Below are 55774 nucleotides of genomic sequence, written 5' to 3'. Positions count from 1 at the left end.
ACCCCTGGAGAGACTGTGGCTCATAGATAAGGCTCCACTTGGAGCAGGTACTACCCTAAGGGACTGCAGTCTGTGGATAAGTCCAAGCCAGAGCAGGGGCAAGGGGAGGAGTTCATTGCAATGTTAAACCCTATGGTTTGATCCGAAGGGACCAGGGGTGGAGATTGTAATGGAAACACCTTTAAATTGTTGTAACCCATGATTTGAGTTGCATGTTATAGGAATTACTATAGCAGAAACCCCTTGTTGCTAGCCAGGCTAGGAGCAAGGGGAGGAGTTCATTGCAATGTTAAACCCTATAACCTGGCCCAAAGGGACCAGGGGTGGAGATTGTAATGGAAATACCTTTAAATTGTTGTAACCCATGATTTGAGTTGCATGCTATAGAAATTACTATAACAGGAACCACCCAAACCAGTGGAGGAGAAGCCTTACAAGAAGCAGTGCAAGTGCAGCAGTGACCTGACCTGAGCTGGCTTTGGTACCCAGTACCTCCATGCAACACACCACCTCTCCTGGCCTGAGTGACCACCATCACAGATGGAGCCCAAAGTCACGGACTAAATGAACTCAATGGATATTTCATGGACATTTCTGGACATTTTACAGACATTCCACAAGGGTGGTCCATAGACTAAGGGAATGATATCTGTGTGTTATATCAAAGGATGGAAAGCGGGGTGGGTGGTTAATGAGGTTGCACTGGAAAATATGGGACTTGAGCATGACGTAGATGGTATAGAATAAGGGGTGGATACTGTCCTGGTTTCGGCAGGGATAGAGTTAATTTCCTTCCTAGTAGCTGGTACAGTGCTGTGTTTTGGATTTAGGGTGAGAACAATGTTGATAACACACCGATGTTTTAGTTGTTGCTAGGTAGTGCTTACACTAGTCAAGGACTTTTCAGCTTCCCATGCTCTACTGACTGAGAAGGCTGGAGGTGCACAAGAAGCTGGGAGGGGGCACAGCCAGGACAGCTGACCCAAACTGGCCAAAGGGATATTCCATACCATGTGACGTCATGCTCAGTATATAAAGCTGGGGGAAGAAGGAGGAAGGGGGGGACGTTTGGAGTGATGGCGTTTGTCTTCCCAAGTAACCGTTACGCGTGATGGAGCCCTGCTTTCCTGGAGATGGCTGAACACCTGCCTGCCGATGGGAAGTAGTGAATGAATTCCTTGTTTTGCTTTGCTTGCGTGTGTGGCTTTTGCTTTACCTATTAAACTGCCTTTATCTCAACCCATGAGTTTTCTCACTTTTACCCTTCCGATTCTCTCCCCCATCCCACTGTGGGGGGAGTGAGCGAGCGGCTGCGTGGTGCTTAGTTGCCGGCTGAGGTTAAACCACGACAGTCCTTTTTGGCGCCCAACGTGGGGCTCGAAGGGTTCGAGATAACAACAGGTTTAATTGGAATGTGCTAGATTGAATTTATACTTGTTATAGCTATTTAGCTATTAAGTGGCAGGCTCCTGTGCTTGCCATGGGGCTTGCTTGCCTTACAGTATATTAGAGTCTAATGCTCGTTAGTGGCTGCTTTTTGCTTTCACTGCTTGCTGTACTGCTGTACTGCTTATCATCATATTCTACTGTGCCTGGGAACATTTTGATAACAGCAATGGCGATGTGCCTGGGCTGGCAGATGGCCAGGGCATCGCTGCTGTTTCTGTGCTGCTGTACTGGACAGGCTGGAACTCCAGTGTGAACTCGAGTCGAAGGGACTGTGACCTGTGGATGAGTCCATGCGGGAGCAGGACACCCCAAAGCGTCTGTGGCCGTGGATAAGCCTATGCCAGAGCAGGTACATCTCGAAGTGTCTGTGGCCACAGTTATGTTTGTGCTACAGCAGGTTTACTTCTGAAGGGACTGTGGCTGCGAGTAAGGCCATGCTGGAGCAGGTATATCTCTGAAGACATTGTGGCCCATGGAGAAGGCCGTGCTGGAACAGGTGCATCTCAAAATGACTGTGGATAAGTCTATGCCGCAGCAGGTGTACCCCTGGAGAGACTGTGGCTCATAGATAAGGCTCCACTTGGAGCAGGTACTACCCTAAGGGACTGCAGTCTGTGGATAAGTCCAAGCCAGAGCAGGGGCAAGGGGAGGAGTTCATTGCAATGTTAAACCCTATGGTTTGATCCGAAGGGACCAGGGGTGGAGATTGTAATGGAAACACCTTTAAATTGTTGTAACCCATGATTTGAGTTGCATGTTATAGGAATTACTATAGCAGAAACCCCTTGTTGCTAGCCAGGCTAGGAGCAAGGGGAGGAGTTCATTGCAATGTTAAACCCTATAACCTGGCCCAAAGGGACCAGGGGTGGAGATTGTAATGGAAATACCTTTAAATTGTTGTAACCCATGATTTGAGTTGCATGCTATAGAAATTACTATAACAGGAACCACCCAAACCAGTGGAGGAGAAGCCTTACAAGAAGCAGTGCAAGTGCAGCAGTGACCTGACCTGAGCTGGCTTTGGTACCCAGTACCTCCATGCAACACACCACCTCTCCTGGCCTGAGTGACCACCATCACAGATGGAGCCCAAAGTCACGGACTAAATGAACTCAATGGATATTTCATGGACATTTCTGGACATTTTACAGACATTCCACAAGGGTGGTCCATAGACTAAGGGAATGATATCTGTGTGTTATATCAAAGGATGGAAAGCGGGGTGGGTGGTTAATGAGGTTGCACTGGAAAATATGGGACTTGAGCATGACGTAGATGGTATAGAATAAGGGGTGGATACTGTCCTGGTTTCGGCAGGGATAGAGTTAATTTCCTTCCTAGTAGCTGGTACAGTGCTGTGTTTTGGATTTAGGGTGAGAACAATGTTGATAACACACCGATGTTTTAGTTGTTGCTAGGTAGTGCTTACACTAGTCAAGGACTTTTCAGCTTCCCATGCTCTACTGACTGAGAAGGCTGGAGGTGCACAAGAAGCTGGGAGGGGGCACAGCCAGGACAGCTGACCCAAACTGGCCAAAGGGATATTCCATACCATGTGACGTCATGCTCAGTATATAAAGCTGGGGGAAGAAGGAGGAAGGGGGGGACGTTTGGAGTGATGGCGTTTGTCTTCCCAAGTAACCGTTACGCGTGATGGAGCCCTGCTTTCCTGGAGATGGCTGAACACCTGCCTGCCGATGGGAAGTAGTGAATGAATTCCTTGTTTTGCTTTGCTTGCGTGTGTGGCTTTTGCTTTACCTATTAAACTGCCTTTATCTCAACCCATGAGTTTTCTCACTTTTACCCTTCCGATTCTCTCCCCCATCCCACTGTGGGGGGAGTGAGCGAGCGGCTGCGTGGTGCTTAGTTGCCGGCTGAGGTTAAACCACGACAGTCCTTTTTGGCGCCCAACGTGGGGCTCGAAGGGTTCGAGATAACAACAGGTTTAATTGGAATGTGCTAGATTGAATTTATACTTGTTATAGCTATTTAGCTATTAAGTGGCAGGCTCCTGTGCTTGCCATGGGGCTTGCTTGCCTTACAGTATATTAGAGTCTAATGCTCGTTAGTGGCTGCTTTTTGCTTTCACTGCTTGCTGTACTGCTGTACTGCTTATCATCATATTCTACTGTGCCTGGGAACATTTTGATAACAGCAATGGCGATGTGCCTGGGCTGGCAGATGGCCAGGGCATCGCTGCTGTTTCTGTGCTGCTGTACTGGACAGGCTGGAACTCCAGTGTGAACTCGAGTCGAAGGGACTGTGACCTGTGGATGAGTCCATGCGGGAGCAGGACACCCCAAAGCGTCTGTGGCCGTGGATAAGCCTATGCCAGAGCAGGTACATCTCGAAGTGTCTGTGGCCACAGTTATGTTTGTGCTACAGCAGGTTTACTTCTGAAGGGACTGTGGCTGCGAGTAAGGCCATGCTGGAGCAGGTATATCTCTGAAGACATTGTGGCCCATGGAGAAGGCCGTGCTGGAACAGGTGCATCTCAAAATGACTGTGGATAAGTCTATGCCGCAGCAGGTGTACCCCTGGAGAGACTGTGGCTCATAGATAAGGCTCCACTTGGAGCAGGTACTACCCTAAGGGACTGCAGTCTGTGGATAAGTCCAAGCCAGAGCAGGGGCAAGGGGAGGAGTTCATTGCAATGTTAAACCCTATGGTTTGATCCGAAGGGACCAGGGGTGGAGATTGTAATGGAAACACCTTTAAATTGTTGTAACCCATGATTTGAGTTGCATGTTATAGGAATTACTATAGCAGAAACCCCTTGTTGCTAGCCAGGCTAGGAGCAAGGGGAGGAGTTCATTGCAATGTTAAACCCTATAACCTGGCCCAAAGGGACCAGGGGTGGAGATTGTAATGGAAATACCTTTAAATTGTTGTAACCCATGATTTGAGTTGCATGTTATAGAAATTACTATAACAGGAACCACCCAAACCAGTGGAGGAGAAGCCTTACAAGAAGCAGTGCAAGTGCAGCAGTGACCTGACCTGAGCTGGCTTTGGTACCCAGTACCTCCATGCAACACACCACCTCTCCTGGCCTGAGTGACCACCATCACAGATGGAGCCCAAAGTCACGGACTAAATGAACTCAATGGATATTTCATGGACATTTCTGGACATTTTACAGACATTCCACAAGGGTGGTCCATAGACTAAGGGAATGATATCTGTGTGTTATATCAAAGGATGGAAAGCGGGGTGGGTGGTTAATGAGGTTGCACTGGAAAATATGGGACTTGAGCATGACGTAGATGGTATAGAATAAGGGGTGGATACTGTCCTGGTTTCGGCAGGGATAGAGTTAATTTCCTTCCTAGTAGCTGGTACAGTGCTGTGTTTTGGATTTAGGGTGAGAACAATGTTGATAACACACCGATGTTTTAGTTGTTGCTAGGTAGTGCTTACACTAGTCAAGGACTTTTCAGCTTCCCATGCTCTACTGACTGAGAAGGCTGGAGGTGCACAAGAAGCTGGGAGGGGGCACAGCCAGGACAGCTGACCCAAACTGGCCAAAGGGATATTCCATACCATGTGACGTCATGCTCAGTATATAAAGCTGGGGGAAGAAGGAGGAAGGGGGGGACGTTTGGAGTGATGGCGTTTGTCTTCCCAAGTAACCGTTACGCGTGATGGAGCCCTGCTTTCCTGAAGATGGCTGAACACCTGCCTGCCGATGGGAAGTAGTGAATGAATTCCTTGTTTTGCTTTGCTTGCGTGCGTGGCTTTTGCTTTACCTATTAAACTGCCTTTATCTCAACCCATGAGTTTTCTCACTTTTACCCTTCCGATTCTCTCCCCCATCCCACTGTGGGGGAGTGAGCGAGTGGCTGCGTGGTGCTTAGTTGCCGACTGAGATTAAACCACAACACAGGGATATTTTCAGGCCAGCATAGAGAGAATTAGGTCAGCAGCTCTCATTAGCACTTATTTCCAACTGTGTGAAATCATCTCATATATAACAAACTATTTTCACTAAAGAAATGATCAAAAGCAGCAAATAACCTTTTTCACCCTTATGTTTAGTGTATCCATGAGCAGGCTTACAGACTGTGTTTAACTTAACCCATTAGAGATATTTAAGAATTCACATATTTTAAATAAGCAGTTTCATACACATACATGATGTAGTAAATTCATAAGAAACACTTACTGGGTAATTTTTTTGGAGGGATGGAAGGATAGGTTCATGTAGGGCTATAAAAAAAAAAGTTTAAAGTTGCTGTGATTCACAGGTAACAATATCATATCAACTACACCAAAGGGTTGGACTGAAATTCCATCTTAGAAACATTTAAGAACTTCACTTTCATGTATTTCGTAAAATAAGTTATTCCACAAATATTTCTATTACTATATCTTGTATATAATAGTATAAGGAGTTAATTCAGCTAAGAGAAGCTGTTACTAAGATACTGCTATTTGTAGAAGACATGAAAAATTCTACAGCAACTGGGTATGACTTGACTTTTAAAATTGATGTTAATTCATGGCTATAAGAAACTAATCTAGATTCCCTAAAGGAAAATCAGAGCTTCATTAATTTTTTTTTTCCCCTACATCTAATATAATACGATTCTATCACAGCACAGGAAGTCTCCAGATCTGCATAAGTACACATTCTTCAGCTGCAAAGTATTACATACCGAGTCTCCAAAAAAAGTAACCTAAAGATAAAAGTAACGCCCAACACACTCAGCAGCAATTGCTAGCAAAATCCCCATAATACACATAAATACAGTCTAATGCTGTTAGCTGGTCTACTGAATGGCAAACAGATTATAAAGGTCATACAATTCTTTATTTTGTGTTTGTTAGTATCATTAACGTCTGTAACTTATGAAAGTCATGGATGGGGAAAGCATATATTGCACAATACAAGTAACAGGGAAAGGAACCCTTCTCTCCCAGGTTAGATGGTGCCATAGATAGACAGAAAAAAATCCTAAAGTATTCATATCCTACTCGAGCCTTAGAGCAGCTACAGAACTGTTAGAGCACTCATACTAAAGCTTCAACATCATGTCTTCAGCATGTCTTTTTAAACAATTGGTCTACATCATTCACTAGGGAGAACAATAATTAAGTTAAGCACACAGGACTTTGACTTGGGACTTAATTCACCCTTCAGACAAGGTCTCATAGGGTAAGAGATGTTACAGAATCCTTTTTCCATAGGGACGAAGAATCAGAACAGCAGAATTCTCAGAACAGCAGAATTCTCAGAACATGCTTGGGATAGCTTCAAGGAGTATACTATATTAACTAGCAGGACTGCTAAGAATATGATCATAGCTGCTTTAATAATAATTTTATTTTGTTTGTGGGTATTTAGAAATATGAAAGAGCATCTTATTTCTACAAGATGTTGGATATTTTCCAATTCTCTGCCATAATGAAAGAAAAGGCAACAAAATCTGAGCAATCAAGATATTTCATCTGGGTCTGCATAATATACTAGGAGGATGGAGTTAAGGGGAAAAGTTACCCTTTACCACTAGCATTTGCCACATGAGTTTTCCTTTTCCTACTTGTCCTGGTTTCGGCTGGGATAGAGTTAATTTTCTTCCTAGTAGCTGGTACAGTGCTGTGTTTTGGATTTAGGATGAGAATAATGTTGATAACACACTGATGTTTTAGTTGTTGCTAAGCAGTGCTTACACTAGTCAAGGACTTTTCAGCTTCCCATGCTCTACCAACTGAGAAGGCTGGAGGTGCACAAGAAGCTGGGAGGGGGCACAGCCAGGACAGCTGACCCAAGCTGGCCAAAGGGATATTCCATACCATGTGACGTCATGCTCAGTATATAAACTGGGGGAAAGCTGGCTGGGGGGCCGCTGCTCGGGGACTGGCTGGGCATTGGTTGGTGGGTGGTGAGCAATTGCATTGTGCATCACTTGCTTTGTATATTCTATTATTATTATTATTATTTTATTTCAATTATTAAACTGTTCTTATCTCAACCCATGAGTTTTTCTCACTTTTACTCTTCCAATTCTCTCCCCCATCCCACCGGGGTCGGGGGAGAGTGAGAGAGCAGCTGTGTGGTGCTCAGTTACCGGCTGAGGTTAAACCATGACACTACTGTACAAGATAGTTGAACCTGTTACCTGGAGGAAAGTTCATGCACAAGATATTGATGTATCTACAAAATAAACTCAAGACACACTAACCTTAGATTCAAAGACTTCCACACAAGTATGAGAATATGGAAATGGATTAATAAAGGAAAGAAATTTGCCTAGTGAAGACAGGGACACTATTTACTGCTAAAGAAAGCTTTTTTTTTTTTTCCTCCTCCCTAGTGACATCAACAAAAGCCCTATTAGAAAATTCTATGACTAGGACACAAGCTGCTTTCAGTAGGAGAAGTGAAAAAAAGTTAAAATCTGCATGAATAAGACATCAGAATCTAAACAGCTGGTGCTAGATACATGTCCAGAGCTACATTTCAGCCTTTTTTAGCAGAAAAGACTGATGAAGCACTGGTAATAGCTCCTCTTTGGCCTGCAGACTGCTGATCCCTCCCAGGCAGCTGACTGATCACACAGTTTTGCATGAAAGGAATTATTTGAACTTTTTTTTCCCTTCCCCAGACAGCTGTGGCAACTGCCACAAATGACTACAGCAAATGCCCTTATGCTTGTAGGGTTGTTAACATTGTGGCAAGCCTACACATTTATATTTGTAACTCCTACTCTCTTCCCTTTTGTGCATTACTTTTATGCACAGCTCAGTAATTGGTTATTCATGACTGCACACGGCACCCAATACAAGTCTCTAGAGTTACTGCAATACACAGAAATTTATTCTCCAAATCTATTCTCAAAGTGAAAAGGCCCTTTTCCATTAAAAATATAACACTAACTATCAAATGCTTATCAAGTCACTGTTGAGATGGTCACTCATTGCTAGACCACGTAAAGATACTTTTTCTCCTCTCCTGCTTGTGCTTCACCTTTGCATAGCATCCAGTTGCTCCCAACATTTTCAATCTTGTATCTAAAAATAAAAAGACCAAAGTGATTATTAAGTTGCTTGTCATTTCGTCTCCTCCAAATCAACAATTTTGGTGGGGTTTTTTGTTTGGTTTTTTTTCTTAAGGATCAATATTGAAGTACTCGGTCGCCTACAGTATGGTTTCAGAGCTGTGACAACAGACTTGGCCACATTTTCTTTACTTTCCACAGAAACAAAGGAATCTATGGAATTTCACCATAGTAGGTGTAGAGAAGACAACATAGTTGCTGGATAGACTAGCTTATGTCCTACTATCCTCATGATTGGTACATTAACAATAAGCACACAGTATGAGCATCAAAGAATTCAGAAGCAACCCAGCCAACTGGATCCCAAACAGACAAAACACCCTCCTAGGTCCTCTACTACAGATAGCGTTCAGCTGAAAGCAAGCTACCAGCTTGAGTCAACCATCATAAAAAGCTTTCCACCCTAGTACAGAGTGGGTGTAGTGCGATCTTGAAACTAAATAGTTGGCTACCCAGTCTACAGCAAGTATCTACATTCCAGGCCAAACAAGCTGTCAGAGGAACTAAACATTGATCTTTCTATCTGATTAAAAAAATTAAAACCTACACAAACTGACAAAGGGGAAAAGTCTAGAATGAGAGCATACCCAATTTGTCCACAGATATAATCATAAAATGTTAAGAACCAGTTGTCATTAAAATAACATGAACAAGAACAATCAGCACATTGCAAAAAAATAAAACAAAGATGTAGAATGAATACAAGCAGCAAGACACACAAGTCTATAAATGAACTGACAGGAATTAAGAAAATACTTCTACAGGCATGTTACTCCACAAGATGTACACTTCAGGGGTTCCTTGCCTTCCTTTCTGAAGCCACTTATCTCCCAATAAACAATCAAGATACTCATACTGAGCTAAATGATTTCTTAAATGATTCCTTAAGTCTTAAGCAAGAATTGCAAACTACAAAAATCACAAACATGGATTTCTTTTAATGAAAGAAAGTAATAGGGGAATAAGCTCATTTCAGTCTATTGCTCAAGAACATTTCTGGACTGCATGGCTTTCTTGAATTCTCAACGGGGATCCTTAGTTTCTCAGGTAAAGCTCTCCAGCTCCATACAGATGTTCAATGTTTCAATATATTGAAGTCACAAGAAAAGATACCGCCACTGTCAGTCAAATATCCCAACTTCTAATGGTCTTAGACATCAGTCACCTTACAGAAGACAGTAATCAGTGGAAAAAATCTAACCACATAGTAGTGCATTCTTGCATATACATGTCCCCCAACGTTCAGTCCTTCTTCACTCATCAGAACACAGAAAAATGACCCCACAGCATTTGTTGTCCCTTTGAATTTTCTTGGAAGCTCCCAAATAAATATAACTATTTCAGTGATTTGGGGTTTTTTGTTGTTTTTTGTCTGCTTTTTATTATTATTTATTTTAGGTTTTTCCCTTTGTTAAAAGGCAAAATTTTGTTAACTAGAGCTTGAGTTTATTTTATAGTTACAGTGTCCTGCAGGTACATAGATTTTTTTTTCTTTTTAAAGCTGGTAACAACCTCCAGAGAAGAGTTCCACTTGTTAAATAAAAATGCAGCACTAAGGAAATAGAGTAAAAGCACTTTATTTTCAGATTTTTCTGTGTAGGAGATAACTCCTGCCAGTGTTAAATTTTAATTAAAGAGGAAAACTACACAAATATGAACTTAAAAGGGATGGTTTCAACAAGAAAAAAAAATACTTACTCTGTAAATAGTGCAAAACCATCAACACAAGACTATAGCTGCTTAAAATACCACGACTGGCATCATTCATGTCATGATAACTTGGCCACTTCTTAACAGCCAGTACTAACAGATGAACTCTATTCTCAACTGCAAATAAAATAAATGCTTCTCAAAAAAAAAAAGCACATTTAACTAGACAGCAATCAATCAATATTTGTTCCTACTTGATCAACATGATACTCTTGTATTCTAAGGTTACCTTTTGTAAATATTTTATAGAATTTACTTAGTTATTCTACAATTACTATTCATCTTATAAAAATCAGAAAAAATATTTGCATTTGAAAACATTCTGAATAGTAAGATCCACAGATACATCACAAGGGGTATGCCAGGTAACTTGCAGATAAGACAAAACTGGATGCGTCAGTCAATGAAGCAGTGTCACATTCTACTTCTAAGTTCTCTCCAGTTCATTGCACTAATTGCCTGAATTAACTTGCTGTCAGGACAAACCAAATCTAAATTTTTCTTATTTAGGTTATATAAACTTTGAGGGCAGGGAAAAGAATTCTTCTGGTTGGAGGACACAGAGCTCATTCTTAAGTTTTCCTCAGGATCCATGAAAGCAGTAATCCCTGCATCCAAACATTAAATTTTAAATTTGCCTTGTCCTCAACAGCTTTTTTTGTAGATGAGATCTGTTAGATACAATAACACATTAAATCAGGACATGTGCTTTTCATATACCTTACAGCATACTTAATTTATTATTTTATTACTTAATTTATTAATTTATTATTTGCAGATACATGGAAACAGATCATCAGCTCAGTCAGCTGCCTTACAATGCCTTCTATGTTTTGGAATATCTTTTCTAATCTGACATGATTGTACAAAGTTTTGTATTCTGCACATCAGGACAGGAATACATCAATAGGTAATTACTTCATCCAGGACAAGAAACATCCTACAACAGCACCAGTTGCTGTGTTCTCCATTATTCTGAAAATCCTACCAAGCATGGGATTTTCTCACAACCTGTTCACAGTGGCTCAGCACACATGCCCCTGAAAGTGGTACTCTTCTTCTTGGAATGAATGTCCTAGATCCAGAAGATCTCTTAGAAACAAACAAAACTCCTTCCCACCAATCATCTCATCCCCTACATTATGCACCAGTGGTTGAACTAAGAGATATGACTACTACTACACTAACTGTGAGATGTAGAAGAATTACTGTACAGGCATCATATGAACATGCACTAACTGAAATAGGATTTTTCCATGAGAGAGAAATACAGATAGGCTCAAATTCCAAACTGGACTCTCTTTTTTGTGGCACAGTAGAAGAGATCTCTTTTTAGTTGACCTCATTCTGAGATAAGGTTTTCTGTCTGCTAGTACCCATAATTAGTATATAACAAAGTTAGTGTGCAACACAGCCAGTAAACTTTTCCTGATGCTCTTTCATCAGTCAACAAGCTACCCCCTCAAGTAAATGCTCAGTAATGTCATTTGCTCAAAGCTAAAAGGTCCAGCTTCCACCAATTGAAAAATCCCAACCATCAATTGCTGATTTAATTGCAGATATGCCTCCTTAGGCGGCCAACTGATAACACAACAGCATCAACTTCAGTTGCTAGCTCTGCTTAATCTACCTACATTTTCCCCTTCTGGGGGCATTCTGCTTCACTTTGCCATATCATCTTTGATGTTTTCTACAGTACCTATGCACCAACATAGAAGGGCTGATTTCAAAAAGACAGAAGAACATCCACAGAAATATTTATGAATATTTTTTATCACGCTCACTAAGATAACCAGTCCCTTGTTTGCCTAAGCATCTAATTTGTTCTAATGGAACAGAGATACCATACATCTTGCATGTGAGAGGTAATTTAATTTTTTTTCTCCCATGCAGGGTGAAGCCCTTGAGCCACACAAAGTTTAAGTGAGCAAGCTAATACTTTTAATGCTATCCACCCTGGTTGATATGACTTCTAAAAGTATGTAAAGAGACTGTCTGATAAAAATTTCCATTTACTTTTGTTTGTCTGATGTCACCTGAGAGTTTTCTTGTCCAAAGAAAAGACAGACTATGCTTGATATAGCTTGCCTATTTAGGAAGGTCTCACACATTGAGGAGATGATAATTTTTTCAATCACAAGTCTCCCTTAGTTACTAACTCACTCCTTGACCTCAAGAAAAATAACAGTATTTATCCTTCATCAGGAGACAAAGTTAATTTTGCTGGCTTTAAAGTGGGCACCAAAGCAGAATGAAAGAAAAGGTGGGACACTGGGACCCACCCCTTCCACTGCTTTTTTCACATCTGGACTCTTATCTGCCCTACAGTGATTTGCTATAAGGAATAAGGGAAATCTGTGGCAGAAGCTAGGAACAACTATATCAACATTAGACTTGAAGTGACCCCTCACCTGTAGCCGTGAATGACAACAGATTTCCATCCAAGCTTAAAAAAAATCTTTCCCAGACATACGCCTTCCTGGATGTAGGAAGAAATTATAGTTAACTAACTGATCCAGGACAAGTTGTAGACCCTCCTAGTAAAGTGAATATGGAACACTGAAACTACTCTGCTTGAAATAGTCAAAATTAACTAGTAAAAGTAACTTCTAATAGCTTCCTACCCTAAAGAGAAAGGAATTCCTGTATGCAAGAACTGAAGAAGGTGGTAGAAGCAGCGCAGATGGCATAAAAGTAGCAGCATGAGGTCCACTCCTTATGTATTTATCTGCCAAATGACATTGTGATGCTAAGCAAGAAAAGCTTAGCTTAGCACTAAGAGTGCTGTTCTTATTACTTCCCCTTTAGAAGTCTGCATTTCAGGAAAAAATAGTGAAACAGACTCCTGAGGAGACACAAACCAGTTTTGTTTTGGGGTTAGTATAAAAACCTGAAGCAGTATTTTGGATTTTCTAAGGAAAGACTCTGTAACAGCATACAGCCACAGCTAGCTACCAGCTCCACATACCTATCAGTGGCTGTAAAGAAATAAAAGAAACTGGAGATTATACCACGAGATGATCATTAGTATAATGATCTAGTTATCTGCAGAAGACTGAAGCAGCCCTTGTAGTAGATATGTGGAATTTAATATGAAGAATCTTTGTTATCTTCTGAATATTATAATATTCAATTAAAAACCATACTTAGCTGATATATCAGTTTTCTCCATACATTTATAGTGAGCAACAAGAAGTTATCTTAAAGCTATCTAATGCAGCTCACGAGATAATTATATATAGTAACCTAATATTTCCAACTTAATTTTAATAGTCAATCATACTGTCCAGGTTTCGGCTGGGATAGAGGAATCATACCCGACCCTAGAGGCACGGGTACGTGAGTTGCAAGGAAAAACAATCACAAAAGGGGGTTCTTCCAGGAAAATTGCTGCTCCAGTTTCCAGCAGGCAGTTCCCCAGAGAGAGTAGAAGGGCTGATCTTACTCTTGATCTTAATGAAGAAACTTCTGACTTGTACGTACAAGAAATGAGAAATGAGTACTGTGATGAGGATTAGAGGGGCCCTGCCTCCAGCCAGGGGGAGGAAAGGGACAACCGGGTTTACTGGACTGTGTGGATTCGGTGGCCTGGCACATCAGACCCACAGGAGTATAAAGCTCTGGTAGACACCGGTACACAGTGTACCCTAATGCCATCAAGCTATAAAGGGGCAGAACCCATCTGTATTTCTGGGGTGACGGGGGGATCCCAACAGCTAACTGTATTGGAAGCCGAAGTGAGCCTAACTGGGAATGAGTGGCAGAAGCACTCCATTGTGACTGGCCCAGAGGCTCTGTGCATCCTTGGCATAGACTACCTCAGGAGAGGGTATTTCAAGGACCCAAAAGGGTACCGGTGGGCTTTTGGTATAGCTGCCTTGAAGATGGAGGAAATTAAACAGCTGTCCACCTTGCCTGGTCTCTCGGAGGACCCCTCTGTTGTGGGGTTGCTGAAGGTCGAAGACCAACAGGTGCCAATCGCTACCACCACAGTGCACCGGCGGCAATATCGCACCAACCGAGACTCCCTGATTCCCATTCATGAGCTGATTCGTCGACTGGAGAGCCAAGGAGTGATCAGCAAGACTCACTCACCCTTTAACAGTCCCATATGGCCAGTGCGGAAGTCTAATGGAGAGTGGAGACTAACAGTAGACTATCGTGGCCTAAATGAAGTCACGCCACCGCTGAGTGCTGCTGTGCCAGACAGGCTAGAACTTCAAAACGAACTGGAGTCAAAGGCAGCCAAGTGGTATGCCACAATTGATACTGCTAATGCGTTCTTCTCAATCCCTTTGGCAGCGGAGTGCAGGCCACAGTTTGCTTTCACTTGGAGGGGCGTCCAGTACACCTGGAACCGACTGCCCCAGGGGTGGAAACACAGCCCCACCATTTGCCATGGACTGATCCAGACTGCACTGGAGCAGGGTGGAGCTCCAGAACACCTGCAATACATTGATGATATCATCGTGTGGGGCAACACAGCAGGAGAAGTTTTTGAGAAAGGGAAGGAAATAGTCCAAATCCTGCTGAAGGCCGGTTTTGCCATAAAACAAAGTAAGGTCAAGGGACCTGCACAGGAGATCCAATTTTTAGGAATAAAATGGCAAGATGGACGTCGTCAGATCCCAATGGATGTGATCAACAAAATAACAGCCATGTCTCCACCAACTAGCAAAAAGGAAACACAAGCTTTCTTAGGCGTCGTGGGTTTTTGGAGAATGCACATTCCAAATTACAGTCTGATCGTAAACCTTCTCTATCAAGTGACCCGGAAGAAGAACGATTCCAAATGGGGCCCTGAGCAACGACAAGCCTTTGAACAAATTAAACAGGAAATACTTCATACTTGTCCTGGTTTCAACAGGGATAGAGTTAATTTCCTTCCTAGTAGCTGGTACAATGCTGTGTTTTGGATTTGGGATGAGAACAATGTTGATAACGCACCGATGTTTTAGCTGTTGCTAGGTAGTGCTTACACTAGCCAAGGACTTTTCAGCTTCCCATGCTCTACCGACTGAGAAGGCTGGAGGTGCACAAGAAGCTGGGAGGGGGCACAGCCAAACTGGCCAAAGGAACATTCCATACCATGTGACGTCATGCTCAGTACATAAACTGGGGGAAAGCTGGCCAGGGGGGCTGCTGCTCAGGGACTGGCTGGGCATCGGTCAGCGGGTGGTGAGCAATTGCACTGTGCATCTGGATCTTTGTATAACTGCTCATTGTTCAGGTCATCATAAATCACCTCCAGCACAGCTAATTCCCTCGGGTACTGGATACCTCTCTCCATGGTGGTCCACTTGCCTGGGCAACATATGACATCTTCCTTAAAGGGATACCTTTCCTTCACCCCTGACAGGAGTCGCCTCCAAAGGCTGAGGACTCGTGTCCCTTTTCCAATTCCTTTGTCAATGCCCCCTTCCCTAGAAAGGGATCCCAGCTGCTTGGCTTCCCTACCCTCTAATTCCAGGCTACTGGCTCCATTATCCCAGCATCGGAGCAGCCAGGTGACAATATGCTCGCCTGGACAATGGCTGAAATCTTTTCCTGTATCTCGCAGCTCTCTCAGGGATAGGGATCAGGTGGTCACTGCCTCTTTCATGAGTTCTTCCTCTTCTTCCTCCCCAGGCAGCGGCCAGCCCTCCTACTCCTGTTCTCATGATAGCCCTACTCCAGGGTATTTTGCCTCATACACTTCTTCCTCCGCTTCCCTTTTAGAAGAAGCTTCTTCCTCCCTTACTAAACGAGCCGACTTCCGCTTCCAAGATTTCTTCTTGCGTACAGGGGCGGCTGATACCAGCACAGGTTGGTTCTTTGGTTCAGCCACAGGGCGTGTCGCTGGGGTCAGAGTGGCCACAGGGCCTGTTATTTTATCGTCACATCCAGAGACCTTCTCTTCCCCTTGAGGGTACTGAATAGTGTTGAACAGGGCTCGGTAGGCATGGGCCAGGCCCCAGAACGTTGCAATGATCTGCATCTCTCTGGAGTTGCCAGGGTGACAGCATACTTTGTCCAAATATTCAACTAATTTTTCAGGATTCTGCACTTGCTCGGGGGTGAAGTTCCAAAACACTGGGGGTGCCCATTGGCCTAGGTACTTGCCCATGCTGTCCCACACACCCTGCCACTCATAACTACCCAGCCTTGGGGCAGATCTCTGGATGATATTCTTAAATTGCTTATTAACCTTAGACAAAACCAAAACAGTATTCCCAAGAAATACCACTAGAAGTATCTTAACTACCCAAGGATGTTCAAAGTACTGAAAAGTTACTGTAATGAAGGAGGAAACATCATAGAAGAAGGTAGTGACACTGCCATTCTCTATTTCCTCCATGAAAAACCTCTCAGAGGAAGGACTATAATTGCTAGTTGTCTCCACAAGGTGGTACCCGAAGTACAGTAATGGCTTCAGTACAAAGCTCAAATACCAGATTAAGCTCAAGGCCAGTGTTTTAATAACAAACCTCCCAGGCAAAACATCACCAATCACTGCAGACCACAGCAAACTGCAAAAACCAACATCAATCTTTAACATGTACAGCAAAAAAAGAGCATGATGCAGAGCAGACAAACCAATATCGAGAACAGATGAAGCAACATTGTGACCCACAACTGTTAACAGATATAAATTCCTTAATGCGCTCTGGTCAATCTGTTATTATCTCAAACCCTTCGAGCCCCACGTTGGGCGCCAAAAAGGACCGTCGTGGTTTAACCTCAGTCGACAACTGAGCACCACACAGCTGCTCGCTCACTCTCCCCCCACCAGTGGGATGGGAGAGAGAATCAGAAGAGTAAAAGAGAGAAAACTCGTGGGTTGAGATAAGAACAGTTTAATAATTGAAATAGAATACAATCCTAATAATAATAAGATGACTATACAAAGCAAGTGATGCACAGTGCAATTGCTCACCACCCACCGACCGATGCCCAGCCAGTCCCCAGCAGCAGCCCCCCCCCGGCCAGCTTTGCCCCAGTTTATGTACTGAGCATGACATCACATGGTATGGAATATCCCTTCGGCCAGTTGGGGTCAGCTGTCCTGGCTGTGCCCCCTCCCAGCTTCTTGTGCACCTCCAGCCTTCTCAGTTGGTAGAGCATGGGAAGCTGAAAAGTCCTTGACTAGTGTAAGCACTACCTAGCAACAACTAAAACATCGGTGTGTTATCAACATTGTTCTCATCCTAAATCCAAAACACAGCACTGTACCAGCTAGTAGGAAGGAAATTAACTCTATCCCAGCCAAAACCAGGACACTCAACTAGACAATACACAATTTACGATGGACAACTTTTGATGCCAGGAAGCATTCTGAGGTATTAGTTTAGCTAATCATGCCAATGAACTGAGAAGGAGAGGAACTGGAAGAGGTCAAAAGGTAAGAATTTCTTTTCTGCAATGATGGTCAGAGATAAATCAGCAAGCACTTTGAAATGAAAACTGTTTATTAGTAAATGGCGCATGTTGTATGAAGAAAACTTCTGAATTGTAACCGTTTCAGAGCATGCAACTTTTAATAACTGTTTCATACTGTTAACAGAAAATAAGAACAAGGCAATCAAGCGCTACCTGCTTTATTTATATCCCCCCCATTTGAATTTCATACTGCATATAGAGCTTAACTGCTCACAGTACTCAAGAAACAATATTAAATTCATATTCAATAATCCATAGCAACATTTTAACTTGCAACAAGTCTATTATTGACAAAGCAGTAGCTATCTGCAGTGTACAGCTATTTCCATTTTATATATCCAAGTCTCATTCACATAGTTGTTTGCCTGAACATTCCTTTGGATTCTCTTGAGCTATTATAAAGGGAACATGGACCTAGAATTTATTAAACTGGATAAAACACATTAATTTGATGCCTACAAAAGGTTTTTGACATCATTAACTACATTAAAACATTCTTTGCATCACAAGTATTACAGTTTTAAAGCTGAATTAATATCAAGCATGACTTCTTAGGTACTACCATCTTAAAACATCTAACAGTACAGGAAATAAACAAGCTTGAGCTACTGCCTGACAAATGTAAAAATAAGCATAAATACTAGTAGGAATATTAGTTGTATATGCAAATACAATAAAGAAATATGTCAAGCTGCATATGTAATTCCAATTAACCCCAATTGACAAGATTACTATTTACCAGATGCTGATTAAAGTTCCATTGCAGTTATATTGTACTTTAATACAAACATTTAACAGATGTTGCAATTATGGCAAGTGAAAAGAGTCCCAACAGTACAAAACCTAAGTTCTAGCAAAAGCGCTATAGGAGAGGAAAAGAGTCAACTGCACATCAAATGTAGCAGAAGCAGCAGCAGCTTTTTCATCCTCCGTAGTACAGAAATCTTGTTAATTAATCAAAGGCTTGTCTGGTAGCAGAGCCAGCATTGGAATTATTTCCTGGGAAAGACTACAAAAAAGATAAGAAGTCTTTACGTGCAATGGATCTTCCCTTACTGTTATAGCATTAAAAAACCTTTAAGATGAAAAAGGAGAACACACAAACTGAATGCTTTCTCCTTTCACCAAATCAAAATAAGTAGGAAATCAAAATTTTAAAGTATATATGGACCATTGACAACACATTAGAATCCAGATGCAGAGATAGCACCAACTGAATTCTACCACCTTCTCCCAGCAGCCGGGCATCAAGAGAATTGGCTTTCACAGGAAGCTTGTCATGTTTAGTTTCTGGTTTTGGCCAAAACAAGCTTAGACTCCTGGGTACAGAATATCCAAACCATTTTTCAAGACCTCTGAAAAAACAAATGAGTGTGCGTGTATATATGTGTATGAGGCTAGGAAAGACAGAGGCCGATGAGGATTAGAAAGAGACCGATGCTTTAAATAAAAAGACAAAACATGGATGGAGGTGACAGGGCACATAAGAGAAAGATAACTGGAAAGAGAAAAAAACAAAACAAAACAAACCCCCAACCCAAAGTCATGTCATTCCCCCCCCGTCCCCCTCCCCTCTTCCAAAAAAACCAACACAGAAAACCAGATGGTGAACAGCACTGTTTTTTCCTCCAAAAAACTTAATAGGCAGCTTCTAGTCTAAGATTATACTTTGATTTAGTAGGAAATAAAGAATTCTTTAAATCCTGTCTGTAAGGTATATGAATATCATGACTGTTACTATTACTTTTTTTTTTATTGCAAGTGACCATAGTATGGACTATAAATGCCTACAAAAGACTTTCATCTTCTGACATAATCACTTCCATACTTAAGGTTTCTTTTTAAAGTTTTTCCCAATTTAACATCAGAAAATAAAATATTCTTGCTATAGCTCCATGATTTATTCAAGATTTTTACCAGGAATTACCATTTAACTTATTTATGAAGACTAGCATTGTTATATGTAGCTAAGCCATATAACCCAAATTTTAGCTTGACAAGTTTAATGCTTTCAGAAAGCATGGGAGAAACAACCTTCTGTACTGCTAGAGGAGAAAGTTATTAGATAGAAATATTCAAATTTTTAAAAGATAGGCAAGTATACAGAAGTAAATATGGGATTAGGTATAAATGAAAAAAGTATATAGCAAAACCCTAACAAGCATTATATAATCTCAGATGCAAGAAAAGCTTAAATGGATGATATTTATTAGTTCAAATTGTAAACATGACAGATTCAGTTTTATCACAGCAGGGTTTCTGTTGTGATAAAAGCATATCGTGATAAAAGCATATCGTGAATTTTAGAAGCGTGTGGGCAGGATAAGATAGATACAAGAAAGTTGTTCAAGGTCCTATTTACAAAGAATAGTCAAACCATGTTATTACATGAAGGTGTGTTGTAGTTTAACCCGGCAGGCAGCTAAACACCACACAGCCGTTCGCTCACTCCCCCCCCCAGTGGGATGGGGGCGAGAATCCAGGGGGGGGACGGACAGGGGGGGACACAAAAACGTAAAATTCGTGGGTTGAGATAAAGACAGTTTAATAGGACAGAAAAGGAAGGGAAAATAATAATAATAATAATAATAATAATAATAATAATAATAAGAAGAAGAAGAATAGAATACACAAAGCAAGTGATGCAATTGCTCACCACCCGCCGACCGATGCCCAGCTAGTTCCCGAGCAGCGGTCACCGCCCTCCGGCTAACTCCCCCCAGCTTATATACTGAGCATGATGTCATATGGTATGGAATATCCCTTTGGCCACTTTGGGTCAGCTGTCCTGGCTGTGCCCCCTCACAGCTTCTCACTGGCAGGGCATGGGAAGCTGAAAAGGCCTTGAGTAGTGTAGGCACTACTTAGCAACAACTAAAACATCAGTGTGTTATATCAACATTATTCTCATCCTAAATCCAAAACACAGCACTGTACCAGCTACTAGGAAGAAAATTAACTCTATCCCAGCCGAAACCAGGACAAGGTGATACACATAATTCTTACAAAATGTAAGCCCATAAATATAGGAAGATTTGAACATTACTCAGACTCCCAACCAATTTGAGTGCTTTGCACAATTCTTTCCTCTATAGCAGATACTTTTATCACACACAATAAGAAATACATTGTTCTGTCCTAGTACATCCCTCTTGATTATTTATTTTCATGTCTTCATAATGAAGATACAATGAATAAAATAACATACAACATATCCACTTCTCTCTAATTACTTTCCCCTTCTTAAAAAAAAAAAAAAAAAAAAGCCACAGAATTAGTACCTAACACTGTGAATAGAACATGTAATACTACACTTTGTTTTCTTGATTAAAATTTTTTGTTCATTTTGGCAGAGTATTTTCTGCTATCTTCTAGGGAGGTATTCTGTGTTTAACAATGTCATCACAAGAAACTAAAGTTCGTTTTAGTGTTGTTTATAGCGTATAAGCTGTGAATTAGTCCTTAAGTAGCTCAATAGTTAAGATGTTTGCACAGAAAGCAAAATTATCTTTTACAACAATTTTCTTCCCACCGTTGTTTTCCTGTCATGAACCATCTGTCAACTAGAATCCACTATGCACAAATCACCCATAGAAATACATGATGTACCACTATTAATTCACATCACAGAAACTAACCAGCATCTCAACCACAAGAGGTGTTTCAGGCCATCGAGGAAGTAAGCTGACTGCCACTGCACACTAGCTATACAAATGTGCAATCCAACTATAGTATAACACAAATAAAACGTGACTTCAGTGGGACTATTCATATGGACAGTACATACATAGATACTTTCCTATGTCAGAGTCTAAGAAATTATGTTGAACAGAATACTTGCCTGACTTTATCCCTGAACTTCACTATTGGCACTTTTGCTTGAATCAGCTGAGGTCGTTCAATGTAGCTTGCTGAAAGGGAGAAAAATATGCAATTATGCTTCATGTAAGATGCTGATCTTTTAAGATCCTAAAGTAGAGTCAAACTGACTGATCTATAGCAAATAGTAGCTTATTAAATTTAGCAAAAATATTCTCAGAAGGGTTGTGCTAAACTAAGAAACCTTTAGCAACTGCAGCAAAAATACAATCTAGGAAAGCATCTAGAAAAAAACGCACTAAATATTAGAGAAAAACATTAGTGGAAGATTTTTCTGCAGGAAGTATATTCAAGAAATTTGAACATAAGAAATGCAGTTCTACAATGCTTTCACTGAGCAGTACTTGTGATAGAAATCCTGAATAATTAAGGTTCAAAAATAAGGGAGAACAGACCCATCCAGGATGGCCAGATATTTAAGCCCAGCACTACGTTGTAGCGAGGGGCACATGATCAGTTGCATACTTGTTAATCATGTCTAGACTGCTTGCAGTTGAAGTTACGCGTTTTACTGATCAAAAAATATTAACATAACTGTATCGTCACTATGCACTGATTATGCTTAGAACTTCAAGAACTGTTTCTTTGACTAAAGTACATAACAAGACAGACATTTCCTATCAAATTACTACTGAAAACAGGACACCACTTTCCAAAGATGGGATAAGCTTTATTTGCCTTTTGCTTTAATGACAATAGGACATGCAATAAATACACAGTCACAGGACTGCATCTCAGATTATTATCCACACAGTATAGACACACAGGCTCAATGCCAGACCATCCAAACCCCAACATACTAAGCTCTGCCAGACTCAAACAGTGCCACCAAACGCATCTTTGCACTTAACTCCCCAAAACTGCTGCATCAGTCATTATCTGCGATTTCCCCATTCTTCACAATATCTCAGGCTATATTTAGTAGTTGCCCATAATCCTGAATGAGAAATGCACCCAAGAAAGTAATGGAAAAGACAAAGAAAAGCAGAGTCCATAGGTTACACAATATGAATTTGGGCAAAAAGCATGGCTTTAGTCATTTATTAGGTTGCAAAATATAGGACCACTTGAATTTGACCATATCTAACACTATACATTTTCCCCTTGTTTCCATAAATTAACCTCAAATTAGCATAAATAAGTATGACAAAACTAGGATTAGTGCAGATTAAAAATAACCTTAAATAAAAGCTGATCTTCACTTGGGGGGGGGATCTTTCTATCAGTTCAGATAGTGTTACCGTAAGTCGGCAAATTAAAAACTCTCTAAGACTCAATTTGGAGTTTTAGAAAGCAGGCATTCTTTATTGCGGCGCCGGGTGCAAGGTGTAATTTCCACAAATCAAGCACACCTATGGCTAGATCACTGTTACATTTATACACAAGAATTATAAGGTAGTACACTCCCAGTTACAATGATTGGTTAATGATTTACATATAATTATAATATGGGTTATGTCATTCTCTTCTGTTACTACGCTTGCGTGGGGGAAGGGTCTTCACCTGGGCAAGGGTCTTCTTGACCTGTGGGTGTGTTTTTTAGTATTATAATGAAGGCAGTTCACTTCAGAACACCTTAAAAGTAGGTTTTGTTGCCAAGTTGGCCAACCAGATATCTACCTTGCCAGGTTGTCAAATAACTCATCCCATATACAATAGAACCTAGGGGCTCTGTTTATGGTCTAGAGAGTCCAGAGAATAGGGAATAGGGACTTCAAGCAACACAGCCTCAAATAATAAGTAACACAGCATCCAATACATAACGCTACCATAGGGGCTAACTTATTGGAATTGAAATATTCTTATAATTGATTATTTCACAACCTAAAGATTCAGTAAAACTTAAGATATTCTTCAACAATAGCAACCTTGATTAAACAGTGTCAGCTCTATTGCATTTGGATGACAACTTCAGGTTTGTTAAAACCCTACTGTGCAATATTCAATTACAACAAATTTTACTTTTTTGAGACTTTTTGAAAGTGTTTTCTGGATATGCACATTTGGACAGATTTGACCCAAGATAATCCTTTATCTGGACTTGAATGCATTGTATGATCCTAAACAACACACAGACCAGCATAAAACAAAAATCTTATTAACTTACTAATTTTAAAGGAAGAATCTTACAAAACTCCAATCCACATTCACTGTACGTACAATCTAGTACAACTTAAAGAAGCGTCCCCTCTTTCTAGCTGCACCCGCAGACACATCCAAGCATCCCTCTTCCAACATCCCAGAACATTCTGAATGTGAAGCTATAAAGCACATAGAGCTCTCTGCCTTCTTTCCTTTCACTACCAAATTTAAGACAAAGATGCCCAACACGTAGCCTATGGGAGACAATTGTGGGTGTGCTCCCCCGCCCAACCTGACCTTTATCTCCTGTAACCCTGCTCAAGCGATAACTACCAGGGGCAGTCGTTAATGGATGCTGATGGTGATAGCTTCGTCCATTAACGAAGTGGATTTGGGAGCCAGAAAACACCACAATAGCCCTTGGTTACTGTGAGAAATACGCCCACCTAACCACAGTTATCAGTATGCAAAAATGACTATGAGTCAATCATCTTACCCCTATAAATAGTGAGCAGCCCAAGATCCCTTTGAGCTCTCCTGCATGGCAGTGGGCTGCATGGCGGGATCTCCCCCTGAGTAGGGAATGCCTCTCAAGGTTACTCCTCGAGGCTGAGAGATTCCTTGCCGCAACAGATCCTCGGTAAGTGACTAATAAGCATGCTAAACTTTGAAATCTTAGCTAAGTGATATAAAGGATTGATTATGCATTGTCGTGGTTTAATTTCAGCCGGCAATTAAGTACCACGCAGCCGCTCGCTCACTCCCCCCACCCCCGGTGGGATGGGGGAGAGAATTGGAAGAGCACAAGTTAGAAAAAACTCGTGGGTTGAGATAAAAACAGTTTAATAATTGAAATAAAATGATAATAATAATATGATAATAATAGTAATACACAAAACAAGTGATGCACAGTACAATTGCTCACCACCCGCCGACCGATGCCCAGCCAGTCCCCGAGCAGTGCCCCCCCCCCGGCCAGCTTTCCCCAGTTTATGTACTGAGCATGACATCACATGGTATGGAATGTCCCTTTGGCCAGTTTGGCTGTGCCCCCTCCCAGCTTCTTGTGCACCTCCAGCCTTCTCAGTCGGTAGAGCATGGGAAGCTGAAAAGTCCTTGGCTAGTGTAAGCATTACCTAGCAACAGCTAAAACATGGGTGCGTTATCAACTTTATTCTCATCCTAAATCCAAAACACTGTACCAGCTACTAGGAAGGAAATTAACTCTATCCCTGCCGAAACCAGGACAATATCCACCCCTTATTCTATACCATCTGCGTCATGCTCAAGTCTCATATTTTCCAGTACATTTTCATTAATCACCACCCCTTTTTATATATATATATATATACACACACACACACACAGATATCATTCCCTTCGTCTGTGGGCCATCCCTCTAAAATATTCGGTGAGTTCATTTAGTCCATGACTTCGGGCTCCATCTGTCATCTGTCTTTCAGAGTAGGAAAAACGGAGATGGTATGTGGTGTTGGATTGTTTCACGTTGAAGTCAGTTCTGGTACCATCATCACTGTGCTTTGCTTGGTTTCACTGAAGTTATTCTTCATTAGTCTGGGTGATTCTTATTGTAATAACATTAGTATGGCATATAATATTATTAGTATAATTAGTATATCTGTGTATTATTAGTATAACTATTATAACTATAATTAGTACTTAACATCACATAATTCAGATCATTGGCTATTCTCACCCAAAATCAAATCCCCTTGAGGTACACATCGGACTTCCCCATCCTTCTGCATTATCCACCAAGTGCACCCAGGTCCTTGAGCAAAAGCAATCCCATGGATGGGTCTGCCTCTGCCCGAGGCAGGAATAACCCAGACTGTCTTCCCCAGCATATTTTTTATGTGCACTACAGGGACTTTATTCCCATCTACAGTACGTAAAAGTTCTGACTGGGCAGGGCCTGCTCGATTGGCAGATCCCCGAGTGTTGACTAACCAGGTGGCCTTTGCTAAATGCGTATCCCAATGTTTGAACGTCCCACCACCCATTGCTCTCAGTGTAGTCTTTAACAGTCCATTGTATCGTTCAATTTTCCCAGAGGCTGGTGCATGATAGGGGATGTGATACACCCACTCAATGCCGTGCTCTTTGGCCCAGGTGTCTATGAGGTTGTTTCGGAAATGAGTCCCGTTGTCTGACTCAATTCTTTCTGGGGTGCCATGTCGCCATAGGACTTGCTTTTCAAGGCCCAGGATAGTGTTCCGGGCGGTGGCATGGGGCACGGGATATGTTTCCAGCCATCCAGTGGTTGCCTCCACCATTGTAAGCACGTGGCGCTTGCCTTGGCGGGTTTGTGGGAGTGTGATATAATCGATCTGCCAGGCCTCCCCATATTTATATTTCAGCCATCGTCCTCCATACCAAAAAGGCTTTAACCGCTTGGCTTGCTTGATTGCAGCGCATGTTTCGCATTCATGGATAACCTGTGCTATAGTGTCCATGGTCAAGTCCACCCCTCGATCACGAGCCCATCTGTATGTTGCATCTCTTCCTTGGTGACCTGAGGTGTCATGGGCCCACCAAGCTATAAATAACTCACCCTTATGTTGCCAGTCCAGATCCACCTGAGCCACTTCAATCTTAGCAGCCTGATCCACCTGCTGGTTGTTTTGATGTTCTTCAGTGGCCCGACTCTTGGGTACGTGAGCATCTACGTGACGGACTTTTACAACCAGGTTCTCCACCCGGGCAGCAATATCTTGCCACAATGCGGCAGCCCAGATGGGTTTGCCTCTGCGCTGCCAGTTGCTCTGCTTCCATTGCTGCAACCACCCCCACAGGGCATTTGCCACCATCCATGAGTCAGTATAGAGATAGAGCACTGGCCACTTTTCTCGGTTAGCAATGTCTAAAGCCAGCTGGATGGACTTTACTTCTGCAAATTGGCTCAATTCACCTTCTCCTTCAGCAGTTTCTACAACTTGTCGCATAGGACTCCATACAGCAGCTTTCCACCTCCGATGCTTTCCCACAAGACGACAGGACCCATCAGTGAACAGGGCGTATTGCTTCTCATTTTCTGGTAGTTCATTATACACTGGGGCCTCTTCAGCACGCGTTACCTCCTCCTCTGGCAATATTCCAAAATCTTTGCCCTCTGGCCAATCCATGATCACTTCCAGGATTCCTGGGCGACTGGGGTTTCCTATTCGAGCCCGTTGTGTGATCAGTGCGACCCACTTACTCCACGTAGCATCAGTTGCATGATGTGTACAGGGGACCCTCCCTCTGAACATCCAGCCCAGCACCGGCATTCGGGGTGCCAGGAGGAGCTGTGCTTCAGTGCCAATCACTTCCGAAGCAGCTCGAACCCCTTCATATGCTGCCAATATCTCTCTTTCAGTTGGAGTATAGCCAACCTCATATCCTCTGTATCCCCGACTACAAAACCCTAGGGGTCAACCTCGAGTCTTCCCTGGTGCTTTCTGCCAGAGGCTCCAGGTAGGGCCATTCTCCCCGGCTGCGGTGTAGAGCACATTTTTGACATCTTGCCCTGCCCGGACTGGCCCAAGGGCTACTGCATGAACTGTCTCCTCTTTAATTTGTTCAAAGGCTTGTCGTTGCTCAGGGCCCCATTTGGAATCGTTCTTCTTTCGAGTCACTTGATCGAGAGGGTTTACAATCAGACTGTAATTTGGAATGTGCATTCTCCAAAAACCCACGACGCCTAAGAAAGCTTGTGTTTCCTTTTTGCTAGTTGGTGGAGACATGGCTGTTATTTTGTTGATCACATCCATTGGGATCTGACGACGTCCATCTTGCCATTTTATTCCTAAAAACTGGATCTCCTGTGCAGGTCCCTTGACCTTACTTTGTTTTATGGCAAAACCGGCCTTCAGCAGGATTTGGACTATTTCCTTCCCTTTTTCAAAAACTTCTCCTGCTGTGTTGCCCCACACGATGATGTCATCAATGTATTGCAGGTGTTCTGGAGCTCCACCCTGTTCTAGTGCAGTCTGGATTAGTCCATGGCAAATGGTGGGGCTGTGTTTCCACCCCTGGGGCAGTCGGTTCCAGGTGTACTGGACGCCCCTCCAAGTGAAAGCAAATTGTGGCCTGCACTCCGCTGCCAAAGGGATTGAGAAAAACGCATTAGCAATATCAATTGTGGCATACCACTTGGCTGCCTTTGATTCCAATTCGTATTGAAGTTCTAGCATGTCTGGCACGGCAGCACTCAGCGGTGGCGTGACTTCATTTAGGCCACGATAGTCTACTGTTAGTCTCCACTCTCCATTAGACTTCCGCACTGGCCATATGGGACTGTTAAATGGTGAGCGAGTCTTGCTGATCACTCCTTGGCTCTCCAGTCGACGAATCAGCTCATGGATGGGAATCAGGGAGTCTCGGTTGGTGCGATATTGCTGCCGGTGCACCGTGGTGGTAGCGATTGGCACCTGTTGGTCTTCGACCTTCAGCAACCCCACAACAGAGGGGTCCTCCGAGAGACCAGGCAAGGTGGACAGCTGTTTAATTTCCTCCATCTCCAAGGCAGCTATACCAAAAGCCCACTGGTACCCTTTTGGGTCCTTGAAATACCCTCTCCTGAGGTAGTCTATGCCAAGGATGCACGGAGCATCTGGGCCAGTCACAATGGGGTGCTTCTGCCACCCATTCCCAGTTAGACTCACTTCGGCTTCCAATACAGTTAGCTGTTGGGATCCCCCCGTCACCCCAGAAATACAGATGGGTTCTGCCCCTATATAGCTTGATGGCATTAGGGTACACTGTGTACCGGTGTCTACCAGAGCCTTATACTTCTGTGGGTCTGATGTGCCAGGCCACCGAATCCACACAGTCCAGTAAACCCGGTTGTCCCTTTCCTCCCCCTGGCTGGAGGCAGGGCCCCTCTAATCCTCATCACAGTACTCATTTCTCATTTCTTGTACGTACAAGTCAGAAGTTTCTTCATTAAGATCAAGAGTAAGATCAGCCCTTCTACTCTCTCTGGGGAACTGCCCGCTGGAAACTGGAGCAGCAATTTTCCTGGGAGAACCTCTTTCTGTGATTGTTTTCCCTTGCAATTCGCGTACCCGTGCCCCTAGGGCTGCGGTAGGTTTCCCATCCCACTTCCTCATGTCCTCTCCGTGGTCACGCAAATAAAACCATAGGGTGCCCCATGGTGTGTACCCTTTATATCCTCTCTCTTGAGCAAAAGAACGCTGACTCCTAATAGCCGAGATACTGGTCCGTACAGGTGAGGAGTAGGACCTATCCTCTCTGAGTTCCTGGATCTCCCGGGACAGTTTTTCGGACAGTTTCTCCACAGCCGAGACGATGGAGGAAGAAAGACTTTCCTCGTATTGCCGGAGTTGACTAGCCAATTCATCCACTGTTTGTTCCTCTCCATCTTTCCAGGTTATCACTGCCAATGAATTGGCGTATGACGATGGTGAGCTCCTTATAAACTTCCGCCACATGGGTCGTGTGCACTTGACTTCGTCTGGATCTTTGGATAGTTGTTCATTGTTCAGGTCATCATAAATCACCTCCAGCACAGCTAATTCTCTCAGAAACTGGATACCCTTCTCCATGGTGGCCCATTTGCTTGGGCGACATATGACATCTTCCTTAAAGGGATACCTTTCCTTCACGCTTGACAAGAGTCGCCTCCAAAGGCTGAGGATACGTGTCCCTTTTCCAATCGCTTTGTCAATGCCCCCTTCCCTAGAAAGGGATCCCAGCTGCTTGGCTTCCCTACCCTCTAATTCCAGGCTACTGGCCCCATTATCCCAGCATCGGAGCAGCCAGGTGACAATATGCTCACCTGGACGACGGCTGAAATCTTTTCGTATATCTCGCAGCTCACACAGGGATAGAGATCGGGTGGTCACTGCCTCGTTTATGAGTTCTTCCTCTTCCTCCTCCCCAATCAGCGGCCGGCTCTCCTCCTCCTGTTCTCGTGATGGCCCTTCTCCAGGGTAGTCGTACAGTTCTTCCTCCGGTTCCCTTTTAGAAGAAGCTTCTTCCTCCCTTACTAAACGAGCCAACTTCCGCTTCCAAAATTTCTTCTTGTGTACAGGGGCGACTGATACCGGCACAGGCTGGTTCTTTGGTTCAGCCACAGGGCCTGTTGCCGGGGTTGGAGTGGCCGCGGTGCAAGTGCATGTGACCGGAGTCTGGCCACAGGGCCTGTTGCCGGGGTTGGAGTGGCCGCAGTGCATGTCGCCGGGGTTGGAGTGGCCGCAGTGCAAGTGCATGTCACCGGAGTCTGAGTGGCCGCAGGGCCTGTTGCCGGCGTTGGAGTGGCCACAGTGCATGTCGCCGGGGTTGGAGTGACCGCTGTGCAAGTGCATGTCACCGGAGTCTGAGTGGCCGCAGGGCCTGTTGCTGGGGTTGGAGTGGCTGCAGTGCAAGTACATGTCACCGGAGTCTGACTGGCCGCAGGGCCTGTTGCCGGGGTTGGAGTGGCCGCAGTGCATGTCTCCAGGGTTGGAGTGACCGCTGTGCAAGTGCATGTCACCGGAGTCTGAGTGGCCGCAGGGCCTGTTGCTGGGGTTGGAGTGGCCGCAGTGCATGTCGCCGGGGTCTGAGTGGCTGCAGTGCATGTCGCCGGGGTCTGAGTGGCCGCAGAGCCTGTCGCCGGGGTTGGAGTGGCCGTAGTGCGTGTTGCCCGGGTTTGAGTGGCCGCAGGGCCTGTTGCCGGCGTCTGAGTAGCTGCAGTGCATGTTGCTGGGGTCGGAGTGGCCGCAGGGCCTGTTGCCGGGGTCTGAGTGGCTGCACGGCATGTCGCTGGGGTCGGAGTGGCCGCAGGGCGCGTTGCCCGGGTCTGAGTGGCCGCAGGGCGTGTCGTTTTACTGTCAGAGCCAGAGACCTTCTCTTCCCTTTGAGGGCACTGAATGGTGTTGAACAGGGCTCGGTAGGCATGGGCCAGGCCCCAGAACGTTGCAATGATCTGCATCTCTCTGGAGTTGCCAGGGTGACAGCATACTTTTTCCAAATATTCTACTAACTTTTCAGGATTCTTCACTTGCTCAGGGGTGAAGTTCCAAAACACTGGGGGTGCCCATTGGCCTAGGTACTTGCCCATCTTGTCCCACACACCCTGCCACTCATAACTACCCAGCCTTGGGGCAGATCTCTGGATGATATTCTTAAATTGCTTACCAACTTTAGACAAAACCGAAACAATATTCCCAAGAAGTATTAATAGAAGTATCTTAACTGCCCAAGGATGTTCAAAATACTGAAAAATTACTGTAATGAAGGAGGAAACATCATAGAAGAAGGTAGTGACCCTGCCATTCTGTATTTCCTCCGTAAAAAAACTCTCAGAAAAGTTACTGCAATTGCTAGTTGTCTCCACGAAATGGTCTCCGTGGTACAGTAACAGCTTCATTGCGAAGTTTACATACCACACTAACGTCAAGGTCAATGTTCTAAAAACAAACCTCACAAGCGAGACATTACTATTCACTGCAGACCACAGCAAACTGCAAAACCCAACACCAGTCTTTAACATGTACAGCAGGAAAAAGAGCGCGATGCAGATTATACAAATCAATATCGAGAACAGAGAAACCAACATTGTGACCCACAACTACTAACAGATATAAGTTCTTTAATACACTCCGGTTAACCTCTTATTATCTCAAACCCTTCGTGCCCCACGTTGGGCGCCAAAAAAAGACTGTCGTGGTTTAATTTCAGTCGGCAACTGAGTACCACACAGCCGCTCGCTCACTCCCCCCACCCCCGGTGGGATGGGGGAGAGAATTGGAAGAGCACAAGTTAGAAAAAACTCGTGGGTTGAGATAAAAACAGTTTAATAATTGAAATAAAATGATAATAATAATATGATGATAATAATAATAATACACAAAGCAAGTGATGCACAGTACAATTGCTCACCACCCGCCGACCGATGCCCAGCCAGTCCCCGAGCAGCGGCCCCCCCGGCCAGCTTTCCCCAGTTTATGTACTGAGCATGACGTCACATGGTATGGAATGTCCCTTTGGCCAGTTTGGCTGTGCCCCCTCCCAGCTTCTTGTGCACCTTCAGCCTTCTCAGTCGGTAGAGCATGGGAAGCTGAAAAGTCCTTGGCTAGTGTAAGCATTACCTAGCAACAACTAAAACATCAGTGCGTTATCAACTTTGTTCTCATCCTAAATCCAAAACACTGTACCAGCTACTAGAAAGGAAATTAACTCTATCCCTGCCGAAACCAGGACATGCATATATAACCCTTTAGACATGAACCGCTGACCAAGACTGGGACTAGGATTGGATCCAGCCGCACCTAAACTCCTCTCTGAGAAGTTTAGAAAGCAAGAGGTGATATACCAAAATACTAAGGAGACATACCGTTTTCTTTGTCGAAGCGAAGTAACTAAATGTTCTGCAGACTGGACATTCCATAGATAAAAGGAATCCTTGAAGCTCTGTGTACAGGGGTGGAATGGATAAGGAAGTTATGCTGAAATCAGCTAGTTAGTGCAACTGGGCCAAAAGACAAACTGTGCAGGCGAAAAGACTGAGTTCAATTAGCGGACACAGTGAGGACGACTATCGACGACCACCAGAGGACCCTGGAAGACCACCAATGAACATAAGAGCGCACGCGTTCAAGACTTTTGCATATGTTAATGAGTTCCAGGAAGTAACATGAATATGCTAATCATTTCTCAGAAATCTAATGAATATGTATATTCTGATTGTACATAACTCCCATAGTTGAGCAGCCCGGCGTGCACACTAGGTGGAGCGATCCCCTGCGCGCCCGGCGCCGCAATAAAGAATGCCTGCTTTCTAAAACTCCAAATTGAGTCTTAGAGAGTTTTTCATCTGCCGACTTACGGTAACAGTTTTGGCGACCCAGATGGGACACTGCTCTTGAGCCTCGACGGATCCTGGGATCGCGGAACCTCAGCCGGCACCGAGGGATTCTCGGAGAGGACTTCTCCCGATCCCCGGACCGAAGAGCCCCTGAGCGAAGAACACTGCTTTGTGAGTAATAAGGCATTCTTTTTGGAAATTTTGGAAGGGGTTAGAGTCCCCACTACCTGCCCGTCAGACGCAGCGAAAGCTCTGCAGGGTTGGGTATAAGACCCGGGCTAGGGGTTAGAGTCCCCACTTGGAAGGGGTTAGAGTCCCCACTCAAGATAAACATTAAGAGCAACCGCGGTAACAATTATTGTAAATACTTGTCTATTATTGTAAGTATGTCTCATATAGTAATTAGTTATTTGTATTATTGTTACTGTACAAAAGGCTCGTCTGTGTGTGTGATTCCATTATTGTAAGCATTTGTTTGTAGTTATTTGTGGTGGTGGTGTTGTTGTACGAAAGACTTGTTTGTGTGTGATTCCCTGTATATAAAATGGGCGCTGGATCATCCGCCGGATCATCCACTGGTGGGGGAATTTTAAAGAAATCACCTTTGGGTTGTATTTTAAAGTATTGGAAACAAATTGCAGGATCCCCTGGTAGGGACAATCTAATTAAGTATTGTAATCAATGGTGGCCACTATACAAACTAGAAGATGGAGAAAAGTGGCCAAGGAATGGTACTTTGAATTATAATACTCTGTTACAACTAATGCTGTTTCTAAGGAGAGAAGGAAAATGGGATGAGGTATTGTATGCTGATATGTTCTTTACATTAAGGCAGCACCCTGAGTGGCAAAAGGAGTGTGGAATTAATTTGGCCCCAACTGATCCTCTGGTATTGGCATTGGAAAAGGAGAAAGGAGAGAGAGAAAAAGGGAAAGGGTTAAAGAGGTGTTGTTCGGCATGCAGTATTGGACAGAGATGTTTGAAGTTGACCCAGAATGAGCAGGAAGAGGATTTAGGGATGTTAGTGGCTCCAGGGTTGAGGCAGAGGCCTCAGAACCATGAACTTGAACCCTTAGGGGCAGAGGGTAGATTGGATGATGAGTCCGAGAGAGACGCTGCAGGGGCCATGCTGGTGGCAAGGAGAACTCGTAATCGACAGGGAACCGCACTGCAAGCTCCGTTGAGAGAAGCAGATGGTCCGGTTGTAGTGAAAGTGCCTTTTTTGATTACAGATTTAAATAACTGGAAAGCAGCTGCCGGTAGTTATAGGGATGATTCTGATCGAGTGGCTAGTGCTTTTGAAATGATGATAAAAACCCAGGATCCAGATTGGAAAGATGTTGAAGTTATCATGCAGGTATTGTTTGATAGTACAGAGAGGGAGATGATTCGTAAGATGGCAAGGACTCAGGTTGAAGCCCAAATAGCGGCAGGGACATTACAAGGACAATTGGAACATCATTTTCCCTCGGCAGATCCTGGCTGGGACCCTAATGATAATGGGCAGAAATTGTTATTAACACAATATCAGAGGTGGGTCCTATATGGTATAAGAAATGCTATACCAAAAGCAATAAATTGGTCAAAATTATATGAGATTAAGCAGGACAGAAAGGAGTCTCCCACCGATTTCCGAAATAGATTGAAAGAAGCTACTCGGCAGTATACCACTCTGGATCCTGAATCAGAGGAAGGGAAGAATCAGTTAGCAACTTTGTTTATCGGGCAGTCTGCTGATGATATCCAAAGAAAGCTGCAGAAATTACAAGGAGCAGATGCCAGGGACCCAGGAAAATTGTTGGATGTGGCTTGGGTGATTTATAGGAACAGAGATCAGCAGAAAGAAAAGGGAAATGCTAGACTAATTGCGGCACTAGGAGGAACTTATGGTCCTCGAGAAGGACCCAGGGGAGGATTTAGAGGCGGTTATCGAGGAAGAGGACGTGGTAGAGGATTCCCAAGGTCCCCAATAGGAGAGACACAGTGTGTTTATTGTAAAAGAAAGGGACACTGGAAACGAGAGTGCCCATTTTTGCAGCAATTGGGGGAACAAGACACTCCCGTGTTAGCTGTAGAGGCGAGAGACTGAAAAAGACTGGAGGAATCTTCCCCAGCAGAACCTCTGGTTAAAATTAAGCTGGGGGAAGATGAAACTGAAATAGAATGTTTAGTCGATACAGGGGCCACTTATTTGGTTTTGAACACAAAGAAACATGAGTTAGGATATGATACTGTGAGAATTATTGGTGCGACAGGAAAGCCGGAGACACAACCTTTTTTTAAACCCTTAAAATTTAAAATTGGAAAACAATGGGTAACGCATCAGTTTTTGTATCTACCAGGTGCACCAAAATCTTTAATAGGCCGAGATTTATTAGAAAAATTAGAAGCTGAAATAAAGTTCAAAAATGGAGAAGTGGAAGTGTCAATGCCAGAATCTAAATTTGTCCAAGCATCAATATTATTATTGCAGGAAATTGAGCAGGTGGAAGGAAAAATCCCGGCTGAAGTTGAGAATGCAGTGATTCCTGTTGTCTGGGCAGGAGAATTACCCGGAAAATCAAGGAGGGCTGAACCCATAAGGATAGACCTTATACCAGGATCAGCACCGGTAAGACTGAAACAGTATCCCTTAAAGTTAGAAGCTAAACTTGGGTTGGTACCTATTATAGAGAAATTTTTAGAATATGGGTTATTAAGAGAATGTGAATCTAAGTATAATACTCCAATTTTACCTGTTAAGAAAGCTGACGGGAAATCTTATAGGTTAGTCCAGGACCTGAGGGCAGTGAATCAAATTGTCCAGGATATACACCCAGTGGTAGCAAACCCGTACACACTATTAACTGCTCTCACTGAAGATCAGGGACGGTTTACAGTCTTAGATTTAAAAGATGCCTTTTTCTGCATCCCACTTGACTCCGGAAGTCAGGAATTGTTTGCCTTTGAGGGGGAAAACCCTGAGACGGGAAGAAGGACTCAGTATACCTGGACAGTATTACCACAAGGATTCAAAAATAGTCCAATGATTTTTGGAAATCAACTAGCAAAAGAGTTAGAATTATGGAGGCAAAATAATAGAAATGGAGCAATGTTACAATATGTTGATGACATACTATTAGCCGGGAACTCCTGAGAAGAATGCTTGGAACTGACAATTAGTCTATTACACTTCCTCGGACTAAGCGGTTCTTGAGTGTCAAAAGGGAAGGCTCAAATTGCACAAGAAACTGTAACATATTTAGGCTTTGAAATTCTGAAAGGACAGAGACAGTTAAGCAATGAAAGGAAAGAAGCTATTTGTCAACTTCCAGAACCTCAAAACGTTCATGAATTGAGAACCTTTCTAGGAATAGTGGGATGGTGGATTGCTAATTACGGACTGATGGCAAAACCCTTATATGAGTTACTGAAATCATCGAAAGGTCCCCTGCAATGGACAAATGAAAGTCGGAATGCATATATTCAACTTAAAAGAGCCTTGATGAAAGCCCCAGCCTTAGGGCTGCCTAATTTAGAAAAGCCTTTTGAACTATTCACTTACGAAAGACAAGCAGTGGCCTTAGGTGTTTTAACCCAGCGCTTGGGAGAATGTAGATGAGTAGTGGCTGCAACGGTACTGTTAATACGAGAGGCTCGGAAGCTCACCATGGGACAGAAAATAACTGTTTATGTTCCACACATGGTAACTACAGTATTGGACCAAAAGGGTGGACTTTGGTTGTCTCCTAGTAGAATGCTAAAATATCAAGTGGTACTAATAGAACCAGACGATGTGACCTTAAAGACTACTGCCATAATTAATCCTGCCATGTTCCTCTCAGCTCAACAAGAAGGTGGTAAACTTGAACATGACAGCCTGCAGACCATTGAAGAAGTCTATTCAAGCAGGCCCGACTTGAAGGACGTTCCCTTGCAGAATCCAGATTGGGAGCTATGCACGGACGGCAGCAGTTTTATGAAAGAAGGAAAGCGAGTATCAGGGTATGCAGTTACCACTGTCGAGACAGTGATAGAGGCACAAGCATTGCCCATTAAAACATCGACCCAAAAGGCTGAATTGATTGCCCTCACTCAGGCTTTGCAGTTAAGTAAAGACAAGCACGTAAATATTTGGACTGACTCAAAATACACTTTTGGAATAGTGCATGCGCATGGAGCGATCTGGAAAGAAAGAGGACTATTGTCCACACAAGGGGCAGAGGTGAAACATAAGGAAGAAATTTTGAGTTTATTAGAAAGTGTAAAAGCCCCTGCTGCTGTAGCTATTATGCATTGTAAAGCTCATCAGTCAGGACAAACCACTCAAGAGCAAGGAAATAAACTGGCTTGATTTAGCTGCAAAGTGGGCTGCAGAAAAAGGCATAGAGGAGAAAGTGCTAGCTATAGTGCCAGAAAAGAGAATTTCCCTCCAGAAAAACCCTATTTATGATAAGCAAGATTTAAAGTTAATCGAGACTTTACAAGCAGAAAGACGAGAGGATGGATGGGCAATTATACCTACAGGTCTAGTAGTCATACCTCATTCCCTCATGAATAATTTAGTAAAGGAAGAACACAACGCTGTGCACTGGGGAACTGAAAATTTGCTAAAATATTTGCAGAAGTCGGTTATTAGCAGGAACATGGTAGAAATTATTAATTTCACAAAGAAGTGAAGTATGTTGTAGGAACAATCCAAAAAACACAGAATAAAATTCAGTTTGGAAAAACCGCTGAAGGACAGGCACCTGGGAATATTGGCAAATAGATTTTACCGAATTGCCAAGAAAAGGAGGGCTAAAGTATTTGTTGGTCCTCGTGGATACATATACAGGTTGGCCTGAGGCCTTTCCATGTCACACCAATAAGGCGAAAGATGTAGTAAAAATATTGTTGAAAGAAATAATTCCAAGATTTGGAGTACCTCTAGGGATGTCATCAGATAGAAGTCCACATTTTATAGCCAAAGTAATTATTGAAATAAGCAGATTATTAGGTATTAATTGGGATTTACATACCCCTTATAGGCCTCAATCTAGTGGTAAAGCAGAGAGAATGAATTACACCCTTAAAACTCAGTTAAGCAAAATATGTCAGGAAACCTCAATGAATTGGACACAAGCTTTACCTCTGGCTTTGTTAAGAATTAGAGGCCAACCACGAGGTAGGCAACATCTCAGCCCGTACGAGTTGACGTACGGACGACCGTACCAAATACCTGGACTGCCAGGAGAGATGCGAATACAAAGGGAAAGTGATGCAAGAAATTACTTAATTGCCCTCGGGAAAGTTTTACGAGAACTAAATAGATATGTGATTTTAAATAAGTCCATAGGTCTTGATTTCCCAGCGCATCCATTCCAACCTGGAGATAGGGTATACATCAAATCTTGGACTTCTGAACCGCTACAAGAGAAATGGAAAGGACCATTTCAAATCCCGTTAACTACACATACAGCAATTATAAGAGAAGGAGAAGAGGGCACCTTACCCACTGAAATTCGAAAGGTAATCTGGGACAATGCAACTAAATTTGAAAAGGAATCCCAATCTTGGTCGTATTTAGTTCATTTCACTTATGACCCTATCAACAATAAGGCCACAGCTTTTGTTTTAACAATTCACAATGCTTCAGTACACACCATATACCCAATTATTGCGTTAGGATTAAATCACAATGGAGCTATACTCTATCCACTAGAACATAGAGTATGGGCCCAACAAAATGGAAACAAGTGGCAAACTGTCGATGTTAGCACATGCGTTGTACGAGAACAGCAGGGATTTATTTGTGAGAGTAACACCATCAAAGCCCAAGACATTTGTCTCGACACTGAGCAAAATGTTTGCCATTTTGAAATACATCCCGATGAAACACCTGAAACTGTGCTCGTATATATTGGAAAAGGATGTGTTTGTATGAGAACCCTTTGTGACTTTATCTTTGTAGATGAAGTCACTGTAGATTCAAGCAACCGCTCAAACATATGTGTTTGTAACTTTACTAACTCTAATTTCAATATGTTTGCTGCTTATAATTATACTGTACATAAAGGTTTAGTACACGATGAAACAAATAACCCAGCTTAGCATATACTATTAATATACTCTGCTCTTTATGCACTGTCCCGTTTACCATTGAACTTTGTTAACTCTCTCTTAATGAAATGAGGATTGCAGCTTGCTAGCTACGAATCCTCAAAAGAAAAGGAGGGATTGATACCAAAATACTAAGGAGACATATGGTTCTCTTTGTCGAAGCAAAGTAGCTAAATGTTCTGCAGACTGGACATTACATAGATAAAAGGAATCCTTGAAGCTCTGTGTACAGGGGTGGAATGGATAAGGAAGTTATGCTGAAATCAGCTACTGCAACTAGGTGAAAAGAATGAGTTCAATTAGCAGACACAGTGAGGAAGACTACTGACGACCACCAGAGGACCCTGGAAGACCACCAATGGACGTAAGAGCACATGCGTTCAAGACTTTTGCATATGTTAATGAGTTCCAAGAAATAACATGAATATGATAATCATTTCTCAGAAATCTAATGAATATGCATATTCTGATTGTACATAACTCCCATAGTTGAGCAGCCTGGCGCACACACTAGGTGGAGCGATCCCCTGTGCGCCCGGCGCCGCAATAAAGAATGCCTGCTTTCTAAAACTCCAAATTGAGTCTTAGAGTTTTTCACCTGCTGACTTATGGTAACAGGGGGTCCTTTCTGAACCTCATGACTCAACGGGAGGGTCTCCCTGACAGTTTTGTCTGACCCTGTCCTCTATGCAGTAAATAATCAAGTGTGCCTTGCCATCGAATTTCATTCACTGTCGCATTTACCATTGAACTTTGTTAATTCACACTTTAACTCACTGTTTTCTATCAATGAAGTATTGTTGCTTCTCTCTTACGAGTGAAGTGCAGTCTCACTCCATCCACAACAGTATCTATCTGCATGCCATAGCAATTCGAGTTTCCTCACTATGACAGTTTCTGAAGGGCTCTTGAGAAATTAACTGCACTCGTTCTAGTAATCCACTTCCAAATACATCCTTGTCTGCAAGTGCATCCCAACACTTGATGGGTACTCATGTCAAATTAGTTGGCTAAGAACAACAAACAAAAAAAATCCAGTCCAACACAGTCCCGATCTGTTTCCCAAGGGTGAAAGAGCAAAGAGGATGTTAGAAGGCAGTGACTTGCTGCTGGTACCCTCTTTCTTGTCTCACACCGATAACACTGTTAGCAGAATCTCGACTGTACATAAGCATTAGATTGTTTCTTCCCTGGTATACATGACAGTCACAAACACAGGATGTGAAATTCTGAAACATGTACAGATTGAATAAATGCCTTAGTAAAATGACTCTCTGACCCTGATGCTATGACCAGAGGAGCTACACCGAAAGACACGCAAAGAATTCCACGTAGCTGCTCCATGGTTTTAGGCATGCCTATGATAGAGTCACAGATGCCACTTCAGCTGTAATGAAAAAGAATATAATCACTTCAAAGAAGACTAAACACTATTTAATAAATAATATAACCCATTCATGCAGAATTTCAGATTAAACAGCTTAAATCTCTCTTTTCTTTTGCAGAATAAAAGATTAAGCAATTGTACAAAATATTAATCCCAAACATGGTATATGCCAAAAAGATCTTTGGCATCCTGCACCTGTAGCCTGGTCTCATCGATAGGGTTATACTACAGAAAGAGAAATTGGGTGACACAGAAATCTGAATCCAGAGTCGTGAAGAATCTAGGAGGGTACAACCCAGCACAGGATGAATTAATTGTTGATGTTTGGAATTCATTTGCTTTTCTTGCAAAGTGATATCTTTTTGCAAAACCATGTCTGTGACTAAACAGAAACATTTTCTTCCACCCACATTAAAGAATATTTTATAAACTGAATGAGGACTATATACAAGCCTTAGAGAACTACATACCTTTAATAGAACACAGAATGAAACATAAGTATATAATAAATTTGCGGTAGGCCATGAATAACTAATGTATATTGCTCACATCATATGATAAACTTAATAAACACATGATACCAGGAGTATCTACTCTAAACCAGTCTGAATAGGAGCAATATGAATTAGGTTGTTGTTTTGGTTTTTTTAATTTTATCTGACTACATTTTCAGCTGAGAGGAATATTTGTATGTGAATATTCTTCTAGGTAAATAAGACATTCTGAACACTTAATGAGTTTAGAATGGCATCACATAAGTTTTATCACCAGTATGATGAAGTAAAGCAAACAGGAGTATAGTTAATAAGTTAACTTTTACATCTATGGCAGGAAGTTGAGAGATAACTGTATAGTTGTAAAAAATTCCCCAGGGAAACATGTCAAGCTTGAGAAACAGTGTTTCCGGGTCACTTTTACTACAGCCCTCTGACTGTTCTACCTCATTTACAATGTTACCGTGAGTGAGACAGAGGGAAGAAAAAGTTTGAAGAGGATCTCAACCCTAGCCACATAGGAATACACAGAGAACAAAGGGTCCTTTTTTAAACAGAATGTTTTTCTTTCCACGCAATGTTTGGAAAAGAAAGACTTATGTCTATACCACCATGCAGTATTTTGTTCTCACCTACCTGTAAAGTCCTTCAAGGTCATTCAAGTTCAAAGTTCCCTTTCTTGTCCTAGCTGTTGCACGTTCCCCACTAGACAACTATTATGCGAATTCCATTCTGATATCCTAGTCTCAATACTACAGCACTTCTTTGTATAACTAAGAGAAAATGAGCTCTTTGTTATTTATTCAAATAGTAAACACCGGTCAACTCAGTACTGCTAAGTTGTTGTTCAAATGAATCCTGCCTAGACTGGATGAATCTAAAGAGAGTAATCAGTTTGAGGTTTACTCTCAGTGGTTTAGATTACACTCTCTTCAATACGTTATTAACAGTTATCACCCAAATTCACATTTCTAAAAGATGTTGCCTTGAGCATACAGTTCTAAGGGTGTTAGCCAGTATTGTAAAAAAAAAAAAAAAAAAAGAAAAAAAAAGATACGTGCAGGTATCTGAACAAATACATGGAAGTTACACATACTCTGCTAGTCTTTGAAACAGAAGACGTATTACCGATATCCTTACATCTCTCTACTCTAGGAGAAACACAATACCTTTAAGACTAACACATCCCATAAAGACTGAATAAATATCAGAAGTTTTTTCCTGCTTTACTCTGCAACTAGACTATTAAAAAAAAAAAGTATCTTCATTTCAGTCATTATTCTACATGCAGAATGGCAACACAGAAAAGCCTCTGCTATAAGACTTTAAATTTGATGGGCTCAAATTCCTTGCTCACACTTGTTACCTTTTGCAAGCCTGAAACTGAAATAAGCTGGAGTTTAGATAAGTTTTGAATCCACTTCCCAAACCTCCCAGAATGAAACACTAATCTAACAATCACAGTTAACTGTATATAAAGGATAAGAGAGGTGGCACTTCTGAAGATGATTTAACTAAAAGACAGACTTTTCTTTGGAATGTTTTCCAATTTATCAATCAATCATGGAATTAAGGTGAAATAAGCAGAAAAAAAAAAAAAATCACACTCTTCTTATAGCCCTTATTTTGGAACGTACAGGAATACCACAGAGTGCAGGAACAAAGAGGAAGATGTTAGGAGAGGCACAGCTAGAAAAAAACCAAACTTCTCCCAAGTTCCTAAACTGCAGTGGTCTGGGAAAAGGCTAGAAAAGCTCTAGAACATTACCTATGCCACAAATCTCCTCCTTATGAAAAATTATTTCTTTTTTTAGCCCTTTAACTCTGTCACAAAACCAGCCCAAGAACTTAGTTTTAAATAACATTTTATCTTTCCTCCCCCTTCTCATTTCTCTTACATTTCGGCACATATATTTAGTTAGCTTTCACATCCAGCCCAAACTACGTTTATTTCTGTTCTCTTGTGTGAAGCAAGGAATACGTTTAATGACAGCTCACACACTTGTTGAGAACATGCTGCAGTCTTTCTTCCGCAGCGGAAAGAAAGAAGGAACTACTTAACTAGTAAGATTACAGGATAGCATATGTATTAACTGGACAGCACAAAACCTAAAAATAATGATCAGAAGCTTCATACCTTTTAGGTTGTTAAAAAGCACATGCAATAAAATACAGACTGTTTGAATGAAATTGCAATTCTTAAAGAAGCTTGGTACAGACAAATCTTACACTTGCTTGTACACAGCAGCAGCATACATGCACTCATGCTAACCCTTTTAAGGCTGCAAATCTAGAATTCTAGTTCAAGTTGAAGTAATGTCTCAGAAGAATTACAATTTCTGTATGCTTTTTCTTTAAATATATGTACTTGTAGATCCCACATTTGCTGATTAAGTGGCAGCTGACTTCTGAAGACAGTAGAAGGTAGGAAATCTCTTAAACAAGAAATTGCAGTTCTAGTTGGAGAACAAGTCTTATGAGGAGTGGCTGAGGGAACTGGGGTTGTTTAGCCTGGAGAAGAGGAGTCTCAGGGGAGACCTCATCATGCTCTACAACTACCTGAAAGGAGGTTGTAGCAAGGTGGGTGTCGGTCTCTTCTCCCAAGTAACTAGTGATAGGACGAGAGGAAACGGCCTCAAGTTGCGCCAGGGGAGGTTTAGATTGGACATGAGGAAAAATTTCTTTACTGAAAGAGTGGTTAAACATTGGAACAGGCTGCCCAGGGAAGTGGTTGAGTCCCCATCCCTGGAAGCATTTAAAAGACATGTAGATGTGGCACTTAGGGACATGGTTTAGTGGGCATGGTGGTGTTGGGTCGACGGTTGGACTCGATGATCTTAGAGGTCTTTTCCAACCTTAATGATTCTATGATTCTATTAAAAAAAAAAAACCACAACAAAAAAAAAACAACCAACCAACCACAAACAACTTAGCAGCCAATTTGGAGCTGACGATGAACAGACATTTCTGAGCACGTAAGCCTGACTCCACAAACCCACAGGAGTGCCAACAGGACACCACTGAAGCATACTGCTAAGATCATCTCCCCAGAGGCAGAGAAAAAGTATATGAATCTATTAGCTTCTGAAATCTAGCTTGGGAGACACCCCCACTCCCCCCCAAAAACCACCCCAACAACCCACAAGCTATTTTGAAGTTTTGGATGACAGCAGTTATATTTGCCTAAATAAGCTTTAATCAAAATAACTGGGCAACTCCCTTGTTTCAGAAGTACTGAACCTTAGCATAGTTGAGATTCCATTTGGATTTAGTTCACTTACAAATTGTAAGACCCATATGGAAAAGCCTTTTCATTTTGAATCGGGGGAATGTTTTCAAACAACTTTTGTCTATCAGTTCTATCCACAGAACACCCATACACAGACACAAGGATAGATGGCTAGGTACAGGAATTCATGCCCATAGCGATGTTAAAATTATGAAGAGATGATCTAAGAGGTCTACATACCACAACTACAACAGTCTGACAGGAGCAGTAATATCAACAGTGTTTTGTCCTGCCCCACCTTCCACAAAACATTTTGATTAAATGAAGCTGATCAAAGGCACCTGCAAGATAACAGAGAATTTGGAAAGCATCAGAAATGAGCAATGACACAAACAAAAAACCTTCAGGGATCACTCCCACATGACCATCATGTCTTTCCGTTACTGGCAAACAAACTTGATTTTGTCTAAAACTGTCACAGAACACAACCTCTTGGAAAAAAAAGAAGAGGGTGATAATTTATTTAGATGCTCCCTTTCTGGTCCCTGAAAACACAATTATTTTATCACTGTGCTTCTCAGCACTAGAACAACTTGCATCCTAGGCATACTCAGACTAAGTTCTGGACCACTTATGCAAACATCAATATTTAATGACTTATTGCTATTGTATATCAGATGCCTATTCTGAGATGGATATATCAAATCTCTCCTCAAGTGAGCTGTTGAAATCTGGGTATGCACACCTGCCAGTGAAGACATTTTGAAGTCTACATTAAAATTTATGGTTTGTTCCTTTTACTATTACAGGACTGTTCAGAACAGCAATATAAGGAGTAACATCAAAGAATATATCACAAGTCTGAGAACTAAGGGGACACAGTCATTGATATTAATAAGTGACAGAATCTTTTATAATTCAAAGGAGGGCACAAAAACCTCTCTGAAGTAGGAGGCTTTCACTTTTAAGTCAAGAACTGCCCCAGTGAATTCTTCATCTGAAGGGAGTCTAAACAACAACTTATTAGATCTATGAATTGACCTGCTTCTCCTATGTGTCCTGGTGCTGTCAACATTTAATATTTTCTTCACTGGGCAGCTAAGTTAACTATTCCACTGGTATCAAGTCGTCCTTTCTCCCCCCTCCCCCCAAAAAAAAAAAAGTTCTGCACAGTCTATTGTGAGCGATATCTTATTTTACAAATCCTTAGAGTATTGTCCCCAGGAAGGCACTGCAATCTAAAAGAGTAGTACAATTTCACTAACAGGTTTCCCAAACAGAAATCCACTTCCCCCCCCCACGCACAATTGTGGTCCACTATTCAAAAGTCATTTTAGATGCTACCTGTTCTTGAAGTCCACTAGTTTGGAAGGCAACCTTTATGTTTTTCTAATTACTATCCATCAGCACCAAGATAAGTAACATTACTAGATATTTATAGCTTTTCTCCAAACAATACTGTGATTAGAAGTTAGACAACATGCAATTACATAAATTAGTTACAACTGTGCATCAATACTTCTTCCAGGACTGCCAATAATCTTACCACCTCACTGTACCAGGAACTTAAAGTTTAGTACTGAAGAGTTTTTGGACTAAGCTGAGTATATGCCTTGCTTCAGTCTTCTGATTTACCTGAAATATGATATTAAAATTAAAGAAAAAAAATGGTATCTCCCATTTAAATGTTCCTTATTCTTATTATATAAGCATGCTTTACTTTTCAAATAAAAAAAATATTCTCACAATAATACATGTACGTGAGTATGAACGCATTCCTCAGTCTACAAATACATTTAGTGTAGAAAAAGCCAGACAGAACAATTCATATTCAATATGTCAAGTAACTATCAGACACTCACAAATCACAGAACTTGAGAGAAAGCTAGCCCCACTTATACAAAAATGTAATTCCTTTTCAATGTTTCAATTCTTTCAAAATTATGCTCTATTTAGATTTTTTTTTTATCATCTTTTCTCTCAACTTAAATTCTACTCAAACATTTTCTCTCACCAAAAATACTTAAGATATTTTGCATATCATTCCTTCTTATGCCTGCTCGCTAAAATTAGCGGCTATGAATCTAAATAAAGAAATAAAAAAATTGTACTTATTAAAAATTGTTCCTGCATCTAAAATGAGTTAGAGTTCTTTAAACAATTTTCTTCATGATCTTAGGCAACTTACTTCTCCATTTTGCTGTTTTTTGTTCACCTGTTAAATTCATATTTGCAACATTATTGGACCCACAGTTCATAAGTATTAAGTGCAAAAATATGTTATCAAAAGGATTTGAACGTTTGTTTCTCATTTTAGAATCCAGCCTTATAAAAGCACACACATTTTAAAAATAGACTTTTTTTTAAACTATGTATTTTTTAAATTACTTACTGGTTCTTTAACCACCAAGCACAAGTCACCATCACTGCTACAAGTGCCAAACCCATTTAGCGAGGACCCAACCAAGAAGAGCCTGCTCTCTGTAACAGAAGAATCACGGAATAAAAACTGATGCAACATGTCATAGTTTAAGAGGATGGAAGAACATTCAAACTGATATTAAGTAATCAAATTCAAAACATACATGGAAAAATACGCTGAATTTCTCTCTGGAGTTCTGTTCTTGCAAAGCTTTTTTCTGTTCAAATCACAGGTCTGTTGCTGACATACTTGAAACAACTCCAAAACCTGCTGACTTAACTTGACACACACATTCAAAAAGTAAAGATAAAGAGAACTGAACATTCTTTCCTGCCAGAGATGCAATTACATCAAATATAGAAGACTGGGGGGGGGAAAGAAAAAAAAAAAAGTTTCACGTGATCTATTCCATTGTCTAGAGTTTTACCGCACTTGAATTCATCTTGAACACATCCCCGGAAGAAATTTCTGCAAAGTTTTAAAATTTAAATTTGTTCAATCTGTTATAAAATGTCTAGCCACAGAAAATAATTGTTACCCCATCAGTATCTGCAGCTTTTCAGGGAATAAGCAGTGAAAGACCAGAGATATCTTCTGCTGACAGACACGTAGATTTCCTGACATTAGTATGAAAAACAAACAACACAAGCAAACAACACCCCTACCCCCCCAAAATGCTCCAAAACCAAACACACAAGGAGGCTATATAGGACCATAGTGGCAGCTACATTTATTGATATTCCTTCTAATGACAGCTCAGCAATAGAGACCCCAAGACACTATCAAAGAACCTTGCAGAAATTTTTGTGGTCTCCCACAACCATTGGACCCTGCCTACTCAGAAGGCAGATTTAAAGCACAGGCAAAGAAAGATATTACCTTATCTTTTGCCACAGGGAGCGTGGTTTCTATAGGGTCTGGAAGTGAAGTATCTTGCAATGGAGGGACACATCCAGTTAAATCTGGTATGTAATGTGCATGGAACAGTGGAGATGGAATTGATCCTGGGAAGGAATATCTACGTTCTTCTGGTAAAGGCACTGCTTGGTTAACTACAGTTGTTTCACAATGAGGTGAATGAAATCGCTGCCATTTGACATCATATGGAACGCTCTGTTCACTTAGTCTCCTAAGGAAAAAAAAACTACTGCAGACTAGTAGTAGACTAACTACTACTTTTAAGAAACGTTTATTTTGGGGGTTAGGTCTGAAGACATGATGGTGTTCTTTAGGCTCTTAACTTTAATGCTGTCTTGTTAATTTTTTTGCTAACCTCTTTTTACATGTGTGCTCTGAAGAATGGCCATCTTTTTCTTTTTTTTTTTTTAATGAAAAATACAATATATACTAAAACATCTCTTCATTTTGAATAGAAAGGACAGATGTATTGCTTCTAAGAAAAAAATGGCAGGTCTTACTGAGTTTAGTATTTACTTAAGAAAAAATACCAACTCCAAAAAAGCATCTTAGTTATTATGTGAATAACAATTATGGACTGTAGTCTTTCCTGGGCTCTGAGTGGGAACCTTGCAACTATTCCAGCTGTTACACTGCAGCCGTTGACTTATGGAAATGGCAGTCCAGTATATATGTCTGCAGCCCCCATGTCATTCCGAGGAAGAAAGTAAGTTCTTTGTGTGTGATTAATTCTGGTTGTAACGTACCCATGATGAAGTTTGTCTAATATCAATTTCTTGTGCAGCCTGAATTTTGTTAGAAATTGCAAGAATACTGAATAAAACTTTTTTGATGAAACAGGCCATGTCATGAATCTTTAAAGCATTCGTGTATCTGCTTTTGAGAATTTTAGTACTATAAGTGACTTAGTACGTGTAGTTTTTATCTTCCAACAGCTGTGGCCTTACAGAACTGTGACTTGCATATTTTATTGTAATACTGCAATAGATCATAGTCTGTGCTTGACTATAAGAGAGTTTGTGTCAATAAAGTGAGTGTTCTCTTCCTGTTAATTTGTCAAGCTAAGACTGCCCCTTCAGTGTTTTATGGGAATTGTGATGTTTTTCTAATGACATGCTAGATGTTTCTCCTGATGTTCTTAATCATGTGATGTTATATTTTTCAAATATAAAGTGCTAAATTCAAGCATATATAAGTTCTTTTTTTTAAGAGGAATTTTATGGAAACAATTTTTCTACTTTTCAAAATAAATTTACTTGAATTTACATAGCTTCCTTTGTTACCTTAGTTGCAACAGAAAGAGGAATTTCAGATGAATGTGTGGTTTTAGTTTCTCTTAACATTCTAGGAAAAAAATTACTTTCTTCTCCTTATATCAACTACTATTTCTGAAATGATGTGTTTGCACAGTTTTTAATAGTTCTGTGAATCAGCTGATAGGAAGGAAGCCTTATGTAATCTGTCTTCAGAACTTTCCTGTATGCTGTTTCTCTTCCAGATTTAAGAGATTGTCCTGGTTTCGGCAGGGATAGAGTTAATTTCCTTTCTAGTAGCTGGTACAATGCTGTGTTTTGGATTTAGGATGAGAACAAAGTTGATAACACACCGATGTTTTAGTTGTTGCTAGGTAGTGCTTACACTAGTCAAGGACTCTTCAGCTTCCCATGCTCTACTGACTGAGAAGGCTGCAGGTGCACAAGAAGCTGGGAGGGGGCACAGCCAAACTGGCCAAAGGGACATTCCATACCATGTGACATCATGCTCAGTACATAAACTGGGGAAAGCTGGCCAGGGGGGCTGCTGCTCGGGGACTGGCTGGGCATTGGTCAGCGGGTGGTGAGCAATTGTACTGTGCATCACTTGCTTTGTGTAGTATTATTATCATATTATTATTATAATTTTATTTCAATTATTAAACTGTTTTTATCTCAACCCACGAGTTTTTCTCACTTGTGCTCTTCCAATTCTCTCCCCCATCCCACTGTGGGTGGGGGGAGCGAGCAAGCGGCTGCGTGGTGCTCAGTTGCCGACTGAGGTTAAACCACGACAGAGATGAGAAAATAAGTACAATTAAATATATTGTATTAAGCTATAGTTGAGTATATAAACATCACATGAACTAAAGAAGTTCTTGGTTTCATGCTGTATGCATGTTTTCCTCTTGACCAGTCTGGTTAATGGAAAGCTATGTTGTGTTAAGAGATTTGCAATCAACTAGTTAATCCTTAGATCTTGAGTCAACTCTTTTTAAGGTATTTTTGCTGAAGATGAGTTTATGTAAGTTCTTTTCAGTTAAAATAAGCTGAAACAGCATCATGTTTTGATTTAACGTTACATTGTGAGTTGCTTTAAAGCTGTAGGTGGGTAATGTTATCAGAACTTCTCTCAGATTTGAAAACTGAAATGGTGACTTGAGGTCTCTTCAGTTAAACTTGTTTCATTAATAATACTATCTGTCTAGGTCCCCAAAAGCTGTGCCAGCTTTTCTGACTACAAGAAATAACTGTAGATTTATTAATAGTTAATTCATTGATACATATGAACATTTGATTTCATGCTTTTTTTTAATTAAAAAAATGTGTGAATACCCCCATACTGGTTAGCTTATATGCAATACTTGATGTATAAACAAAACATGAATGTCCTCTTTTATTCTTCATTGTGGATAGACCATAGTATTCAATCACTAATCAGCTTTCAGTACGACTTTTTCTTAATGAAGAGTTCAGATGCCAAGGGGCTGTCTGTAAGATCGCTATATCTCTTCAAATATATTTGAATTTCTGTGATAAATGACTTAACGAGGAAATACAAGCTTATGCTTGAAAATGAGACATTAGTTTTATGACCTGTGTAGCTCAATACAATCATTAGTTTGATTTGTCAAATGAATAGTAGTTTTTTGGTTTTTTTTTTTCTCCTCGCATTACATGTTTCACTGTCTGTACAATCTAAGCCTACACAGACAAATGCTACATTTTGAATGGCTTTTGTGGTAAGTTTCTTTTACTCCCCTCCCCACTACTGAACTTACCTTATTCATCACTGAGTATTCAGAACTCACAAAATTTTCTCACTGCACTTCTGTTGATTTTAAAGAAAAGTACACTTACGTAGTCTGTATGTATCTATGGTCACGAAAATAGTAATACCAGTATTCATCTTTTTTAGCTGTCCTGCTTAACTGAACTTGCCATTTAGGTTTCAATTGGTTAATATAGATACTCTTGTAAAGCAGTTGCATCAACTTGCTTCAAGTAGCTTCAAGCTACTGAACTGTGGATTATTAACTCTAAACAGTGCAATAGCATCTCATGCATTACACACAACACAGGAGAGCATTAAAACTTGCAGGTCACCAACAGAAGTGATACAGCTCTGTTTTACACGACACCTTCCTATTTTTTAAAGTTTAATACAGTCTAATGTTAAAAACAGTGAAAAACATCCTCTATAAACAGGAATACTTCTTTCAAGAGACAGTTAACACTCTTTTTCAACCCAATCCCCACTATCGAATCTTACTGTACTTATGCTGCATTCTGAAAGTTAAACTGAGCATCAATAATTTGCTGGTGAGAGAGAAGAGTAAGTGGTATATTTAGAGGAAGCTTATTGAAGAAATTACTTTGTTGATGATGTTTTGGAGGGAAGGGTAGACAACCCAAGTTGGAGGAATTTGGGAACATGCTCCTTTCTACTTGAAGTGAACACATAGCCTTTTACCTACATTTAAAAAAAAAAAAATCAGAATTAGGCAACAAGAAATACTAGTAACCTTTTAAACTTCTGGTTTAAAAATTGAAATAATCTAGAATATATTTCCACAGACTGCTTAAAAGAATCATGATTGTGGGCTAGTTTTATCTCCTTTCAGAAGATGCTAAATAAAAGTACTGTATTTTCTAAGTTTCACAATTACTACTTACTTACTTTTAAAAGTGAATTTTTATTTGCTCCCCTCCATTTTAAATTTAATTTTATGAAAGTTACATGAAACAAAACATAAGAGTTTTCATCTCAAGGAAAAGTAACATATTTTAGTGGAACATGTTTCTTATTTCAAATGTTCCACAATGATGTTCACAATATAAGGGAAAGAACACTTGACTTCATCATAAGAACATGAAGATGCAGCTGATCATAAACTATAAACAAAATTAGTGGTTTTTTTCATAACATAAGCAAAGAAGCAGCCAAATGGTGACAGCAATTGGAAAGTAATCTACTCATGATTTAAGAATATCATCTACATCGTGTTATTTTATGCGTGCGCTAACAGAATGGAGCCTGTGATAGTAAATCTGCATTTTTCTATATTTTAAAATTGATTCTGGCACAACTGACTGCTGTTTGATCTTGTATCATTATATGCATTATACATTAGCAGAAAGGCTGGATGAAAATCTTTGCCTCTAGAATAGGTTAAATTGTGCGTTACATCCATTTTACAAATAATCAGTATTTTACCTTAAGTTCAACTTATATGTTGGAAACAATAAGAGTTCAGACTTTACATGGCAAGACCACATTAGAAGATTTTTAAAACCAGTTATCAATACTATATATATATATATCTCTTCACTGCAGTGAAAACCTGACATTACTTTCAAGTTTCTTCATTTGTTTTTCACTTCAGTCTTAAATAAGAACTCTGCAAACGAAGATGTGCCACTGAAACACAGTTGTTCATGACTGATCTCAATACTTTGTATATAAATATTTACCACATTAGTGTAATACAGGGATACAAATACAAGAGAAAGAAGTTTTTTCAAACAAGTGGAACATTTAGAAAACACAACTAACCTAGTGGCCTTCTATGATGGAGTGACTACATCAGTGGACAAGGGAAGGGCTACAGATGTCGTCTATCTGGACCTCTGCAAGGCCTTTGACACGGTCCCCCACAACATCCTTCTCTCTAAACTGGAGAGGTATGGATTTGATGGGTGGACTGTCCGGTGGGTGAGGAATTGGTTAGATGGTCGCATCCAGAGGGTAGTGGTCAACAGCTCAATGTCCAGATGGAGGTTGGTGACGAGTGGCATCCCGCAGGGGTCTGTATTGGGACCGGTACTGTTTAATATCTTCATCAATGACATAGACAGTGGGATCGAGTGCACCCTCAGCAAGTTTGCAGATGACACCAAGCTGAGTGGTGCGGTCGACACGCCAGAGGGACGGCATGCCATCCAGAGGGACCTGGACAAGCTCGAGAAGTGGGCCTGTGTGAACCTCATGAGGTTTAACAAGGCCAAGTGCAAGGTCCTGCACCTGGGTCAGGGCAACCCCCGGTATCAATACAGGCTGGGGGATGAAGGGATTGAGAGCAGCCCTGCCGAGAAGGACTTGGGGGTACTGGTGGATGAAAAGCCGGATATGAGCCAGCAATGTGCGCTCGCAGCCCAGAAGGCCAATCGTATCCTGGGCTGCATCAGAAGAAGCGTGGCCAGCAGGTCGAGGGAGGTGATTCTGCCCCTCTACTCTGCTCTGGTGAGACCCCACCTGGAGTACTGCGTCCAGCTCTGGAGCCCTCAGCATAAGGAAGACACGGACCTGTTGGAGCGGGTCCAGAAGAGGGCCACAAAAATGATCAGGGGGATGGAACACCTCTCCTATGAAGAAAGGCTGAGAGAGTTGGGGTTGTTCAGCCAAGAGAAGAGAAGGCTTCGGGGAGACCTTATTGCAGCCTATCAGTACTTAAAGGGGGATTATAAGAAATATGGAGACATTTTTTTAGTAGGGCCTGTAGCGATAGGACAAGGGATGATGGTTTTAAACGGAAAGAGGGTAGATTTAGACTAGATATAAGGAAGAAATTTTTTACGCTGAGGGTGGTGAAGCACTGGAACAGGTTGCCCAGAGAAGTTGTAGATGCCCCATCCCTGGAAACATTCAAGGTCAGGTTGGACGGGGCTCTGAGCAACCTTATCTAGTTGAAGATGTCCCTGCCCACAGCAGGGAGGTTGGACTAGATGACCTTTAGAGGTCCCTTCCAACCCAAACTATTCTATGATTCTATAAGAGCAATGGCAGTGTTTCCCTAATTATTACATAAAAACCTTTTTATCAACCCAATGTTGCAATAATACAATTGGGAAAAGTACTAACAGATCCATGCACCAGCATAGAAATCCTATCACCGCACAGTAGTCTAAGTTCGGAATAAAATTAAAGTATCACTTTTAGGTTCTCTCCCTCCGTTACCAAAATAAATATATATATATATAAAAAAATTGTATTAAGTTATATTAATAGGCATTCTCTCATACACTGAAATAAAATCAGTTATTCCTAACTTTATTGTAGTACAGTCTCATTGTTTCCATGGCCTTGAAGTCTTCTTTCACCTACCACTGTGGACTCTTGTCATATTTTTTACCTCCTCAGACAGCTCCAACTGTCACTGCGGGCAGCATTAGCATGGAACTTCAGCAAATAAATTCCAAGGAGTTTATTTTCTCTGTTTTGACATTGTTCCTTACTTCCTGGGATGACAGCCCACACTAGTGAAAAACTGGATACTACCTACATTGACATTGCTGTACTAGCTCCAAGAAAAAGCTGTCAAGATAACTGTTCTTACAGTTTTCTCTCTCAGTTTTGTTTGGAGGTGGGGGGAAGTGTTATGTATTATTAAAAGTTATTTTTGAGATACTTACTTACAACTCTGCTGATGAGAGAAAGTGAATTGCATGATGAGAAAGTCACCTGACATTTACATTTAGTCTGAATAATATTTATGTGCAGTCCAAAAATCATAAAACAATACAAACCAAAACACACAGATGCAGAAACACCAATTAAGTCACTTTAAGGAAGGAAGTGGACATAGTAAGGGCTCCAGTGAGAAATTAATCATTTCTAACAAAGAGAAAGGACCTATGCGTCACAGAAACAAATCTCTTAAACTTTTCCATTTCTAGTACGGACAGGCAATGTAACAACTGTTAACATACCTCATTCATCTCTAAGCATCTCAGGCACTCTCAGCATTACATACAGTATACATAAGGAGTTGATGGATATAATGCATCAGCATCAGAATTCGAGATTTATTTGTAAAAGTAACAGGTTTTTCACTCTTTGAAGTTGTAAATACCAGAAAGAACAGCAATGAAGGAGTTACCTTCCCTAAATCAAAACCCAAAACAAAACAGCGTAGCAACATTGTTGTCTCACAGTAGCTATAACGGCATTGACGGTGACTTTCAGTAGAGATTACCATGGCGGAAATTGCTAGGCTCTCCAAAAAGAATCTCGTAAGCTTTACAATTCAGGTACACTTCCCCCAGTAGGCAATTTTCCTCCAAATAAGCGTGTACTTTTGAGGGAAGCACACAAGTAAATACCAGTACACTTTCCGTGTAAACAAGCCCAAGCGCACACGACCCCGGAGCCCCTGAGGGGACGCAGCTCCCGCGGCGCCTAGGGCCCCACCAGCCCCCTACAGTGCTCACACACCTCGCCCCCCACCTCAACACTCGGCAGCCCAGCGGGAGGCGGCCGGGACACCCGACCACAAGGCAACACTATTGGACCCCCCTCTCACCCCCCGGGCCCCGACTCCCCTGGCACCTCTCCCCATAACGACACAGGACACCTGCACCCCACCGAGAAACTCACGCCAGGCCTGAGCAGAGGCAAGCGGGGCAAGCCCGCAAACGACGAACAACTCCCTCACCCACAGTACCCCACAACAACACAAACCAGAAGCAGATAACAACCCCTCCAGCTGAGGGCTGCCCTCTCACCCGGATACAGAGACGCCGGCAGGAAATGACCACCCCGCCCAGCCCTCGCACTGCCTCTGCCCCGCCGTGCGGCCCCTGCCCGTGTGTCTTCTTCGCCCCCTCACTGTGCCTCGAGGGCGGGGGGGGGGTTGCGGCGGCGCGCGGTCTTGGGGTCGGTGGCCGTTACCGGCAGCGGAGCCGGCCAGGGCGGCTGCCTCAGCAGCAGGCTGGCGGCGTGTGAGGCCGCGCTGGCGAATATTGCGCGGTCCCCCGGCGCAGGGAAGCCCTAGGGCCGGGGCAGCTGCCCGCTGAGGTGCAGCGGGTGCGGCGCGGCGGGGAGCCGCCGCGCTTACAAGCACAGGCGGTGCTGTGCGTTGTGTGGGGGGCGGGGGGTAGTCGCCTGCGGCCGCCCCGTTCCTGCGCAGCTCTGTCAGGCCGCGGAGGTATCGGCTCGGTCCTTAGGCTGGGGCTGGAACAACATCACGTCCCTGTAAAGGCGCAGACCGAAAGCCCGGCCTCACGGCGTGTCTTTTCTCTGTCCTCAGCTGTCGTTATTTGCAAATGTTTTGTCTGACAAAAGCCTAACAGCCTTTATGTGCTGACGAAGGAATAAAAGAAGTTACAGCTCACAGTGTTCTGCTGACAACCAATTCTGGCTAAAGCCAAAAGATAGAAACGACAGTACAGCTATTTTGCTTTCTAAAGTTGTTGACCGATTGTAATTGAACTACGGTTCAGAAGTGTGTCATAAAGATAATATTTGAATAAATAAGTTAGGATTTGGCTACCAGAGATCGTAGGTGTGCTAGGATAAACCCGAAATCAAGAATGGGCTGAAATGCTTGCACCCTGAAGAATCAAGAGTTCAGAAGATATGAGCCAAATCAAGATTTGATTCCTTCCTCGGAAGAATCATAGAATCATTTAGGTTGGATAAGACCTTTAAGATCATTGAGTCCAACCGTTAACCTAGTACTGCCAAGTCCACCACTAAACCATGTCCCTAAGCGCCACATCTACACGTCTTTAAATACCTCCAGGGATGGGGACTCAACCACTTCCCTGGGCAGCCTGTTCCAATGTTTAACCACTCTT

The 55774-nt window shown here is 42.0% G+C and overlaps 1 pseudogene across 1 annotated transcript; it reads right to left on the bottom strand.

Moving 5' to 3' along the window:
* Window positions 1-17717: 17717 nt before the first annotated feature.
* LOC143172058 (poly(A) RNA polymerase GLD2-like) lies at window positions 17718-54755 on the bottom strand (annotated as a pseudogene). The gene is made up of 8 exons (XR_012997285.1): window positions 54701-54755; window positions 50469-50669; window positions 46905-47154; window positions 46189-46304; window positions 45996-46084; window positions 45163-45238; window positions 21481-21550; window positions 17718-18648 (listed from the first exon to the last, which is right to left on the bottom strand). The product of XR_012997285.1 is annotated as a poly(A) RNA polymerase GLD2-like (transcript).
* Between the last annotated feature and the right edge of the window lie 1019 nt (window positions 54756-55774).

The sequence above is a fragment of the Aptenodytes patagonicus genome, chromosome W (assembly GCF_965638725.1).
Source record: "Aptenodytes patagonicus chromosome W, bAptPat1.pri.cur, whole genome shotgun sequence".
Taxonomy (NCBI): domain Eukaryota; kingdom Metazoa; phylum Chordata; class Aves; order Sphenisciformes; family Spheniscidae; genus Aptenodytes; species Aptenodytes patagonicus.
Note: the sequence above shows the minus strand (reverse complement) of the source record. Positions and strands in the feature narration are given on the sequence as shown.